Source organism: Borostomias antarcticus (genome assembly GCF_949987555.1).
Source record: "Borostomias antarcticus genome assembly, chromosome: 4".
Taxonomy (NCBI): domain Eukaryota; kingdom Metazoa; phylum Chordata; class Actinopteri; order Stomiiformes; family Stomiidae; genus Borostomias; species Borostomias antarcticus.
In genome coordinates, this window is record NC_140237.1 from 6,295,226 (window position 1) to 6,367,314 (window position 72,089).

Here is a 72,089-nt window from a genome sequence, read left to right on the forward strand (position 1 = left end):
GTAGTAGGCTAGGCTACTTTATTGATTCCCTGGAGCAAAGTTATCAAAGGACAAAAAAGTAACACAATCCAGACTAAATACAAATTTACAACAGATACAAAATATACAGACATCAAAATATACAAGAGTGGAAATAAACAAGTAGCCTATATTGTCCCAATAGAATAGAAGGTTTATTTTGCCATAGGCCTGCAGTATGTACAGGTACACTGGGATTCTTGTTATCGCCTGTCCTCAGAGCTAATAAAGTTTAGTAATTGCATAACACGAATACGCCATGATCTTGCAACAAAAACAAATCTGCCATAAACGTCAATACACGCATATACACGCGCGCGCACGCACGCACAAATAATTCTAAAATCAGATGTCCAGATATTCTGTTGTGGTGATTGATTCCTGTGATATCATGTTCATGTTGTTTGGTTCATTTGAGTCAGTCCCAAGAATGCAAGTATAGCCTCAGTATCAGCTTCAAGTAAAAGGCCACTACTCTTCAGTTTCACAACCTGCTATAATTAACGCAGTAGTTGCTGCCATGAAAACACAGGAGGTATTGACAATTGAAAGATTGGTATTGCAGTAAAATAATCAAAGGGCTTGGATTGGGTTGATAGTTGGAAGGACACAATGAATATTAACACAATTTGTGTACTCTCACACACGCAGATTCGCAGCTGTGAGGCCTGCCCTAACATTCAGTTAGCTCTCCACTCACTCACTCACTCACTCACTCACTCACTCACTCACTCACTCACTCACTATTCAAATGATCCAGGACACACGCTAATATCACACTCAAGATGTCCATGAGTTCTGTCTACTGTTTACACTAGATTTTATGTACATTGTCTACATATCATTTTCTAGTCATATTTTGTCTTTTAAACCACATTAGCTCCGAAAATGTAGGCTAGCACCCTAATTCATACCCTGTATATATATATATATATATATATATATATATATATATATATATATATATATATATATTTATTTATTTTTATTCGAAAAACACGAGAGTTCGTCCAGACCGGAACCTGATCGGGGAGTGTCTCCCCAGGTGTTTGCGGGGCTCTGGGCCCTAATGCCAGCCAGGGTTACATTACCATGTTCCGGACGGCCGGAGAGGCGCGCGCAGAGAAATAGAGCTGGCGAGCCCAGTAATAACACAACCAGATGGAAGTCACAGTCTGGGAAAGGGATTCATAAACACCACCCTTTTAAAATAGGATGCTATAGAGTTAAGGCTTGACATATTGCTGTATCATTTCAAATATGTAATTTCTGTGAAGTATTTGTGAAATTATACTTTGGTTCCTGTCTCTTATCACTGTTGTTTTAAAACAATAACATGCAAGAGGGTGTTGTAGGATGGATACGGTCACAGGCTGGAGTTCAATCAATTCAAGTGATTTAACTCAAGTGAGTAAGCATATCTGACAAATCTATTAGCGAACCAATGCTGTAAAATTGGTAGCTGTAATAAAATGCATAGAAAAATGCATAGGAAACAGATTTTGAAGTACAGCAGGAGATCGAGTCCTGCATGACAACAAGTGTCCTGAGCGGAGCGAGCAGTTGTCACTCGAGGCTGGTGTCCCACTCAGCACCAGATCAAAGGCCTGATTGACCTCTTGACACCCGCACCAGGGAAATGGGAAGGGCAAATGACCTGGGAAGGGCAATGACAGGCTGTTTTCTGCACGTTGGTTCAGTTCTTTCTATCGACTAGTTATGGTCTACAGTAAGTAACCTATATATTTCGATTGTTGAAGTAATGCATTTCCATCGCTATTTTAGACCTACAGGCCTAGGCTACTCGATTTCACAAATAGGCTAGGCCTATCTTAATATTAATATTGTTTTTTCGTTTCATTCGTTTTATTATAGGACCATGCCAAAAACGTTGTTTATTTTGAGGACAATGGTAGCCTAGAAATGAAACGTCATCCTAATAGTCTAAACCGTTCAAATAAAGGACCTCCACGTTTAGGCCTTTTTTAAATTTGTATTTACAGTATGGAGAGAGAATTCCCTAAACCACCGTGTAACTGTCTAGTAAATACATGCAATCTAAGGTCACACATGCATGTTCTGTTCCACATACCTGAAATCATGCGTCAGAGTCGAATAAATGACACGTATTATGATTACTGTAATAGGCCCCTGTGGCATTATATCAAAGTGCAATAGCTTAACATGCGTATGGTGCGTAAAACAACTGCGCGATCAGATTGTAAATAGGTATAATGATTGAAAACCTATATCAACAGATTATACCCGATCATTAAGTAGAATTTTGAACTCTTTTGGTTTAACTTCATCATTTTTTGTGTGTGGAATGTCAACCCCTCACTGCCATCTACCGATCTTCAGTGTGAAGCGACAGGGGTCTTGCTCCGGGCATCACTAGCTCCACCGTAGGAGGAGTCAAAGCGAATTTCACTGTAGACACGTTAATAGGCTACATGAGGAATCTAAATTCTTCTCATCAATCTACTGTCAGCTGTAGTAGGTCTCGGATTGAGCATGATTCATAGACATCCCCACAAACACTCATTTTTTTCCAGTTTAACACTGAATAATTTTATAAACTGTGTGTTTATTGTGTGTAAAATATAAGCCCAAATGCATACGTTTTTATTTTAAATGATGATGTGTGATTGATCATCTTGATCTTTCTAGAAGTGTAAAAAAACCTCCTCCCAGACCCACGCCTATTGGTCGACTCAGATAACGGTCTGCGTAAGACACGCCCCTGAAGTCACATACTACTTTAAATACTTGGTAAACCCACCCTGTCTAACACGCAACCAAGGGCACTTCAGTGAGCACTTCACGAAGTTTGCAATTCCAACCATTAGCCTTAACACAGCCGGTAATACAGACGGCGTAGGCCTACATTTTTTGGAACACTTCGGTGGAGTTTGAAAGAAAACTACACGAAGTAAACAAACTTCAGACAGATTTTCCAGAAGACCATGGAGTTGCCGGATATTGCTTTTCCAATCACCTCTGCAGATGACTTTTACGATGACCCCTGTTTCAACACAAGTGACATGCAATTCTTTGAGGACATCGACCCCAGATTGGTGCATGTCGGTCTCCTAAAGCCGGAGGACCACCATCAAAACGAAGACGAGCACATTCGGGCGCCCAGTGGGCACCATCAGGCAGGCAGGTGCTTGTTATGGGCATGCAAAGCCTGCAAAAGGAAGACCACTAATGCAGACCGTAGGAAAGCGGCCACTATGCGGGAAAGGAGGCGACTTGGCAAGGTCAACGACGCCTTCGAGACCCTGAAGAGATGCACCTCCACGAACCCAAACCAGAGGCTTCCCAAGGTGGAGATCCTGCGTAATGCCATCAGCTATATCGAGTCCCTCCAGGCCTTGCTTCGGGTAGGAGGACAGGAGGAGAACTATTATCCGGTGCTGGATCACTACAGCGGGGACTCAGATGCGTCCAGCCCTCGCTCCAATTGCTCTGACGGCATGGTAAGAAATGACCTGTCAGAATTGGTCATGCGTAAAGGGAAAACAAGTAGGCCTAATTGCGTAAAATGAACGTGATTTTATAGAAATGCATGTGGTACAACAATTTACTTTAATTCAAAGACTAAATCAGTCGAAGCACCTCATTGTTATAATTATGTCACTTATCAATTATGTTCTCGTTATCTGCAGATGGACTTCAATGGTCCTCCATGTACATCAAGGCGGAGGGATAACTATGATCGCACCTACTTCAGTGAAACACCAAATGGTAAGTTTTATTTCCAAACAATGAATGCTGGTAACCATCTTGCCAGCTAGGGCTACTCATTGTTTAATAACCATCAATCTGACTTCGCGGAGGCCGCTCACACAGCCTGTTATGTCTAGAAATAAACTTCTGAATGCAACGAAAATTTCGTTTTGTCATCAGCCAGTATATAATTTGGGCACATTTTTCGATAATTTTGCTTCTTTCTGGTGTTAAAGTTGATAATGAAATTGTTTTGATAAATCTCAATATTTACTCTTTAACTGATTCATTTGCAGATTCCAGAACCAAGAACTCAGTCATTTCCAGCTTAGACTGTCTATCAAGCATCGTGGAGCGAATTAGGACGGATACTTCTATCTGTTCCGCTGTGCAGGAGGGGCCCGCCGCCAGCCCCTGCTCCCCTCTGGGGGGCTCTGAAGTGGGGGACGCAGGAGCACCCATCCCGTCACCGACCCACTGCGTCCCAGCCTCGCACGACCCAAACACTGTCTATCAGGTGTTGTGAGTGTGACTCGGATTCCGAGAGGAATATGCCAGTGGACTACATTTGCGTATTCTAGGCTGAATTCTTAAAAACAAACTTATTCCTGACGCAGTAGGGAAATGTCGACGACTTTTTGGCCAAAGATTTCTGACTACAAGGCAACGATGAAGTCTCCAGGCTTGCTGTCCAGTGTAGTGGCCTATCTTAAAGAAAACTTTGATCTAATGAATTGTAGGCCTGCATATGTGTACCGTTTGTAGACTGTTATGTTAGGCCTATCTACTGACAAAGTTTATGTTTGAAATAATTTGCAGATACCATTCAGTTTGTTGTCAAATAATCTTTGTATAGAGTTGTCTTTTTTGTTTTCACTTCCATTTCCTGATTCCAGTTAGTAGAAGGTTAAATGCGTTAATCCTACCTAAATTATCCGGAAAATGAGGACCAATTTGTACATTTGTAAATAAGAGCTGCTTTGTTTTTTTGATTTTTTTTTTAATGAAAAAAGGGGCAAAATGCTATTTAATGTTGCTTGTAACGCTTTGATTGATGTGTAAGATGTTTAATTTTATATTTATAATAACTGAGTGAATGTCCGCATTTTCAGCAATAAATATTTATATATAAATTGCATTTTCTGTCACTAATTGGCATGAAATAATATGTCGAATTGCAGACATTGCGTAAGGAATATCACATTCAATAGTCTAATTATTATTAATGATGATTTTAAATAATTTGAGTATAGGCCTACTGTATTTTGTATTCTACATTGAATAGCCTAAATCATTACTGGGGAATTTTCATTGTTGGTTACAGAGCTAACTTTCTTTGCATGCTATTTAATGTAGCCTATGGTAATTTTTCATATTCATTTGGAAGCGTACCATGTGTATTGAAATATAATAGGCTTAATATGTTTGATAGATAAACCTCCTAATTGGATACAAAATGTGAGTTTGGCGCCATCTCAACTATTTTTCAGCCCGTGCACTTTTCCCAATTAATGAAGTACATCGATGTAATCCAAAACGGATGCCCTTTACTAAGTCGGTATAGGCCTACCAATAACCTGTCTCTTTCTGAGATCATCTTGAACCAAACTGAAGTTTCAGAGGAGATTTCAGAGATTTTATTTATTTTGCTGCAAGAGGTTAAAGATACAGACAAGCTGCGGCGTCACACTTTATTTACAAAAGGGTCATGAACCTGTAGTCTGGTGTGAGGACACAACATACAGCCACTGACTTTATGACAACATGATTTCACATAACCCGAAACACAGCATGACGTTAAGGAGTAGTGTTTCCATGCCGTGGGTCTGGCTGCAGTCTGATGCGCGTGGGCGGCCGGAGCAGCGGGGTCCTGTCGGGTCGCTCCGGGGAGGCGGGTTTACTTCCTGCGACGGGCGGCTCCCTTCTTGCTGCTGCAGTGCGCCAAGTGCGCAAAATACGGGTCAATGGTGTTGTCTAACAATGTAATGCCCTCTAGTGTCAAGCATTCGTTAGATGCACTTGACTGCCAGAGCCTTTTATTATGAACAATCAGGTCACGTCACGTCATTACAATTAGACAAAATTATAAATGAGGTATTTGATATTAGATTAGCATTAGTGTCTGGAAAATATAGGTTACTAAATATTATACACATGTTTGGGTTATCAGTTACACATTTGATGATGAGTACTGTGTTATTACACATGTATCAAGTCATGCAATACTTACCACCATGCAGCAAGTTGGCCTACATATTTCATGGATGTCTCCTGAGTCATAAGACTACATATTTCATGGATGTCTCCTGAGTCATAAGACTGGAGATCCATGTAATAAAGACTTTTATCATTCTAGAGAATGAAGGTTCTTCAAACACATTCTGGGACCCACATAACTCAACCACACACACAAAGGAAATTGTTGCGAAAGGTAGCATAGTATAATATAGCATGTGCATGTGTGGTAAATTTGTTGATTTTCTGTAATCAACTGATTTTCTGTAATGTCTTTTACTACCTACTATGAGGTGTGCAGTGTAACAAAGGTATTGAGATGACTGTGTTTCAATTTCATTTCCCATTAAACCTGCACACGACAAGCTAACACTCAATCGTGTGGACCACACTTTTCTCTGTTACATCAAACAAGGAGAGCCAGATGTAGGCTAACGACCATAGAGACACATCAGGTCCCTCTGAGTGGACAGGGAGTAGGCCTAGGCACCTGTTGTACAGTTGAGGTGGATGGAGTTCGAGGAGTCATATATGTGCTACTGTATGCATGATCACTTTTGAGTTTTGCATTCCATTTAGCATGCAAAATATACATACCATTTATCTACAAATGTGACTGGTCTATTCTGAAGACATGTCTGTGTTGTGTACCCTGTGTGCAACAGTGTTAATAGTCACACCCGGGCTTACCAGCATCTGTTGCCTAACTGTGCTGAATGTGATGTACTCTAACTATGTGTTAAGTTCTCCTTTAGCTAGACCTGTATTAGTCCCATGACTAATGCATTTCTCCTGGAAAGGTCGCCGGGCGCTTTCATTAGGTAGGAAATGCATCAGTGTCCAGTGCTTGTGGTGAGGGGAGGAGCTTGGAGGGCTGGGAGGGGAGGAGCTGGGAGGAGAGGAGCTGGGAGGGCTGGGAGGGGAGGAGCTGGGAGGAGAGGAGCTGGGAGGGCTGGGAGGGGAGGAGCTGGGAGGAGAGGAGCTGGGAGGGCTGGGAGGGGAGGAGCTGGGAGGAGAGGAGCTGGGAGGGCTGGGAGGGGAGGAGCTGGGAGGAGAGGAGCTGGGAGGGCTGGGAGGAGAGGAGCTGGGAGGGCTGGGAGGGGAGGAGCTGGGAGGGCTGGGAGGGGAGGAGCTGGGGAGGAGCTGGGAGGGGAGGAGCTGGGAGGGCTGGGAGGGGAGGAGCTGGGGAGGAGCTGGGAGGGCTGGGAGGGGAGGAGCTGGGAGGGGAGGAGCTGGGAGCGCTGGGAGGGGAGGAGCTGTGAGGGCTGGGAGGGGAGGAGCTGGGGAGGAGCTGGGAGGGGAGGAGCTGGGAGGGCTGGGAGGGGAGGAGCTGGGAGGGGAGGAGCTGGGAGGAGAGGAACTGGGAGGAGAACAGAGTTACAGGCGGAACTTACTGCTTCTGCAGCTCATCGATACGGTTTCTGAGCGAGATGACCTGAAAATGACACAGCACTTTTTAACAGTAGCTAAGAAGGTACCTTGACCCTGGAGACCCTGCTCTCACCTCCGGACCAGGCAGCAGTACTGTGGGGAAAACCTTTTAGACTGAGGTGGAATACCAAGAGTTTTACACACACACGTCCTGACCCCAGTAGTCTTTACTGTAGCCTATGTATTCTATTCAAACGAACAGAAGGGAAGACACAATATTGACTATACTATAAAAAATGTAACTGTAATTAATTTACAGAAACTATTTTCAAAGGTACAGTAGTGCTTTATTTCGTTCTTTGTTTCGCTCTTTCCCTCCCTCTGATGCTCTCTTGGTGTTTCAGCTCAGTGGGAAAACAAGGCAGATGTGACAGACAGAGAGGACAGGGCGGCCGCGCAGCCTCAGACCGGCACAGACCAGGGCCAGACAGGCAAGTCAAGACCCCAGACAGACCACAACACAGTCACTTACCTTTACACAGACACAGTGGTCCCCATTCTTTTTTTTTCTTTTCTTTCTTCGTTTTAATCCCACTAAAATAAATTATAACTCATATAGGCCTTGTGAGCAATTAAAACCTATTAAAGACCTGCGTAGATGCCTTACAAATCAAGCTCGAAAGTAAAATGAAGAATCTGGGAAAACCCTGGATATCCAGCTTTCCTGGATGCATGTGATTATCTGATACCTATCCAGGAGTATGAGGGATTATCTGGTAGCTATCCAGGAGTATGAGGGATTATCTGGTAGCTATCCAGGAGTATGAGGGATTATCTGGTAGCTATCCAGGAGTATGAGGGATTATCTGGTACCTATCCAAGAGTATGAGGGATTATCTGGTACCTATCCAGGAGTATGAGGGATTATCTGGTACCCATCCAGGAGTATGATGGATTATCTGGTACCTGTATGGGGGATTATCTGGTACCCATCCAGGAGTATGAGGGATTATCTGGTACCTATCCAGGAGTATGAGGGATTATCTGGTACCTGTATGAGGGATTATCTTGTAACTTTCCAGTAGTACGAGGGATTATATGGTACCTGTATGAGGGATTATCTATTACCTATCCAGGAGTATGAGGGAGTATCTGGTACCTTTATGAGGGATTATCTGTTACCTATCCAGGAGTATGAGGGATTATCTGGTACCTGTATGAGGGAGTATCTGGTACCTATCCAGGAGAATGAGGGATTATCTGGTATTTATCCAGGAGTATGAGGGACTGTTCCAGTCCTCTTTTCACATTGTTTCCCAGTGTTCAATGCAATGACAGATCAACTACTGTATCACTATCGCACCCCCTGATATTAACCTATAACCGTGTGCAAATTATTTGTTGTTATATCAGCTCCACTCTTTATGTCTGGGTTCAGCTGTTCTGTAGATTCTTCCTAGGTTCTTTTTATTCTTCAATACATCCCAGCTGGACTTGAGCCATCTTGGAAAGTGCTAAGACTCTTTGGTTCTATGACTCTTGGATTGGACATTTTCCTTATTTGATTATCAGAATGGACATACTCACTATAGGCTACTTGACTGACACTGTAGCGCATCTTAAGCACATTTCTTCCCAACCCGGGCATCCTAAATTATCTACAGGTATACACTTGTCTACTCCTGTTGTTTAGGACACTAAAAAGGTGCAATATGTGTAAGGCCAAATCAGTGCTTTTGTTTGCTTTGAATATGTTTCTGTGATAAAGTGTGTGTACTGTAGGTGTATTCCAATAAGATATTTACTGCAACCTCAATTCATGACATTTGTTAAATATCTAGATTGTGTTTGGATTATTATCTAACATTAGACACTAAGATTATCTAATATATTTTGAAGGGTCAGGTGTTGTGCATTGTAAATTCAGGAGAGCAACAATACAAAATGTTTGGCAATGACCTTTCACCTGCGTATCGCTGAGCAGTGGGAGCTGGCTTCCATGGTATGTATTAAGAAGCGTCTGAAGCAAGCAGCCCATGCGCTCACAGGGCCCTGCCTCTGGAGAACCTCTCCATTACTCACTATTTACTCAGCTCCTCCACTCTCTTACGCTGTGTTGTGATCTGGAGAATATCAAAACACATTTGGGTTCACATGGAGATGAAGGGACAATTGAGGATGCATCCGATCCAACCGTTTTAGTTGTTTAAAAACCTTCAGTTCACTGAAAATTACCTCAAATTTGGAAGAGTCAGTTAAGCTTAACATACACACGAAAATATATCAATATAAAAATGTTTGATGGTCTATATCAAGTGGCTGGTCTGAAAACTCTAAAATGTCACACACACACACACACACACACATACACACATACACACACACACACACACACACACACACACACACACACACACACACACACACACACACACGATATCACTGAGGTCCCAACCCGATCTTGCCCATCTGTTTAAAAATCGTACAAATGTATAGTGTGCAATCCACAAGATATGGCTAGATCATTTTCATTTGCACCACATGGGTAGACGCGTAGTAAGTAAAGTTACTACATTACTAGAAAAATAAGTAAGTTACCCTAGAAATGTTATGGAGTGGGGTTTTCTATTAAGGGGGTAGTGTGCTATTTTGGGACATTTAGCCCTATTTGTGGTCTGTCTACCATGAACCTGGAACAGAGAGACCATCATTTCACTGATCGTTCCAGTATTGAGATAGCTGCAGTTTTTCTGCAGGCTCTCGCTGGGCTATAATGGAAGTCAATGGGACATATGGAAATGTGTTGAAAAACTATGATGAATGTGCTTTTCTAAGACGGGAAGCACAGGGTGTAATGTTACCAGTCTCAATATGCTCTCCTGTGAAATGTATCACAATCTGAATATTTTTAGGTGTTTGGCATGACTTGCACATAGTCCTTCGTGGGAACAGAGAAAACAAGCGCCAGGGGAATGCTTATGTCCAAGCCATGCCAAACATGTAAAAACTTTGGGATTGTGATATTTCACGAGAGCATATTGCGACTGGTAAGATTACACCCTGTGCTTGAAAAGCACATCTATCATAGTTTTTCAACATATTTACATATGTCCCATTGACTTCCATTGTAGCCCAGTGAGAACCTGCATAAAAACAGCAGCTATCTCAATACTGAAACGATCAGTGAAATGATGGTCTCTATGTTTCAGGTTCATGGTAGACAGACCACAAATCCCAGATAGCAAGCGGATGTGTAATGATTCTGGGCCATATACTGTATGGGCCAGAACTTAGCCACAAGGGCCAGATCTGGCCTGTATATGGCCCAGATCCGCTTGCTATCTGGGATAGGGCTAAATATCAAAAATAGCACACTACCCCTCTAATTGATCATATCATCTTCAATTGGGAAGCTAGAGAGAGAAGGTCTACCAACATGTTACAAATCATTGGTTAAAAAAAAAAAAATACAGTTTGTTTATAGAAAACACAATACAACATTAGGATTACAACATTACAACTATAGTAGGAGTAGCACTCACGTCATACTTCTGCCTTTTTAGTTTCTCAAGGTGGTCGAACTTCTCAGACTCCAGGGTGTGCATCCACTCCCACAGCTCCTTCGCCTTGTCCCTGGACATGGCAAAGAAGGAGAGGACGATTACACACGTCCCACCAATACTCAAGTTTATTGTTGCCACAATAAGTCCAGTGCATCTCGCAGGTATTAAACTATATATTCACTAGAAAACACAGACATGTCTGACCATTAACAGTTTCACCAACAGCTGACCTGCACAGGTGACTGGATTCATGTGTTAATTCCCCAGCCTGGTCTCACTGACCCCATGTGTTATTTCCCCAGCCTGGTCTCACTGACCCCATGTCACTTAAGTCACTCCAGGAAGCAATGTCTCACCTCAGCTTCTCCTCATTCAGATGGTCAATGTTGACAGCCTTCCGTCTGTCTGCCAGGATCTTCTTCTTCTTCTCTCTCTCAGTCTGCTTCTTGCCACCTCCTCTCTTGGAGTCAGCCTGTGAGAGAGAGAGGAAGGGAAAGAATAGATGGACATATATTCCTACAATTTGAAATATCGCTATCAAAGAAAAGACTAGACAAGAATTGCTTTTCGACCGCTGGGATAAAGCGGTTCATATTTTTCTAGAAACAATTCCTTGAGAATTATGGTATTGCAACAGTACTGATACTTGACTATGTTGAATAGATAACAGATATTATGAGTATTTTATTTTCATATATTTCATATTTCACCTTCTGGAGATGGCTGCCATGACTGGAGCCCATGTTAGACAGGGCAGACTTCTTCTTGGCGTCTTCACCAGCCCTCTTCTGGGCGTCGGCCTCCTCCCTCGCATGCTTCTCAGCCTGCCCAGACCAACACAACACTCACGTGACTAGAAGGACCAAACACATGGACACTTAACAGAGAGACAAGCATGCTTTCTGAATATGTGCCAGGTACCAAATGTACCTTAAAGTCGCACTGAAATGAAAAAAGCATTCTGTCCCATTTTGGTTCACATAATAGGTCATAGTGTTCACCTATTCAACGATGTATGCCCAAAAAATTACAAAATTCTACTTTTGTTGTAATCTTATATCAAAGTATTTTATTTCTTACTTCCTGGAAAATGGTAGGTCACGTGCAGTGACGACAACAGGTACCTTAGATTTTAGGCCAATAATTTCACGACATCCACCCGTCGATCAACACTATCCTTCTATCGAATCTGTCTAAAGTTCTTAAAACCCGTCCACTTGTCAATGTTCCAATCAAATTCCTCTAAACATATGTCCCACCCTAATAGCTTGTTTGCGTCGGAAATACGTCAAACTACGGAAGTTGGATGATCTCAAACGTCCGTTTCAGTGCGACTTTAACCTATTAATATTTCTAAATAAGAAAAGTAGGACTTTGAACAGTGAAAAGAACCCACCTCACGCTTAGCCTGGCGCTCCTTGTCCTTCTCAGCCCGGATTCTGTGCTGCTCAGACCTTTCAGACCTGCGTTTCTCCTGAGAGGACACATGGACACACATGTTATAATGTTTCATTCCACCAGGGGGAGTGCTCTCATCAACTATGGGAGCACTCAGAATACATACGTTTACAAGTTATAGGTCTACATATGCATTATATTATTTATCCCTCTTCACATTTATTAGTCAAAAAATACTGAAAACTCAAAGATAGTGAAGGGGAGTCAGATTCTACTGGGAAGTAGGAATTCAAGCTAGAGAAAGGATGTCATATCAGTTTGTGTTATCAAGAGCAGCAATTATATGAGAGAGAGATCAAGGTTAATATAGTTAACGAAAGCTAACTAAAATATGAAAACTAGATGTGAAAAAAAATTGTTAACTGAAATAAATATCAAAACTAGACTTTACAAAAAAAAATTACTAAAATGTAACTAAAACTGTATTGTGTGTTTGCAAAACGAACTAAAATAAACTAAAATGATAAAGAAAATGTCTTTAGTTTTAGTCTTTTTCTTTTCACATATAAGCCTAGTATTTTGGGTTTGGTTTGTTTCACATGGAGTGAAACAATGTGATGCGAGATCAGGATGGTCTCACGAGGCTAGTGCAGAAGAAAAAAAAAAGATTACTGAAACTAATAAATACTAATCTAAAACTAAGCATTTAAAAACACTTAAGAAACTAATTAAAACTAAACTGAAATTGAAAACAAAAAGTTAAAACTATATAAAAATATATACAAATGAAAAAAGCTAAACTATTATAACCTTGAGAGAGAGAGTCTCTTATATTCCACCTGTTGGCTTACAGTGGAAAAGCTATATTATATTAACTCACGATTCTGGCCATGAGAGCGAGGAGCTCTTCTTCCTCCTTCTTCCTGCCCTCAAAGTGAGCATCGATCAGACTCTGCAGCTCCACCAGATCCTTGTTCTGGCGCTTCTTCTGGATGTCCTGGGAGAAGCAGATAGACAGGGTCACCTCAGCTCAAACAACACTGGTTAACATTTATTCTGGCAACATACTGGACATAGTGCAGGGGACCCATGGACAAACGCTGACCAGGGAGTCTACTTACATCAAAGTCCACCTTCTCTCCAGAATCCGGAATCTTTGGTGCAGAAGGTCTATGGAGAATCGAGGAAGACTATAACATTATTCCTTGGGTGACATATAATGTAATGGTGTACTGACAAAATTAATAATAGCCTACAAATGTATCTTGGTTGTAAATGTGTGTACTGACCAAATTAATGATAGCTTAGAAATGAAGCTTGTGTTAAACTTTAACACATGGACACACAGATACAGTAGTTCTGTTGGGCAGTGGGTGGTGTAAAAGATGATAGCGGAAATTAACTCTACTTACTTGAACTTTGGCTTCTCTTCTGTTCAGTTAATAAAATAAAATGAAAAGGAACAAGAACATGTTACAATGTTAGAGGTCTGAATACTTAAAAAGCGACAAGGTTATCAGGCAACAGACCAGTTGGGGGATCCATGTAGTAACTTAATAAATACTGTATCTACTTTTAGTAACATCTCAGGAATTGGATTTGTACTTTGAGTTTTGAAAGATAAGGTTAACTGTGTATTCTATTGTATATGTAATTGAAGTGTCTTACTTCAATTTCTCAGTCTAACACACTTTCGAAAAACAAAAACATATAAACACAGTTTTTATAGATCAATCCAGGACTTTACTCTCTACTTGAAGATACAGTAGCCTACCGTTAATTGTAGTATATTACAATAACCGGTGACCATCACAAAAAGTTTTTTTATAATTAACTATTTGCTTTGACCCTCACACAGAAAAGAGAGAAAAGGGAAAAAAAGCACAGGCAAAGCAACACCCTGAAAACCAGAGTACCATCTTGATCTCCCTCCTCCACTGGATGGGCGCATGTCATGCAAAAAAAAAAAGAGAGAAGAAGAAGCAGAGCAGTACATTAGCAGGGGGGTCACTCTGTCATGGCACGCATGTCACATGAGCAGAAGAACCATTCCGTCATGGCGCGCACACGCCAGCATGTCAGATATTCCTTAACCCTTTCTCTCGGTGTTACATTGCTGGGGGGCATCACAGCCTCATCTGACTACGACATGTAGCTGGGATGATGAGGAGAAAGGTATTCAACAAAGGGACAGCATTGTTTTGCTGTAGGACATGGCTTTTCTGGACTGCTAATGTAGGTACAGCACTCTCTAATCTTATGAGATCACAATCCACCCGTCTGGCCTACAAGGAGACTGTTAACAGAGCTGCCGGTCCAAGCAGAAGTTCACACACAAGAACCTACCTTCCTCTTCGTAGACCTCTGCATGCAGTAAGCGTCCAAAGCAAGAGCACAACAGAGTTCATTAGTGACACAACCATAGAGGCTCAGCACAAGCCAGCTGGGCCTGATTGCACATTTGCCGCGTTTACTGCTGAGCTTTTACAGAACATTCACCCAAATTGAGGTGTGTACAGGTATGTTCATAGACATTTATTTACAATGGACAATCATACAGTAAAGTATGAGCATTTGAACAAAGTAAAGTTAAATCCAGGTCAGCAAAAATAATATTAGGACACCCCAATGTGAATGCTCAAAAGCAGCTTGTTCAGACACATAGCTATAGAAGGCAATCATCACATATTTATGATCATCACATCTTTCAAATAGGCTCATGGAAAAAGCTTTACACACAAGACCCTCAAAGGGACAGAGAATAGTCTTTCATGTGACAAAACATTATGCTAATATAGATCACAGACTATGAATATGTAAATGTCCCCAGATGATCAACTGATCATTTTGACAAATAATTTACTAAGAGACTTTGGGAAGATTGTATAAAGGCTTGCCATGGGGGGGAATGAGATGCCTCCAAGTGAAAGGTTACTTTGGATCATGACGTGATTGTTGATTATTACTGAAGCTTTGTTTGTCCCTTTGAGCACTTTTCAACACATTCAACACAGATGCTAGACTAGAATCTACATAAATCTCGAACATAGTGATGTACTGTAGGCCTACTGTATGCTAGTTCACATTATAATGAACATTTATACTAACTCAAAGCTATCAAAAAAACAATATCATTTGCAGTATTTTGAAGCATTTTATCTTGGAAGCATTATCAGTGTGAGTGAGTTTTCAGTGTGAAGTGAGGGAGAATGCAGGAGGGAAACAGCTTAGTTTGTAAATACATGGCTAACTTAGTAACAGATGCATGTGAAGTAGCTAGATTAGACAACTAGTGTCTGCATCACAAGTAAGCAGCTTGAGACAATGCAGGTGAAGCCCTCGGTAGGGAGAGAAGGGTGCTTTGAGAGTGTCACTGGCCACCTCAACTCACACACACGTGACTAATGCATAGTGTACATGTAAACGTCACCTTCTTCGTAGTGGGCAGTTATGAAGAGGTAGCTCCAGTAAAGCTAAATAATGAGTTCCTTTAAGAGGAGGCGCTCTGTTCGTAGGTGTGGTCTAGCTGGCAGGGAAGGATGGATGAGCACCCCATGCCACATACCTTCCACCTCTGCCTCAGGTTCGGGTTCGGGCTCTACCTCTGGTTCTGGTTCTGGCTCTGGTTCTACCTCTGGCTCAGCCTCAGCCTCGGGGGCTGCCTCTGGGGCTACTTCTACTTCTACTACCTCTTCGACTTTGGCCACGCACCATGCAGCAAACCGGCAGGGAGAGGAAGGGTTCGGAGAAGGTTATTCATTATGATGGCGTGAGGAGAAGGTTATTCATTATGATGGCGTGAAGAGAAGGTTATTCATTATGATGGCGTGAGGAGAAGGTTATTCATTATGATGGCGTGAGGAGAAGGTTATTCACTATGATGGTGTGAGGAGAAGGTTATTCATTATGATGGCGTGAAGAGAAGGTTATTCATTATGATGGCGTGAGGAGAAGGTTATTCACTATGATGGCGTGAGGAGAAGGTTATTCATTATGATGGCGTGAGGAGGAGAGATACATAGGAGAGATGTGATAGTGGGCAGCACTTCCAGAGTAAAGGCACAAGCAGAGATGCTGAGAAGAATAGAGAAAGAGAGAGAGGGAGAAAGAGAGAGAGATAAAGAGGGAGCATAATGGAAAAGAGGCGGCTTGAGAGAGGGAGACGCATCGATGACCGATAGCTTTGAGAGGGAGAGATATGATTGGTTAGTCATTAATGGTGGTGATGTTCCTGCATGTATATGGAGATACCTGGGGTTGGAAACACGTCACATGCCAAAAATGGGGAATAATCTTAGCCCGATCACATTTTTCACTTTTGTTTGAATCATTAAATAACTGTGCCACTCAGTCAAAAATCTTCACCCTTAATCACGTAGTGTTTGACAAGCAGTATTACAAAGTGCAGGACTAATTACTATGATCATTCAGAAGCAGGCAGACCCTTTCTTTTACTTCAGCAAATTTATCACTTGACAGACAAATCTTCATTGTCTTCTACAAGTGACAAACTGGACACTCAGTCAATACTAGAGCAGGACGAATTATTATGATCATTCAGAAGCAAGCACACTTTTTTTACTTGCATGTTGAATGTTTATCACATAACAGACAAATCTTCATTATCTTGTCAAAGTGATAAACTGGACACACAAAGTCCAAACACAATTTATAGAATGTGTGTTTATCACCAGGTGAAGGCACTGTACTGTAGCCTGCATACACATGTAGGCTGTAGTTGTGAATACAGAAAAGCAGAGCATGAAATCAGATGCTAGATACCAGAAAGGGATCGGCCATTTTGCTTTTACAGTATCTAACTAAATTTAGACCAGCGGCCATGAAGGGAAGGGACAACACACAGCACATGTATGGGTTTGCTTTGTTGAGTGTGGAGACAGATACACTGCTACAACTGAGTCTGGTTTCTCGCAAAACAAGCTGTTGCAGTGACGTTATATGAACTATGACAGTATTTGAAGACAAAATAGAGGTTGGCAAAATAGCTAATCACACAAGGGGAGTAGCCATTACCAAAGCAAGCACTTTCAAACACTAGTCAGATTAAGGGTGTTAAGAGTCAATAGATTAGTAATACAAAAAAAAAAAACATATTTAATTATCAATCATTTTTACCTTCTTCCTCTTCAATTTCCGCAAAAGATATGGTGAAACAATATAAAAGATATGGTGAAACAGTATAAAAGATATGGTGAAACAATGTAAAAGCAACTGTCATTTCTGAGTTCATAAAGACGGTGAAATGCATGCGTCCACGCATGGCGAGGCCATGCTGTCCTCCATGAACACCAACATGCCCCTTCTTAATTTCTTAATCTTGCCTTTATGGGGCTTCCTGAACTCTGTTACTGGGGTTCTTAGGTTTGTGCCTGTAAGAGAACCCTTTTATGGGAACTCCCTGTCTGTAGCACCGTCTCACAAGGAACCCTTGTTTTCACCCTTCTTCTGTCTGGTACAGTAGATCCCATAGTGCATGGTTCAACAAAGAACCCCAGAAAACGTTCCCATATAGGGACAAAACATTAAGAACAGTTACTTTGTACTAACTAGAACCTTTTTCTGAGACTGTTTAGAGGTATGTCATGATAAATAAATAAAAATAAACACATCTCTAGGGATGATGAAAGTCTAGAAGGACAGCATGTTGTACTGTTGAGTTTTCCGCATACATCATTTCAGGTTGATAAAAGGCCTAAACATTTAAAATGGTAATAGTATATGAATTGGCCAAAACCTTAAGATTTTAAGAAAATATATTAAGAATATTAAGAAAAAAAAGCAAAATATTTAGATGCATTCTGGCCAATGGGCCTGTAGAAGATCAGACTGCCTGAAATATGTAGTCAAAACTCAAGCGTACATTGCACTGTATAATGCAATACAGGGGTAGCATAAGAAACAACTTTCAAGCCAAACTTGCCAAACTTGCACGAAATTATAGACTTATCTACAGTATATGGGAACTGATATCAAAAGTGGAAAGAACACATTATTGAACACACACCTTCATAACAATAGACCTACAGGTACAGTAAATGTGGCACACATTGGATGTATTTTATCCCTTTCACCACATGGGGGAGACATAACATTAGTCTAAAACACTGTGGGCCGGGTCACAGGCTTCACAACACTGAGGTCTCTAAACTGGATCTATTCAAATCATGTTGAAAACAATATCAATGGTAAAATTAATGTTTTTCTTATCACAGTTTCCACTTACCTCCGCTGAAATATAAAAGATAGAAAGAATACAATCAGCTGAATAAGTAGGAGAGCAGCCAATAACTGAAGATGCATGTGTTATCATAAAAACATGGTAGACTGTTATATATAACCAGCACATTTGAAAATGAATAGGCCTACTTACACTTCCTCAGTGTCAGACATGTTGACGGCGGTGGATGTACACCTGTAAAAAGTAGAATAGAGTTTGATGATGTGTGATTAGGGTGAAGGGATAACGAGGTGATGACCTCCGCCCCAGTGACAGCGCGGGGTGAGAGATCATGTTTTCGGCGGTGTGTGGACGTCAGCCGGATTACGCAAAAACTACGTGACCGATCTTCATGAAACAAGTAGCATGGGCCAAGATAGAAGCCATTCGATTTTGTTTGTTTGTTTGTTTGTTTGTTTTCTTAGCAGGATTATACAAAAACTACCAGACCGATTTCCATGAAACTCGGTGGAGGGGTGTAGCATGGACCAATTTGGAACACATTACATTTTGGAGAGGATCCGAATCACAGGGCGGGTCCACAAACCGCCCAAACACGGCCGGCTTTTCACCTTTAGATCAGGTTTAAGCTAAAGCTACCAGACTGCTTCTCATGAAACTGGGTGGAGGGGTGCAGCATGGGCCAGTTTAGAACCCATTCAATTTTGGCACACATGGAACCAGGAAATGCATTCAGGGGCGGAGGTCTGTGCTCTCTGAGCACCATGTCTAGTTTATTCTGGGACATGTCCTCGAAGCATCCTGATATGAAACGGCCCCCAGAAAAGCTGCATGCTCAGGTCAGGCTGTGACCGTGAGGCTCAGTGATTGTGACCTCAGCAGATAGGATCTGGAACATGCTCCCCCCTCACATTACACAAGCAACCTCGGCTCACAGTTTTAAAAGGCAGCTCAAAACTTACTTTTATGCCCTTGCTTTTAATTGATTTCTTTTTCTCACTCTTTTCTTATTTGATTGTATTTTATTATACCATTCCATTTGATCTTATTTCTTTTATGGTGTTCTATTTTTAATGTCTAAACTGTCTCTTTTATAATGCACTTTCCTTTTACTGTCTCAATTGATATTTATATAATGTCTCTTCTGTAAAGCACTGAACTGCATTTTATGTCATGAAAGGTGCACTATAAAGTATATTATTATTATTATTATGATTATTATTAAATTGAGTTTAAGGTACATTTCTTTACTAGTCTCAAACCATCAGGGAGACAAGCATCAACAACTCTGTTCTATAACTATGCCTCTAGTGGGCCTACATGTTCTATAACTATGCCTCTAGTGGGCCTACATGTTCTATAACTATGCCTCTAGTGGGCCTACATGTTCTATAACTATGCCTCTAGTGGGCCTACATGTTCTATAACTATGCCTCTAGTGGGCCTACATGTTCTATAACTATGCCTCTAGTGGGCCTACATGTTCTATAACTATGCCTCTAGTGGGCCTACATGTTCTATAACTATGCCTCTATTGGGCCTACATGTTCTATAACTATGCCTCTAGTGGGCCTACATGTTCTATAACTATGCCTCTAGTGGGCCTACATGTTCTATAACTATGCCTCTAGTGGGCCTACATGTTCTATAACTATGCCTCTAGTGGGCCTACATGTTCTATAACTATGCCTCTAGTGGGCCTAAAAAGCATCATTTGTTATCATATAGAATCAAGGATTCAAGGATCTTTGTCGTATGTGCAAGATCGGGTACCAAGAGTCAGAATGGCTTCCATGTCATTGAAGATCTACAGTCTACAAGACTGAATGTAATTTTAGATAGACCTATATATAAATGTCTTTGAATGACTCCTTCACACTTGGCTTTCTATCACAGCTGCTTAGATGGAGATCTTTCAGAATCAGCCGTGGATCATGTTTCTGAGCACCATGACCTCGTCCAAATGGCAGTCTTAATCTCTCTGCTCCATCCATATCTGGTCATCGTCACCTTTAGCAATGCAGACAGATCAAAATAGGTGTTTGGAATAGACAGTACTAGCACTGAAAGTTATTTGATATGGATTTGCTATTATAGCCTGCACTTGTTTAAGTGTATCCAATGCTTGTTAGTCAGTCAAATTTACTGTAAGAGGTTAGGTATTGGTCTCTCTGTCAATCCACAGGAGTTCTCATATTTCGCTGTAAGCATGTATCATTTCTAGTAGGGTCATTGTAAGTGTATTATCCGTCCTCTCCTGCCCAGCCAACATTGTCATTGCTAATGATGTTTTAGTGCAGAAGTTTAGAAAATACTTTTTTTGGTCAATCCTGTAACACCAAATTCTCTGAAATAAGTACTGTATGTTCATAGAACAGAATGCAACACACCAAAGGTCAAGGATCACTTTTAAAAGGTAAAGTCTGTAAAAAGTTGTAATTGTTTCCTACACAAATACAGACTGTTGTTTGTAAACATACAGAAACAGATGTTTGACATGTTTTTCATATAGAAGACGTGAGACAACCCACCTTTCTAGCTCAAATGTCGACAGCACTCAAGCTAAAGAGCTCAGATTACAACTATCTGTTAGTACTTTACATTTTCCTTTCCTAAATCCCTGTCTGGAAATACTTTTTCTGTATCTCCTGTAAATAATGTTCATTAATATAGTATATATATACTCCCTGTCCAATCATACAGTACCATGAAGAATCTTAAGCACTTTTCAGCAAAATGAATAAAAGGAGGGATCCCCTCAGAATCCTCTTTGTTGAAGGGCAGTTCTTGGGCACCAGGGCCCTCATGTCCATCCAACACAGCGGTGCTCTTTCTTTCTTACCTTAGACTAGTTGAGAGAAGTGAGCTCCCTGGCGGTGACGATTGGCTGTAAGGCTGTGCAAAGTTTGCTCAGAGAATAAGTCCTTGTGTTATAATGATATCTGATCTTTTGAGGGCCCTTATTGGCTGAGGATGCGCATGAGATGAGTGTCACTTCTCAGGGGGGCGAGGGACATCTTAGCCCCCCCGACCCTGAATAAGGAGATATGAAATTCTCTGGATGGAAGGGGGGCTCAAGTTGAGCAAAGGAGCAGCTGAGATGTCTCTGTAGCTATATTTACCACAATACAAGGCCAGCAGAAATGATTGCAGGGGGAGTAAGTCCACAAGCAGTGGGGGGCTCCTAGCATACAGCCTGCTGTAAAGCTCCCTACACACCATCCAGGCATTCAGACAATGTCCTTCTTGTTCTACCCAAGGGGGAGCAGTGAACATGCAGAGCAGTCGGCCCCCGGCAGTGGCATTGTGTCTTCCATCTTGACAGGACGCTGTAGCCAATTGATTGTTTTTACAATTAGTGAAGCGATTATAGTATTATTTTTTCCTTCATTTCATTTTTTCTGTAACGTTATACAGTACTAACTGTTTATTATTTACATGTGCCCTCTTTAACACATCTCCAGTCTCCTATATTGATACTTGGATTTATTTTGGGTTCCAGTTTTTTTTTGTTCTTATTTTTGTGAGCCTCAGCTTTTTCTTTCCACCATAAAGATGCTATTCCCTGGAAGAGATGTCATGAACCCAGACGAAGTGATGGCATTTGTGGACATTGTGCCTACAGTATTCACCTGGGTTTTTCTTCTTATTTGTCTTACCTGTATTTTGCATGTCATGTTTTTGAGTTTATCTGTAGCTCATATCCTTTTGTGTGTAATTTCTACAAATAGCTGAGAAATGTACTAAAGACATGTCCATAGTGTGTTGACATCACCCCTAGCTTACCCCATGATAGACTAAAGCCTCTTTTATTAAACATTAGGGGTGTAACAATATATCATGCCACAAAATATTGCAATATAAAATGTGATGATATGTATCGTCGGGATGAAAATGTATCTCAGGATATAAATAAATAAAAAATAATTATTATGTATTTATTTTGGGCTTTGGGTAACCAGGAAAGTGTATACAAATTTGATGTATTATTATTATTATTATTATTATTATTATTATAGATGGGCTGCAAATGAGCCACTATCTCCTACTAACTCGTGCCCTCATCTGTTCAAACAAAGCACTGAAAAAGACGAGAGAATGCAGATCAGTGCAATTATGTCCTGATATTACGAGATATAAAACATTACAAAATGGAACTACAGTATAGGGCAAACAACAGCATTGTTGCATTGTGTGTCTTTTAAATATTATTTTTTTCCAATCATACATTAATCATTCAAGTTTTGTTAAAAAATATTGTTGTAATCTCTTATTGTACCGAATATCATAAACTCAATATCGTGTATGGTATCGTATCATGAGCAGAGTGTATTGTTACACTCAAAGAAAGCATTGACATTGTTGTCATTGTCATTGTTACAACATTGTTTCTAACTCTGAGTCTCAGTCTGTATGTGGCAGGGATGAATTGTATAACACATATTGATACTCTGACGTGATGTAGCCTTCTTGCATATTAAAGATGTATGTGACATATTAACCTTCTTAAATGTGTACATGGTCAAAGTGGACACACCCACTGACATGACCGCCTAACAAATAGGGAGAGCCTTCACTCTCCTCCCTGAGTGTTGGAATGGTTGGCCTGTGTTCTGGTGGGGCGCATGGTGCCAGGGCCAGATGCTCCTGGGTGAGCAGGCTCATAGCTGCCTCTAGGGGATGCCGGTCGGTGGAGCCCAGCGGAGTGCTCCCAGCAGGGCTGCCATGTCTCAGATGGCCTGGAAACCCCCTGTCTGGGTAAAACTGTAACAGCTCCGCAGTGTGGAACATGTATTGAGGGCAGCAGGTTTTTATTTTTGGAGTGGCCACGGAGACTGTTGCCCGCTCCCCCAGGCAGGGTGTAGTTCACTTCAAGATGAGACTCCCCCTGTGACACTCCGATCTGGGACTAGCAGACAGCAGGCAGTTTCCCCCCAACTAGCAATCCCAAAGGTAAACACAATGCATTTCAGTGTAATGTGTTCATGACCTACTGTAGGGACATAGTGCAGGCCTGCAACTGATGTTGAGCAATTGCCACTGACATTCTAGAAGAAACTATAAAATGCATGACTTGGTTGTTAAAATGTCAACATGGACATTAGTATTACATTCATATCCATATGATATGAACAAAAGCCTGCATGGTCAGTATTATGATTTTGCATAATTTTACATACAAGTAATGGATGCAGGAAAGAGATGCATGAACTGCAACACAATGTTTGTCCATTGTTATTATGACATTTGCCATGATTACCTTTCTCAGTAAAACGTAACAGTTGTATGGTAACTTTAAATTACTCTTCATATTAAAAGTAATTTATCATTTGCTTTATAGCATTTCCTGTAAAACCTGGTCATCTTCTTCAATCACCTCTTGGTAAGTGTTACATAAGGTGGCCATGAACATGATGTTACATGTGGTTAGTTCCTCTCAGTTATAGAGAAGCCTAATTTGAGGTCACGGCACAGTGCACAGCTATTATTATTTATTGCAAACCTCTTTCCCCTCATGAGCTAGTTTGTTGGAGGTGCCCCAGATATCTGACCCCAGTGCTCTAAAAGGGTGACCTCTTCTCATGGATCAAGCATTGGTTTCAATGTTAGTGTCACTAGGAATTTGGCATTTAAACTGCATGACCCATATTTAAAAAGTGATAGAAATATAGATTTATAACTGAATAATCTATTTTTATACAAATAATCACCTTTAGCAGTAGTCTTGACAAATGACAGAAAAGATGTATTCTTAAATATTTCAGTGATATTGATTAACATCAGTAAAGACACTTTTTTCAGCCAGGTTGGAGTTAATTTTAAGGTCAGCAAAAAGTGTTCAGCAAAATGTAAATAGGAGTATTATTGCACATTGACCTGGCTATGGCCTCACTGGCCTCGCATTCATTTCCATCAGAGAGACGGGTTCACTGCCCAGAACACGTCTCTTCACTGCAGGGAGCAGGTGGCTGGTGTCTCGTTTTATGTCCCTCTCTATTACCTCACTCTAAAATTAGGCCACAGGTCTGTTGCAGGACCTACAGAGACCAGCTAGACAACTATTAAGGGGATGTTTAAGAAACAACAATACTATGGCTAGTACAGTATATGTATACAATACAGTAATCCCCTTTCACAGTAATAAGCATAACAACCACGGGGTTTTGAAGGACATGCCTACTGTAAACAGCTGCTTTGCTTCAGATAAACCAGACATCAGAAAACAGGACACCTTACTGAGTTAAGTCAACATGACCATGGGAGTGTTTCTCTCACTTGAATTAATGCAGTAGTGATCCACAAAGTGAATATATTGCTTTCAACTATGAGTTATGATATCAATGGGAATGTGTTAATAACATCAAGGTTATTTCCTAAATAAATGTCATGCTTCCTTATCCTCTCGGAGTAGGGCTGTCCATAGGGAACCAATGGCTGGACAACTGACATGACATTTGGTTTCAACCAATGAGGTTTTATATAGACACACAGCGCCTTCAGGATATCATTATGATTACACTTTTTAACAAGTCTGTTGTCATGGGACGCCATATCTTTCTAAATCCATCCATAGTTTTTATAGAGCCATTAGCAGGGGTTAAATAAAGACTTTGAGCAGCTGTGAAGGTGAGTTCACACAGTAGCTGGAAGCATGTAGATGACTATGACAGACAGTGAGCTCACAGTACCTGCAGGTCCTGCACTATCATGAGCATCTTCCCAGTGGAATGGATGTAGAACCACGGAGCACACAGAAGGCAGGTGTATATCCCACAAATGCACACGACCTTTATTGTTGTTGGTGCAAGTTTAGAGTGATACATAGAAAAGGAAGAAGCACTTTACTCGCAAGACAAGTAGGATTGCCCAATATAACCACAAAATAATAATACATTTCTGCTTAACGTCAGATTCTTTGAGAATGATAGACCTGGTGTCTTGTCAAAAGCAGGGAATACACTATAATCATGATTGAACAGCTGTCCATAGATTTTAATATAACTATTGTTGTACAAATATGTAAGCTAATGTTTGAAATACAAAGAATGAATGTCAATAAGATTTTAAGTGATCACCAGTCATCATCAAGTCTTTCTTTTAGTGGGTCCTTTACCAGTCCTCTTGGCACTGTCCAGCTGAAATATGAATGACGATGTTAGTGATTCAACTACAATATCATGACAAAACACACAAATAAATAAATAAATAATAATAATAATAATATATTTGATCTGTAATGCATTTTACATTTGAAACAAATCTCAGTGCTACATAGAAAAGACAAGACCAAAACATGAGCATAAAAACAGAGAAGCATAAAATTTTTAAATAAAAACACTCAGATGCTGATAAACACCTACTAAATAACATAACCATGCAGTATGGGGCACCTTGAATTGTTTTAGTCAAATACTGGTAGTCAAATACTGGTAGTGAAATACAGAATTTTTGTTTTTGTCAGCTTAAAGTCTCCTCTTTTTCCTTCAGGGGGTTGAAATGCTGATGGAATTCAGCTACTGCAATGGACTCCAACCCGACCCCCCCCCTCTGCTGCCCAAACCAAGCAAGGACAATGCCCGGCTACAGAAACTAAAGAAGAAGAGTGCCAAGAAAAAAGCCGGCCCCTCTCAAACCCCCATACCCTTCCGCTCCTGTTTGTCCCCTGTGAACGAAGCAAGCACAGACCTTGAACACAGTGACCAGTCCACTCCACCCAGGACACCAGATTCATCGTGCTATGGAGAAAACTCTGCTTTTCCCCTCCGACCCTTTTATCAGCACTCTACCTCCCCCTCCCCATACCCCCGGAGCAGCCCCTATGGCCAGACAGGGCTCTTCCCACCACAGTCCTATACGCCTCCAGTCTGGACCGCTGAGCAACAGGTGGCTCCACTCTATGAGTGTTCATCCTTTTTGTTTGATGATGCCACTCCATTCACAATGACCCCATCACTTCAACCTGTGCAAGTTCCAGAGATGCCACCACCAGCTCTGGCTCCAGCTCTAGTTACACCTCCAGCTCCAGCCTCTGTCCTACCACCGCCACCACCTCCAGCCCCAGCCCTACCTCCACCTCCAGCCCTAGCCCTACCTCCACCTCCAGCCCTAGCCCTACCTCCACCTCCAGCCCTACCTCCACCTCCAGCCCCAGCCCTACCTCCATCTCCAGCCCCACCTCCAGCCGCAGCCCTACCTCCAACTCCAGCCCCAGCCCTACCTCCACCTCCAGCCCGAGTCCGAGCCCTACCTCCATCTCCAGCCCCACCTCCACCTCCACCTCCAGCCCTACCTCCACCTCCAGCCCGAGTCCGAGCCCTACCTCCATCTCCAGCCCCACCTCCACCTCCAACCCTACCTCCACCTCCAGCCCCAGCCCTACCTCCACCTCCAGCCCTACCTCCACCTCCAGCCCTACCTCCACTTCCAGCCCGAGTCCGAGCCCTACCTCCAGCTCCAGTTCCAGTTACTCAGAAAAGTTCTGATTCATCAACAGTGAATTCCTATTCATCAGTCACCACAGTAGCTGTTTCAAGACCAGCCCCAGGGCCACAATCTAGTCCAGCTTCCCCAAAGATATCAACTCACAGTCTGGCACTTTTCCCAGCTGCCCCCAATGGTCAGGGCTTGGCCCCTGCTGTGGTTCCAACTCCTACCCTACCTCCTGCTCCAGCACTGGTGTCAGTCTCAGCCCCTCAGGGACAACCTCTTATTTCCACTGAGAAGGAGACACCCTGCAAGCCAAAGGACGTGGCCCCAAGTCAAAGGATAAATCTGGGTACTTCCATGGCTAGCCTACTGCCATCCCAGATGGGCAGCTCACAAATATCTAGCATTAAAGCTATTAGAGAATTCAAGTCTGACGTCCCACAAACAAGGATTTATACATCCAAAGCAACCTTTTATGAAATCTCCAAGCCTCCATTTAATGACATGACTGGATTAAATGTATCTTGTCATAGAGCATCATTATCCACTATACATAGAGAAAGTGAAGCAGCCTCTTCGTATACAATGTCTGTGGCAAGAACCCCTTCTGGACGACCAAAGACACCCTCATGCCTGCCCTTGAGAGGAACAACACCTGTTTTTGAAGTCTCAAAACCCAACCCACTCTTGTTTGCAGCAAGTCCTGCTTTGCCTTCTTCCCGGGATGTGCATGTGGCTGTTATCAAAGAGCCACAGACATACAAATCACCAATACCGTTTACCAGTACAAGCAAAACTCCCTCAACTGCAGCTGATCAACTGAGACCAACTGGATTGAACAATAACACCTCAAACAAACACTCTAATGGTTCAGCCAGTGACAACAGTAGTCAAACTCTCAACAGTTGTAGAATTACAATCTTGGGAGTCGATGTTGCTGAGATATCTCCCAATGAGATTTCAGCATCCAACACCTCTGTATATAAGGGATCTGTTCCCAAAATAATGACAGATTTGCCAATGCCAAATGTTAAAACTGATGAAAGTCAAGAATTTGGAACTTCACAATTCGGGTATAATTTGCAAGTGACTCCATCATGCCCACAGAGTTTAATACAGACAGCTTCAAATGGATACACCATGCCAATAACTTCAGCACAGGTACCCCCAAGCCCACGACCTCTGTCTCCACAATATCAACAACCAAACTTCCCTGTGATTGAGGCACGGAAATCCCTAACATCATTATTAGGATCTCAAATGCCCCCACTATCTCCAATGGCATCTCCAAAACCTAGACCACGATCAACATATTATGGACTAACGCCAGCGGAGTATGTTGCCTATGGTGGAATTCGGACTAATTCAGCATATAATGGTCCCAAGGGACTCTATATCAATGAACTGCCATCGTCCGATGTCCAGTCTAATGGCATACTAACTGGACCATCCGATGTCCAGTCTAATGGCATACTAACTGGACCACCACCTGCTCTGGAGTCTGAGGCATCCATCAAAGAACCAGTCTCTCCTAAAGCTTCCAAAGGAAAACAAATAACCTCATTGGTGCAGTATTCAGTGGATCAGGTTCTACAAACACCTTCAGTTACAAAAAGCTCCTCAGAAATCCCAACACATCAGGAAGACACTTTCAAAACAGAGACATTTGAAGAAGACAAATCTGAAGCACCTGTAAATGGGATACAAATTATTAACAACCCTACTGTGGACATACCAAAACAAAAGCTTTCACTGGCCATGGGACAACAAACTATGCAACAACCCACAAGTGAAGTATCCACATCCATAGCCTCATATTCTGAGGCTCCAATACCTAAAGCAGGTGAGGTACAAAGTACAGCACAGTTTCTAGTAGAGGCTCAGCAAAATAAATATTCTTCATTCTTGATCGATAGTAATGCTGTGTCAAAGTCCCCATTTCCTTCAAAGAAAATAGAAATGCAGTTTTCAAATACGGAAATTCTGAAAATGCCAAATGTAATGAATTTCCCACATCAAATTGGAAATACTGAGTCTGTTCTTACACTGATTAACCCTCCAGCCTGTGCTAATAGAAATTCCTATGGAACAGGGCAGAATATAACAAATGCTCCACAACAAATTGGAAGTTTAGAGCCCACTGTTAAACAAAGAAGTCCTCCTGATCAATCATATTTAAATCATGTGGGAGCTAGTCATTTAATGGAGCAGGTCTTTGATCCACAGTGCACGTTGAAGCCCAGCATTCTCGGCAAGCGTAACACTGAAACATTGATTACCAGTAATCCTCCTATAGAGACCAGGCTATTTGACAAGCTTATCACGGAAGCCATAATACACAGCAAACAGATGATAGAAACTACATTATCCAATAAAGCTAAAGAAACCAAACTCATTAGTACGCCTATCATTCAAACCAAAGTACACAACAATACTGCAGAAACTACACTGACCGCAAAATCTATCACTGAAACCAATTTTCCCAACAAGCCTATTGTCGACACTGGATGTCTGGATGTAGGATCGAATATCTCCAACAAACCCACATCAGAGCCTATGCCAGCAAAAATAAAATACAGCAAGCCAAGCATAGAGACACAGCCCAGCAAACCAAATATGAAAGTACAACATGCTAGCTCACTGACAATTGAAACAAAAAGTGGTACAGCAGGAACTAAACTGTCCACAAAATGTTCAGCTGAAACCAAATTGCCCAGCAAACCTATTGTAGAACCAAACCTTCCCAGCAAACATAGCATAGAAACTGTAAGGCAACTGCCCAGCAAAGCCATAGTGAATAATGACTTGCCCAGTACACCCAACACAGAGAACAATATCAACAGCACACCCAACCCAGGAATCAGCTTCCCTGACAAGCCTACTGCCGTAACTTTAATGGCCACCAAACTCACAGATATCATAGTAACTACCAAGCCTACCACAGCAACAAAACACAGCACGCCTAGCATTGATAGTTCTCTGTCCTGTAAGGCCAGCATCGGGTCCAACCCCCACAGCAAACCTACCATTCTATCCACAGTACCCAGCACACCTATAGGAGAACCTATACTTCCCAGGCCACCCAGCATAGGGACTAGAGGCCTACTTCCAGGCAAGGTCAACACTGACAATAATTTGCCCAGCACACCATCCACAGAATCTGTAATGATCTGCAAGCCTATCATAGAAACCACGCTTCATGACAAGCCCAACATAGTGCCTCGTCGACGGCATAGAAAGCCTAAAACAGAAACCACAAAGGCCAGCAAGATTACTTCAGAAACCATGCTGCCAGGTAATCCTACCATACAATATCCTGCCATGACATGTTCTGTACCAAACAAACATCCAACAAAATCATCCATGGAAAACCAACAATCTACAAAGTTGGCCATTGATGCAAAGGTCTCCACCATGTCCACTCTGGAAACAAGATCCCATTCAAATTCTACAATCAAAGGTAAACAACTCACAAACCCTCTTGTAGTGAACAGAGCTTCTCATACACCTACCCCAGAGCCTAACATTACTAACAGGCCTATTTTAAATGTACAATCTTCCACAAAGCCTGCTGGAGAAACAATGTATTTGTTTACTCCTACTATGGACAATAAACACTTAACAAAGCCTACAGATACAAGAGCCTCCCCTTTCCCAGAGCCTGAACTGACTAACAAGCATACCAATGCACAGCCACTTATGCAGCACATCACAGAGACTCACATTTCATCAAACCCTACTGCAGAAAATAAACCCTTTTCAAAATCAAATATTGAGATTAAAGACCCCATCAAGCCTGCTCCTGAACCTGCCTTAACCAAACAACCTGCTATAAATGAACAATCCTCCACACAACCGACAGAAACAAAATCCTGCTTAAGCCCTACCATGAAAACTAAAAGCCTCACAAAATCTTCCCCTGAGCCAACCCCAACTAACAAGCCTACCATAAATATAAACCCCCCCATACAGTCTACCATTGAAAGTAAATCCTCTTCAAACCCTGCAATAGATACTGTGATGAAACCATCCATAACCCAAGCCGCTGTGATTGATTCTACCACTCCTGCCTCTCTGCCTCAGGCCTCAATCTCAGTAAAAGCTGCATCCACAAACAGAGGAATGTCACCGTCATCTCAGCCAAAGACTGGACAGACAGACAAGGATGTTATGAAAGCCCATACCACTGCTGGACCGGGGACACCAACGCAAGAGACACCCTCTACGAAGTCTGCGACATCAACTGCATCTTCAACTTCTGACAAAAATAACACAGTAGAAAAGGCCCCTGAAACTACTGAGCCCAAGGGAGGACTTAAACCTAAGGGCCTAAAGGCCAAACTCAGTGGATGGACACGGCTCAAAAAGCACATGGTAGTTGAGCCAGATGAGCCCCAGTTTCCAGAACCACTGACTGAAACAGGGAACGACTCCAGTGGCAGCATAAATCAAAATGATGAGGGCAAATCTGACAAAACAAAAAAAGATGTCAAAGGTCAGCCTGAAGGCAAGGAGTTGTTATCACCTAATGAGATGCCCAGGGCACTGAAGATGTGGGATGCCATGCTCTTTCACATGTTCTCCACCAAAGAGAACATCATGAAGCAGATCAAAGCAACCAAGAATGATTCAAAGCAGAAAAATGTGTCAAAAGACAACCAGGTAGAGGTCCCATCTTTTGTGAATCGGCTGCCAATCCTTCTGTACAGTCCACGATTTGATGCTAGGAAACTGAAGGAGGCTGCTGAAAAGCCTCTCACTAAAATTGCCTCTGTGTTTGAGAGGGGACTTATTAGTCGCAAAAATCAGGACGAGGAACCAAAGGATTTTAATAGAACCGCCAGAGGGTTTGGTTCATCAAAAAATACAGATGTCTGACCTGATACACGCTGTCATATTCAGTATGCTACCTTGGGCAATCATTGGGTAACTTGTTAATGTTTTCACTCCAGGAAGAAGCTTTTATAGTAGGCTGCCTGTACACTGTGGAGTGTTCACTCTAACATCAGACATACAGTATCAGTTATTATAAAAATAAGCAAATTAACTTGTTGCCTGCTACACTTTATCCATATCCATATGAAGAGCTTCAGAGGAGATTTTGGATGCATGCAGCTTTGTTTCTTGTGTCTTGCTCCACAGCATGAATCAGAAAAATATTTACGTTGCTTGTTCTTAGTATAGACCCTTGGTTAGATAGAGAGTGTGATCTGTGTGTAATAAATAGGGCTTCTACATTCCTTGATCAGGAGGGCAGACGGGTATAGAAGGACAGGAGAGTGAGAGGAGGAGCTTCAGAGGGGAGGTCTGGGACAGAGTCAGATCTGACCAGGAGTTAGAGGGAGTTGGTAGAAGGACATAGAGAGGCACTTGTACTGTGTACAGTACAATATATTGCTCCCCCTATGGACAAGAAAAGGTTTAGAAAAATGAATAGAGAATGTTTCCTTTGGGATGACATGATAGAATTTGGATTGCTTTATGGTGAACGAATGTAATGGTACAAAATGGATAAGAATGTAAGATTTAGTCAAATAATCTACTGTACACTGCTTAACATTAAACTGTACATGTAGGTGTGTCTCGGTGATTATGCATGTAGGTGTGTCTCAGTGATTATGCATGTAGGGAGGCAAGCAGGAATCCACAAGAACATATGTGATAATAGTTTGCATATTAAGAGAGAGTCAGAAAGTGAATCTGATCTAATCTGTGTTTTTTGATGATTATAGTGCTGTTGCTGTGTGTGTTGTTGATAGTGTTCTCTGTGCTGGGTGGTTTCTCTACCTGATCACTGTATGGGATTGTAGCATTGTAAGGAATTAGGCTACTTTTATTTTATTTATTTTTTAATTCAAAGGCATTTTGTTGTAGCTACTATAGCTGCTAGATGCTTGTTTCATAAACCCAGTTGCTGAAAAGAACTGTCCCTCACAAACAAAGGGGATATAACCCCAAGAGTAAACTATGGCATTAATGTAAGCTGATTTTGTTTTAATTGTATATATGTTTGTATTGACATTAATAGCATAGTGTGTGACTGCCTTTTGTCATATCTACATAAAACCTAATGAGAAACAATGGTCTCAATGCCTTTTTTCATGCTTGTGTAATGTACTGTAGGCTATATTGAAGTAGTAGATTATTTAGTTCATAACTGATTCAGGGTGTGGAGTTGTATGCACTTCCACTAGATGTCCTTTCTTGAATATGTAAATAACTTTTAGTTAGATGGATAATGTCATTTTATTGAATTTTGTAATGTCACTTCAAGCTTTTCCTCCAATGTATCTCCAACTGACTAAACAATTACTTACAGTAGCAACGCCACTGGGATAAGACTGCCCCAAACAACATGACAGGTCACATACTGCCTGAAGAACACAAGGCTTGTAAATCTAAAATGGTTCTGGAATGCATTAACGACCTGCCTTTCTGAGGGAGGGAGACAGGGCTGATACACCCAGTAGCTACAGTAGTGAGGGGAGATGCTTTAACACATACATTCATTATTCTATATAATTGCAGAATTTCTTTAAAATGATATAGAAATGTAAATTAATATTCTTGTCCAAGTAGGATGAGTGTCTTACTTGATTTTCTGTTTGTGTATTCATCACTGTCATCATTGGCAGGAATCTTCTCATACTTTCCATGACCTGTCACCACAAATTTGTACCTTTTACCAGAGGTCCCCTAAAATAGAATACTTTCTGTGAAAAACATGGCCAAGGAAAAATCACAACCTACTCAAAACTAATGACACATCTTCTCGTTTATATGGTTCTCTATAGACCCTACCCTACTGTTTATATGGTTCTCTATAGACCCTACCCTACTGTTTATATGGTTCTCTATAGACCCTACCCTACTGTTTATATGGTTCTCTATAGACCCTACCCTACTGTACCTTTCCACCACTCCTAGAGGATGGTGTGTCTCCTAAATTCTCCCACATGTTCTTCTTGCTCAGCACATCACCTGGCTTTATTTCCTGTGAGAGGGAAAGTGAAAGATATCAGTACTTGTATCATGCAAACTTAGTATTGTAATATCCATTTGAGATTAATCTCATGTTTTGGCATCTACAGTTGCAGTCGTACAACGTAAAGAAGTAAGAGTTGAGGATATTTGTCCAGAAGGGGGAATACTTTCTTACAAATTGAGTAACCAGCATAAGGTGACATGTACTGTAAGTTGCTTGTTCAACTTGTTTCACTTGACTTAAAGAGAGAAGGACTGATTTTTTTTAAAGGCTATAGGGTTTGATTATGTTCACACTCAAGCTTAGAGAGAAAGATGGGCAGGTTTTCAGAGAGGAAGTAAGGAAGAGAGAGACAAGTAGGGGAGAGGTACCTTCTAGTAAGGGAAAGGTAGAGTAGACCAGACATGTAGACAGTGGACAGAGAACTGAGCGTGAAAGAGAAAAGCTTTGAGCAGAGGCATGACATCAACCGTTACCTAAAAGAGTTGTTTGATATGAAATAACACAATAATAACATTAATAACAAGCTGATTCAATGCTAGATAGAAAATGTATATAAGTAATAGCATTTATGGTGTACATCCTCATGAGCTTCTATAGACGTGTTTGGAAAGACGTGTGTAGATTCATATTGACTCACAGCTGGTTTGGAGGAGGGGCTTCTGCAGGTACCGTCTGGGTTCCCTTTCACCCACTGAGTGATGAGGTCAGCCACACCCACTTTTATACCTTCTGCATCCTGAAACACAATCAGAATCTTTAGCCATCAGTCAGACAAAATTACAGGTTTTAAAATCAATCATTACATGAATCAAATTCCCAGTGATGATGAGATGCCTGTGTCCCATGCCTTGCCTTGGATGGGGGGGCTTTAATGGAGCCCTGGCCCCAGGCTTCGCCAGCCTCAAACAGGCTCTTCTTGGAGGCGACAGGCTCGGTGGGACTAGGGAGGTCCATTAAGCCCTGCTTGGATGCCTTTGCTTCCTTTGAGGAGATCTTGAAAAGCAAAACACCGCCGGCTCAGTTTGTTGAATGTTATGATGCATAGTTCTGGGGAATCTATGTATTGAATATTTTGGGGATATTTTATTTGGGTTTTAATATCCTTTATTTGTGGCCAAATGTATATGAAGAGTCAAACAATTACTTTAAAAAAATGTTGTGTTGTTGTTGTTGTGTCAGCATAGTTGTGAAGTGTCATCTACAGCGTAGGTGCAAAGCGCTAGTGATGACCTCATATCCCTGAAACACAACATCTGCTCTGAGCACGTTACCTGAAACTCAACATCTGCTCTGAGCACGTTACCTGAAACTCAACATCTGCTCTGAGCACGTTACCTGAAACTCAACATCTGCTCTGAGCACGTTACCTGAAACTCAACATCTGCTCTGAGCTAGTTACCTGACACTCAACATCTGCTCAGAACACGCTACATGAAACTCAACATCTGCTCTGAGCGCAGAGAAAGCTACTTAACTACAGTCTAATGCCTCTCCGCTGTAACAACAAGCGCAATCCTCTGGAATGACAAACAGATGATTGATGGGCAGTGAGCACAGCCGAGGTGGTGTGAGACAGCAGTGCTAGAGTCAAGCTGGATGGGCACAACATCACCTTACATGAGTCTGGGAGAGGAAGAGCAACATGCTCTGACATGAAGAGGGACTTGGCCAGTTGTGCTCAAGGGTAGGATTCTTGTAAATGTGTTGGGTGACACTATGTGTGAATTGTTCTCCCATGTGACAGCAGAGAGTTGAGGTGTGTGTGTGTGTGTGTGTGTGTGTGTGTGTGTGTGTGTGTGTGCGTGTGTGTGCGTGTGGTGTGTGTATATGTGTGTGTGTATGCGTGTGGTGTGTGTATGTGTCTGTGTGTGTGTATGTGTGTGTGTGTGTGTGTGTGTGTGTGTGTGTGCATGTGTGTGCGTGTATGTGTGTGTGCGTGTGATGTGTGTGTGTGCGTATGTGTGTGTGCGTGTTTTTGTGTGTGTGTATGTGTGTATGTGTGTGTGTGTGTGTGTGTGTGTGAGGTGTGGTTCTGGGTATAGTGTTACCTCGATGGCGTGGGTGTACTGCTCCAGTCTGTTGTCGATCTTGGACACAGCCACAGGAGGCAAGCTCTTCTTAACGCTGTTACTGTTTAAAACAGAAAGAGACTTTTTGGATCCTGCTCAAGCGAGTGTCCTTTAGCCTTTGTGGCCCAAGATGCCAGCCCAAAGTGGCCTTAAGTGTGCCAACATATTCTTAATGAGCACTGTATAAGTATGTACTGTCAACTAAAGTTATGGCACCCTACTACTGTAACTACAGTATGCACTTGATCTAATTCAACATCAAACATATTGGCCTTGGCGCCATCGCAGGAGTTCACTGCTTAGCCTCCAATACTGTGTCTAGACTACTTGACACACCAAATACTGTAAGACTGCCTGATCTCATCCAGAGCCATTCATCTCTCACTCTGCCTGTTAGGGTTCCCTCACACAGCTGATCTCTGCGCCAGTCCAAACAGACTGGGCAGAAGACTGACCTCATCACATACATCCAACATCCGTCATTCAGACTGGAACAAACCCAGCCCTCACTCTTCACTTTCAACGTGAGCTTTCTTTTTTCTTTTTTAAGTTTATATTGGCACAGAATTTCCAACAGACCATATATCAACAAAGGCCTTATGTCCTCCACATGTTTTTTTTTAATGATAAACATATCTTCATCCATGTCTCAGTTTTTTTGTGTTTTTTCTAAGATTAATGTGACATCTGGAAAAAAAAAACTTTCAGATGTCACAAGTCTCTTTCAACCACAGAGACAGTCATACAGTAGGTGCTTTGTGTGGAAAGGTGTTCAGGCTTAATTCAATTATGTCATGGGCTCTGTGAGCGGAACCAGGGAAGGATATGTTCCATCATGTTCACAATATGTAAAGGACTCTTCATCCTCACGCAACGGATCCTTTTACACTGGCAGAGGACAGACAATAAAGTAACAGCACACCTAATGATGTCACCAAGGTTCTGAGATTATTACCCAAAGCACTCTTGGGCACACCTTAACAAAATCCAGCGCACCGCAATAAAAAGCTTTTCAGGTGATTATTTAAAGCCGCTATCTCATCAAGGGCCTTTTCATTGTTCACCCCGCGCATCCCCTGTAAATGTCGTGCTGGACACAGCAGGCTAGCCGGATAGCGGCGCTAACGTGCCTCTGCAGCATGGATGTATTGAGAGGAGCCACGCGGCAGCTAGCAGCATGCATCAGCCACCTAAGAAAACACAGATGCAACATCTGGTTTGACTTGACCGACTATAAATCACCTACTGGCAAAGAGGGATGCAATAAAGGAGAGAGAGCATAGCGCCTGTCAAGGTTAGGGTCAGGTGTAGGGTTAGGGTTAGGGTTAGGGTTAGGGTTAGGGTTAGGGTTAGGGTTAGGGTTAAGGTTAAGGTTAGGGTAAGGGTAAGGGTAAGGGTAAGGGTTAGGGTTAGGGTTAGGGTTAAGGTTAAGGTTAGGGGTTAGGGTCTTCCTTAACCCTAAACTCAATGGTGTTATCGCTAAACTGCGAAACACGTAGACGCTCCCAGCCTGGTATGACCATCCCGATCTAGCGAGCTCACTGCTTCACTCCGCAATATCGGTCTGGCCTTCGCCCCATAGTAGCCTCGCGTCACCAGTCTCTCCTCGGGGAGGAGAGCCTGGTGTCTATTTACTTCACTGCCTTAAGCCCGCCGCATCATCCAGCTCGAGCCTATAGAGCCTCCTACTTCCGCTTGCTTTATTCTTCCTTAACCGGTAGTTCTCCTTGCATGTTCTTTTACAATTTTCGTCGGTGTTATGCCTGGTGATGCCATCGCGAATGTTATCTACTCGAAACTTCACCATGTGCAGCCTACAGTAAAAACATTACAACTGTTCTTTTTCCGGTCCAGACCGGAGGATTATGCGATGCGTCATCACGCGTCCACTCTAGACTGGCGAAACAACTGCGAACGAGAAAGGCCCCAGACTACCTCAGCGTCAGCGTTCAGCAAACTTTTACCAAATCCAGTCGGAAGAACGGCAAAAACGTCTTTTCCACCAAGAAACTCCGCTAGTGCATACTCTTGTTCTCGTTTAAGCGTTGTGATTAAGTCTATTTCTGCAATAACGGCACTTATAGTTGCATTTATTCTTCTAACGTTAACGTTACCACTCGTTGCTTCAGGAGCCACCATGTTTGTTTAGCAAGCGGCAGGAACACGAACAAATCAGGGGCTGCTTTCCACTGTGGTACAGAACAGCAGTTAAAACGCAGTCCCTGATTGGCCCGGTATGGTCTGGATTTTGGGATAATCGCTCTTGAGGAGCCAGACTGTTCTGTGTTAGTGAAACAGAATGTGAGCTCGCGAGAACGGAATGGTCGTACCAGGCTAACAGATTTGTCCACATAAATGAAAGCGTTCTGTCATGCGTTCAGGGACTCACCTGTTCTTCAGAGAGCGGTTCAGAGACTCTGTTCTCTCGGTTATCTGAGGGGTGGGAAACAGGGACACTGGATTGGAAACTGGAACTCATTGTTCCTCCTATGGCTTATTATGACACCCCACTGACAAACACTCCTGAGACAGAGTATGTGTCAAAGCCAGAGGGACAAGTCTCGCCGTGAGGTTGTCAACATAGCATCCAACTATATTACATTGAACCTTCATGTTGATAAAGAAGTGTTCAAAATGTGTTCGAAAGATGGCAAAACAAGAGACAGGTTTTTGTGAAGCACAGTTAGACATCAAAGAGACAGGCGAGGCGTAGAGGGTTACAGTATGACCACACAGAGCAGAACCTTTGAGTGACTGTTGTTCACCCTATTTTGACCTCTGACCCCTGAGCAACCTCATACACTCACCGTGCATGTATTGTCAGCCGTCACTCTCTCCAGCTCATTCTGTACAGGGACACACGACAGGGAAGCACATTGACAGAAGGGACCACAGAGTACAGTAAGCAAAGTGCCCTGCTGCAAGTACTGTGTTTTCCACATTGCAGTTTACAAGTCACAGCTCGGTTGCTATATTGAGCAATGCACACATATTTTCAGCAAGAGGCATGGCATGTCACCACAGCTACATCAACACTAGCCACTTGCACTCAGGAAACACAAGCTGACCACATGCAGTTACACATAACTGTAGCACAACACAACCAGATAATGTCAACACAGAAAATAAGAAAAGCGCTGAATCGAAGATGTCAAAATGCCATGTGTAATATGAGGCGAGAGGGCTTTTCAGCATCCATCCCATGTGGTATTCTGATAAGGCGGATGAGATGAGATGAGATGTTTGAAATGCCACACTGCTTGTGTGCCCATAAGACTGTGTGATACATTCAGAGTATAAAACCATAGGCATCCTCACTTCACATCACAGCCAAACAGTAAACACAGCCTTCCACCAACGCAGAACATGTGACTTACTGGATAAAACTGAATGAGGAGTTTCTATTGGAATGGCATGAAGCATGAAAAAGACAAAACGGTCATGGTGAAATGACAAATACCAATGGCAAGATAGATGTGCTAAAAACGGGTGCATTGGTTGAATATGATGTCTACTGGATATGGCATACTATTGAAACACGACATGTGGGCCATGTATGGGTTTGAGAAGACCAGGTAAAGAGGAAATAAGAAGTTCTGTTGGACTTCAGAAGTACCTTGAAGGTGGGACTCATGGGGCTGAAGGGGCCGAGAGACTCCTCCCCCTCGTTGCTGGAGACGCTGAGGGTCTTCATTCTCCTCTCCGTGGCCTCCATCCTCCTCCTCTCAATCTCCTCACGCATCCTCTGTCTCTCCTCCTGCAGAGGGAAACAAGTCCATGAGCCCACACAACTGAGCTACTCTCACAAATAAATACCGTTACCTTCTTCAAATAATGGCCTAACTCCTGGGCCTAAGTCAATGATTTGGGCCATTATTTTAAGGAGGTTACGATACGTAACACAGGCTACTTCACACAAACTCATTTAATTTTCACCAACCTACACTCATTGGCAAACTCTTTCAATTGTGATTCATTACCACCAAACATTACTAAGTATGATTACATCACCTAAACTTTAGCATGTATGTTAAAACTACAATCAGAGAGTCAGTGTCCCCGGCCGCACCTCCTCCTGGACCTGTCTGCGCTGTCCCTCCTCCTCCCTCCGGCGCTCCTCCTCCTCCCTGACCCCACGTCTCTCCTCCCTCCGCTGGTTGAGCTCCTCCAGCTCCTGCTGCTCCACCGCCTGCCTGTGCCTCAGTTCCTCCAGCTCCTCGCCCTCCTTCTCCGCATGGCTCCGTCTGAACTTCTCCAGACGGCGTTCCGTCTCCAGGAAGGCGTCCTCCACCTCCCCGTCCACCTCGCTCTGCTCCGCCAGGCTGGAGCTACGCCTGCTGACCCACAACAGGACATGAACAAGACATGATCTCCTATAGAACAGGACATGAACAAGACATGATCTCCTATAGAACAGGACATGAACAAGACATGATCTCCTATACAACAGGACATGAACAAAACATGATCTCCTATAGAACAGGACATGAACAAAACATGATCTCCTATAGAACAGGAAATGAACAAGACATGATCTCCTATAGAACAGGAAATGAACAAGACATGATCTCCTATAGAACAGGAAATGAACAAGACATGATCTCCTATAGAACAGGACATGAATAAGACATGATCTCCTATAGAACAGGACATGAACAAGACATTATCTCCTATAGAACAGGAAATGAACAAGACATGATCTCCTATAGAACAGGACATGAATAAGACATGATCTCCTATAGAACAGGAAATGAACAAGACATGATCTCCTATAGAACAGGACATGAATAAGACATGATCTCCTATAGAACAGGACATGAACAAGACATGATCTCCTATAGAACAGGACATGAACAAGACATGATCTCCTATAGAACAGGACATGAACAAGACATGATCTCCTATAGAACAGGAAATGAACAAGACATGATCTCCTATAGAACAGGACATGAACAAGACATGATCTCCTATACAACAGGACATGAACAAGACATGATCTCCTATAGAACAGGACATGAACAAAACATGATCTCCTATACAATTCACATCATCCACAAATAAAAGTTGTCTTCGGCAGGGGCACTGCTTACAAATACTGTAGATTAAAAAAAAAAATAAAAAAAAAATAAAGATCATAGTGAAGTATTACCAGAGTCCCGTGGTTAATTTAGAATAAGTCTGTTTACCTGAGAGCGCTGTAGGATGCAGAGGATGACCTCCTTCTCTCTGCCATGTCTATCTGTGTGTTTGCAAACTGGAGCAGCTGATTTTGAGGCGTGTCTAAACTAAGGAAGGATGTTGAGCTGTTGTGCAGGAAATTGTGACATTAAAACTGATGTTGTTATGTCCCCGTTCCAAGCTCAGTATGAGGTAAGATCCAGAGACGCGAGATATGGAACTGAGATATACTGTGTTTAAACTGAGATATGGAACTGAGATATACTGTGTTTAAACTGGAAATACAGCTATTAGTTTTGGTTCCTACCTCAGACTCATTTTTCCTGTGACTAGATGTGTCGTCCTTTCTGCTGCGTCCCCATTGGTGTTCAAGTGCCTTGTGTCTTGTGGCATGAAGACTTTGGAGGTGTATGAGATCTTCACTTCCTTTTTCTTTTCTGTTACCTTGGATAGAACATAGCACTAATTTATACCAAGAAATGCAAAATAATAATGCTTTTCATGAAACTCATTGGAGGTGTGTGCATGGGCCAGTTTAGAACCCATTCATTTTTGGCATGCACAAAGACATCAATGCATGCAGGGATGGAGGTCTGTGTTCCCTGAGCATCATTTCTAGTTTATCAACTACTTTTCATGAAACTCAAAAGTGCATAACATAAAATATTTAGACACAGAATAGACATAAAGCAGTATAAATGTATAAGACAGACATGATATCTTAAACATTATAGGCGTGTTTAAAGAAGTGTCCTTGATACTGTAGGTCCACCTCAATGTTTAACTTCAGTGCTTCTTTGACTATAGAGTTTGTCAGGGATCTGAACCTATAGAGTTTCTCAGGGATCTAAACCTATTGGCATTGCATCTAAATCTATTGACATTGCCACAAATATCAGCTCATGTCACCTTATCGTCTGTGAATCTTCTGGAAGCTTCTTGTCTCTCGTTGCTAGCTGTTCTCTGCCTCTCCTCCTGTTCTTCTGGTTCTTGTACTGAGTGGGATTTCTCACTGGGTCTAGAAGTTCCATTAAGTTGGGGCTGGTGGTCCCCCCGGGCCTCTTGTTCCTCTAGGTGGCGCTGTTTGCGTTTCTCCAACCTCTGAGTCCAATCACTAAAGCCTTCATCCTCCTCAAGAGCCACCTGGCAACCAGGCTTCAGCTCACTCTCACACCTGAGGACACATGATAGCACACTGCCTGAAAACTGATCTGAAACATTTGACCCAACATGAGATATGCATATCTGTTGATCATTAGATCACAAGTAACCAATCCTCTGCTGCTCTTCAGTATATGAGCCACACAGAAAAATCATTGGCTCAAATCAAAATAATATAAATTACTTCCCTCTATACAGTGGAACATAAGTAAATATTTATTGATTTCCCTCACCAAAAGGGCACATAAACACTTGTGTGGCTAAATGTGATAGCTACCCGCTGTGAAAACAATGAAGGCTACTGTACATTGTCAGCAGTCAACACAATGTTTAAACAATGGGTTGTTAAAACCAGCTTGGTATTGTAGCGGCTTAGGGCCCTTAGGTACTGTACAGAGGACAGAGGAAGTGGGGCTCAACAGCCAAACACCTGTGGCGAAGGGCTTAGGCCATCAGTAATGTATTATTTATTGAAGCACAGAGGCCAGCAGGGCTGCGCCAGGGGCTCAGTGAGATAGCAGGTGCGATCCAGACTCCAGAGCTTTGTGCTCCATGGAAACAGACATGGTACCCATGGTAACCCACCTTCTGTAACTGACCTCTCTTTAAACACAACAGGACTGCGTGGCCCAGCTTCCTGCCTTGCTCTGTGGCCTACTCTCCCTTCCTCTTTTTGCTCTTTCTCAGTTCTCCATTTCAAATTACATGAACAAGCAAAAAATAGTTTGATTCCATTCCCAGTTACCAAGCTTGATTCCATTCCCACTCATTAAAATGCATGTTTTCTCAACAAAGCCAATGGTTGCCTTAACAAGGTCTCTTCTTGTAAAAGTGAAAGTAGTTTTCTCCTCTTTATACTGGCACATTTTCTACTTTATCTGTAAAGTTTGCATGGCTTTTCCAACCTCACACACCCTTGCTGCCTGCTCTCAAACTTCAAACTGCTCAAAACCTTTTGCATTTTCAGAAAATAGATCAACTAACTGTGAGTACATTCATCAAAACACGACTTAGTATCCAAGAGACTCTTTTGCTCAAATTTAAAAATAGAGCTGAAAAGCAGACACAATTATCGGTGAAACCACACAAGCATATACATGACCGGTTCACTCCCATGTTATCTCAGAGGATGTAGAGGCACTCCCTTCAATGAAAGCCAGAGATCAGCACTGACATAGCAACTCTGAAAGCAATGGCACAGCAACTAACATGTCCATATCTCAATTATTAGAGTGTGCTCTGTGCGTATGCGTGTGCGTGCATGTGTGTGTGTGTGTGTGTGTGTGTGTGCGCGTGTGTGTGTGTGTGTGTGTGTGTGTGTGTGTGTGTGTGTGTGTGCTTGTGTGTGTGTGTGATGGTGATGAATTGCTCATGGTCATTACACTTCTTCCTACAGTCAGCACCACTTGGGACTCATGTGTTTTACCCATATAAATGAATGATAAATAAATAAAATATTGGCCTGCCAAAGCACGTTGCATCATGCAGTAAAAGCGAGACTTGAGCAACACAATTGCCATAGATAGGTTATACATGTATACAGTATCTAGGAGACCATAGTCAGGTGATGGACTTAAGGTACTTTAATTGTCCCATTAAAGGAGTAGTAAAGGGAAAATGCATGTTTATCCCTGTTTTAAGGTTACTTATGATCATATACAATGGTTCAGATCAAAACGTTGACAAAACTAGCACTTTTGAGAAAGTCTGATAATTGCTCTAACACCGTTTTGGTCATACAATGGATGTGGGTGGGCACCTTGAAAAATCATTCAAAAACATGTTAAACTCTCGATTTCAAAGACAAGAAGCTCACTGAGGGGGTAATCGGTGTCCAATGGTGTTCTGACATCAAATTCGTCAAAGTATGAATCCTGTAGGGTTTTATTGATCATTTTATGAAATCCATTGACTTGTATTGACGCGACCGTTGTAGATGTGTAGATCAATCCGCAGAGGGGATTCAGGAAGCGGAACTACTTACGGTAGCTATTGTTATTGTTTATGTTGCTAGGCTACCTAGTTTGCGGAAGTTTACACACGTATGTGCTGGGACTAGTCGAACCTCAGATCGAAGAAGAACAATGCGGATTTCGTCCTGATCGTGTAACCACCGACCAGCTCTTCTCTCTCGCGAGGATCTTGGAGGGGGCTTGGGAGTTTGCCCAACCTGTCTACATGTGTTTTGTGGACTTGGAGAAGGCTTATGACCGGGTCCCTCGAGAGGTCTTGTGGAGGGTTATGCGGGAGTATGGGGTGAGGGGGTCCCTACTTAGGGCCATCCAATCCCTGTACACCCAGAGCGAGAGCTGTGTCCGTGTCCTCGGCAGTAAGTCGTCTTCCTTTCCGGTGGGGGTTGGCCTCCGCCAGGGCTGCGCTTTGTCACAAATCCTGTTTGTGATTTTCATGGACAGGATATCGAGGCGTAGCCATGGGGAGATGAGTTTGCAGTTCGGTGAGCTGGGGATCGCGTCGCTGCTATTTGCAGATGATGTGGTGCTGATGGCATCATCTGCCTGCGACCTCCAGCACTCTCTGGATAGGTTCGCAACTGAGTGTGAAGCGGCTGGGATGAGAATCAGCACTTCTAAATTTCAGGCCATGGTTCTCAGCAGGAAACCGGTGGTCTGTCCATTCCGAGTAGGAAATGAGTCCTTACCCCCAGTGAAGGAGTTCAAGTATCTGGGGGTCTTGTTCACAAGTGAGGGAACCATGGAGAGGGAGTTTGGCCGGAGAATCGGAGCAGCTGGTGCGGTTCTGCAGTCGCTTTACCGCACTGTTGTCTGACAATAAGAGAGCTGAGCCAAAAGGCAAAACTCTCGATCTACCGGTCTATCTTCGTCCCCACCCTCGCCTATGGTCATGAAGGATGGGTCATGACCGAAAGAACGAGATCACGGATACAAGTGGCTGAAATGAGTTTTCTCCGGAGGGTGGCTGGGGTCTCCCTGAGAGATCGGGTGAGAAGTTCAGTCATCTGGGAGAGACTCGGAGTAGAGCCACTTCTCCTTTGCGTTAAAAGGAGCCAGTTGAGGTGGTTCGGGCATCTAGTGAGGATGCCTCCTGGGCGCCTCCCTAGGGAGGTGTTCCAGGCGTGTCCGGCTGGGAGGAGGCCGCGGGGTAGACCCAGGACCAGGTGGCGGGATTACATCTCCGCACTGGCCTGGGAGCGGCTAAAGATTCCCAAGGGCAGAGCTGGTTGATGCTGCCAGGGAAACGGATGTCTGGGGCCCCCTGCTGGAACTGCTGCCTCCGCGACCCGACCTCGGATAAACGGATGAAGATGGATGGATGGATGGTGCTGCAACTAAATAGTTCTATGCTAAATATTTTAAAAAGCCTTTCCAGATGAACTAGAATCTTACTTTATGGTGAATTATATGTCAGAACTCACTCTGTGAGTTTCTTGTCTTTGAAATTGAGAGTTTAACATGTTTTTTGAATGATTTTTCACGGTGCCCACCCACATCCATTGTATGACCAAAAGAGCAATTATCAGACTTTCTCAAAAGTGCTAGTTTTGTCAACGTTTTGATCTGAACCATTGTATATGATCATAAGAGGGCTAAACATGCATTTTCCCTTTACTTCTCCTTTAAGAACAATAAATAGCTAAATTAGCAAAATGCTGTAGCTAGCTTTCAGTCTAGAACCCAAACCTGACAGCATGGATACAGTATCCCACCTAGCAACATGTGGTTTGCCTTCATGTACTTACAGTGCATCCTCTGTCTGGAGCCCGTTGTCCAGTGAGGGGCCTGTTGGGCTGAGTGGGGGTCCCTGGCCTTGCTGCCTCTCCCTGGCTCTCCTCCGGCGCTCCCTCTCCACCTCCTCAGCGTCCTCCAGACTCCTCTGGGCCGTCACCCTGTCCACGAAGACCATGTCAGAAACACACTCAGCGTCCTCCCTGTCCATGAAGACCATGTCAGAAACACACTCAGCGTCCTCCCTGTCCATGAAGACCATGTCAGAAACACACTCAGCGTCCTCTCCTCTGGGCCCTGTCCACGAAGACCATGTCAGAAACACAGTCAAGTGCATTCGCTCTGCACTATTTTTCCTGTGTCATGTACATGTATGTATCCAGTGCACAAATCGGTCCCTGTCAACTTTTCAGACAAACTCCTTACAATATTGCTATATATAGGCAAAGCAAAGAAGCTGATATCAGCTGGGCAATAACAATGTTAAGTCTGGTGTTCACCTCCCAGTCAACACGTTCCCAAGGGAACAGCTCCAGAGCTGACACTCAGACTGTGTTAACATTGAGTTCTGAAAATTCAGATTCAGGGGCTGGAGCCAGGCCACTCGTTCAAGGCACAGCTTTCTGAATATAGTATATATTTATAGATTGCTAGTTGCATTTTAGTTCTTGTTCTTGCTGAAATAATAACCTCTCAACTTAGACTATCAAATGAAACAAAATGAACCACTGACTGGAGGCAGAGCCTGTGCGGGTCCTATTGAATTGGAGCAGTAAGCTCCATTAAAGTGGGTTGATTTGCCTCCATCTGGGCCTGGGGTCTGGTTTCCCCCTGCCTCCATCTGGGCCTGGGGTCTGGTTTCCCCCTGCCTTCATTTGGCTTCTGGGTCAGTTTTTCCAGCAGGGTCATCAGCTGGCCCTTAATGAGTCTCAGACCTCACAATTGTTTTCCCATCGTTCATACTCTCTCTCTCTCACTCTCTCTCTCTCTCTGTCTCTCTAATTCTCTCCTATATACCACACACACACACACACAGAACTATTGGTTTGCCAATTTCTCTGTTTTGGAGTTGCTGTGGTTGTATTACTCTTCAACTCCCTCCCATGTTTCTTGCGACCCAGCCATAGCATTAGCTCATAGCATTAGCTCATAGCATTAGCTCATAGCTTTAGTTCATAGCTTTAGTTCATAGCATTAGCTCATAGCATTAGCTCATAGCATTAGCTCATAGCTTTAGTTCATAGCTTTAGTTCATAGCATTAGCTCATAGCATTAGCTCATAGCTTTAGTTCATAGCTTTAGTTCATAGCATTAGCTCATAGCATTAGCTCATAGCTTAAGTTCATAGCTTTAGTTCATAGCTTTAGCTCATAGATTTGGCTCCTCTGGCGCATGTAAGAGAGAGGAGAGGTGTGGGGAGTGAGAGGAGTGAGAGAGGAGAGGTGTGGGGAGTGAGAGTGAGAGAGGAGAGGTGTGGGGAGTGAGAGAGGAGAGGTGACCAGCTCCAGAGCCAGTGGGAGGGAGGATGGAACAGGGAGAGGGCTGCGTGGTCAGGGCTGATGATCTGGGGTTGTGGAGGTGAGGGAGAGGGCTTGTATCCTGCCCTGACCTCCAGGGGGTGTGGAGGTGAAGGGAGAGGGCTTGTATCCTGCCCTGACCTCCAGGGGGTGTGGAGGTGAAGGGAGAGGGCTTGTATCCTGCCCTGACCTCCAGGGGGTGTGGAGGTGAAGGGAGAGGGCTTGTATCCTGCCCTGACCTCCAGGGGGTGTGGAGGTGAAGGGAGAGGGCTTGTATCCTGCCCTGACCTCCAGGCAGCACATCCACACACGCAGGATCTGTCATGTCCTCATTAGGACTCCACTGAGCCAGCACACAAACAGACAGGAGCTCAATAGTGGCTATTAATCCACCACTATGACATCCTTCTAGCTTATAGTCTTTTTGTGATTTTTTCCTCATTTATTGTCAAAGCAATGAGATGAATTCATCTTGACCCTGGAACATGTGTATTTAATTACCCAACACATTAATTGGCGGTGATTTCATCCCATTAACCAGCATGCAATATATCTTTTTGAAAATCCCTTCTCATTACAGAAAATGAAAGGCCTCTGTTCTCCGTTCTCATGGAACTGTTTAGCCACAGAGAGTTGAACAGCTCCAAGACTGCTTTATATTGGAGTTCAGTTCCTCCTCAACTATACAGTAAATGCATGATGCAATACTCTATTTGTCTCTGGCAATAAGGTCAGCTTGCATCCATGTCAGCCAGTTAAGGATCATCTTACACAAATGTATTGAACTCAAAGAATGAGAAGTATGTGATATCTACTTCATAGAAATGCCATGGAATGGAACTGCATTATGCCGGGTGCAGACTAGAGGATTTTAAGCCCGATTTTAGATTCACCCATCCTGACAATCGGGGGGGCGTTCTCGAATCAAGGCTTGTCAGAACCGATTATCTGCCCATATGATCCTGTAGTGTGAGGTGTTTACCGACCTAATCTAACCTAAACGTTCCCGACTGATCAGAGTCTCTCTGATTTGAATCGTAAATATGAAACATGTTTGATATTTATCCTTGGGACAGCGATGGAATGCTGAGCGGAAACCCACAATGAGATCGCATTTCCCTGGTATGAATCGCCACTCGTGTAGTGTGCAGTCCTGCGTCTTGACTGAATCGTGGAGTGTGCATTCTTACTATTAAAATATCAAAAAATCTGTTAAGATGATCGTTATGTCTGTGGTCTCCCACGTTTATAAAATCAGTTAAGATTTGAAAATCCTCTAGTCTGCACCCCGCATAAGCTACTGTAGTGAAGGACATCGGCCAAGCAGGGTTCTTCTTCTTCTTCTTCATGCGGGTTAGGTGTTGTCGTCTCCTCTCCTCCCCAGGCTCGGGGCTGAGGCGCTATCCTTTTACCACCTTGAGCCTGGGTGAGGGGGTCACCCGGGCTATATATCCGGGCACACCTCCAGGAGCCATCCAAAACTGTCAGGCCACGCATTCAGTTGGGTGTCCGGTATGGCGGACAGTCCTGGATGACATGGTCTGCGGTTTGCTTCTCAGCACCACACTCGCACGAAGCACAGGATATCAAGCCCCATCTGTGCATCGAAGCAGAAGCATCCAACGCCGGTCCGAGGCGATTAAGCCCCGCCCACGCCGGTCTGGGTAGGTCCATCCCGGGAGGGGAAGGACCGGCGGCCTGGATGAAGTCACAGAGTCTGGAGGTGTTTGCCTCCCACTCTGCATGCCAGATGTGGTCCGCCCATCCTGCCTCACTGATGTTAAGATCTCAGCATTGCTGCAAGAGATCCCGTGCGGCAGGCACAAAAGGGTGTCTCGACTGTTGCAGTGAGCCTGTTGTGGAGCAGGTGGTTAGGCTCCACGGCCCGGCAGGTGAGACGTGCTGTGGTTCCTGTGCGGTGGAGGCCAGCAGGCTGGATGCCTGCCTGCGAGGATGGAAAGGTTGTCCACAAGAGTGGGACACAGGCATCCTGTCACGATGCGCAAGGTTTCATTGATAGGCAGATCGATGAGGCGGGTATGATCTTTTTTCGCTGGCAACCCAGCCTGATCGGACCAGTTGCCTCAACAACGCCATACGAGCTGTTAACTTCTTGCGCAGTGACTCGAGGTGTCGGCGGATGTGCGGGTGAAGCTGCGGTTTCGGACAAGCTCCATGATCATGCTGACCATGTGCCTGTCCGGCAGCAGGCGGAGCAGCTTGCAGGTGAGGCCGCGGTGCCATATGGTGTCGTAGGCAGCCGTCAGGTCTATAAAGATGGCTCTGGCCTTCTTTTTAGCCAAAAAGCTGTCCTCGATGTCTTGAATCATCAAAGTGACTTGATCTACGGTTGATATCCTGTGTCGGAACCCGGCCTGCTCCTGTGGGAGCAGCCTGTCGATGGTTGGTTCGACGTGGGCGTAGATGAGACGCTTGAGGATCTTGAAGGGGATACATAACAGAGAGATGGGGCGGTAACTCGCGACAACTAGGTCTCTTCTCCAGATTTTGGGCATCTTGAGTTGGCACAAGCAGGAAGAGAGGAACGCTCTTAACCAGGACTTCAAGGCAAGCGCAGCATGGAGTATAAGCTGGCAGATAGAATCAGGCCCCGGAGCTTTCCCTGGCTTTACATGCTGGAGGGCAGCAGCGAACTCCTCCGGTGTGAATTCACCGGAGATGTTACCGCCGCTAGAAGTTGTGATCTTCCAGAGGTCAGACACTTCTTTTGCCATGAGACGTGACGATACACGGTCTTTGCCCTCACGTGCTCCTTCTCTGGATATTGCCGTTTCCAATCTAAAATTGGATTTTATCACACTGCAGCATGCGCTTCTTGATTCCAAGCTGCTTTTAAACGGTATGAAAACCAAAGCGATGCTCTTTGCTCCTAAGTCTGTGTCCTCCTGCCTCTCCATTGACACCCTTGACGGTGTCTCTGTTGAGTTTGTCGACACATACAAATATCTGGGCTTTTGGCTGGACAGAAATCTAAACTTTTAACATCATTTTGAAGCCCTAACTAAGAAACTGAAATGTACTCTTCGCTTCCTTTACAGACTTAAAGCTTGTTTTTCAACATCTTCTCGTAAAATGTTGGCATCTGGCTTATTCCTGTCCCAGCTTGACTACGGCGATACCATCTATAGATTTGCCTGTCCCACTGTTTTTGGCCAAACTTGACCCACTCTACCATGCTGCACTGAGATATATATCAAATGCACCTTATAGGACTCATCATTGCACACTGTATAGCCTAACTCACTATGCGCAGGATGCAGCACTGGTTTATATTATTGTATAAGGCCATTTTAGGCAAGCTCCCTCGGTACATATGTTCCAGTTTTGTACCAGTTTGTGACTCTCACAACCTCAGATCCAGTGCCTGGATACGGTTCCAGGTACCTGCTGTGTGGACTGAGGCTGGAAAAAGGAGCCTTTTTTATTCTGGTCCTTGGTCTTGGAATGACCTTCAGTCAAGCCTCAAACTGATGGCACTTATTCCTTTAGCCAGCTTTAAACTTAAATTATCAGAAGTCCTTACCACCAGCTGCTCATGTAGTAATAAACCTTAATTTCTTATTGTTCCTACGTGCTCTACGCCTTTTGTATATTTAGTTGTGTTGTTCTCTGTATTTTATGTCCTTGTTGTGTCTTGTGAAACTTGTGAAATGTGAAGTGTGAAACTTTGCTGCCTTCTTGGCCAGGTCAGTATTGTAAAATACATTTTATCTCAATGCTTTTATCTGGTGCTAGTGCTTAACCTTTTATAAAGGTTAAATAAAAAATAAAAATGTCCCACTTTTCACAAATGGTGATGCGATTTTGTTTGCAGAGATGGGGCAGTGACGGGGGGAGTGTCTAGACCTACCAGTGAGGTTGTTAAGGATGCTCCATGCCTTGCAGCTCCTTCGGCTGAGTCTAGACAGCAGGGCTGAGGCCAGTCTGTCTGACTCATCTCCTGGGGGGGCCCGGAGGAAGGCGCAGTAGAGAATCTCACACTCCGCATCCCCACACGATTTGTAGCTATGTCGACGTCAGCGCGGATTTTTGCCGCTTTCACCAGTATGCCGCAGAGTTCCCGGTACGCCTCGTCCACGTTGTTGGTGTTAGGTGGTGGGAGGGTGTTAGGTGGTGGGAGGCACCTCTTGGATCCATGGGTAAGGAGGCAGTAGCGTTTCCAGTTGGCCTTGCGGAAGTTCCATCGCTTCACCGGCTCGCTCAGGATGAGGTCCACGAGTTTAGGCATAGTTATCAGCGATGGTCGATGTTGGGACTGCGGGAACTTTCCTAGCACACATCTATCAGGGAGCTGGTTATCAACACTGATGCTTGCGAATGCCAAGTCAGGATTGGTCCCAGTTTTCCAGCGACCTGAGACAAAGCTGGCTGCGCCCTTGGGATCGTACAACAGGGCCAGGCTGTTCTTATTCAGCCAAGCAGCCAGGTTTTCTCCGTCGGATGTATTGGTGTTGTACCTCCAGTCCTCGTGCTGGCAGTTGAAGTCACCAGCATAGAGGCAGGGGTGGGGGAAGACTGGGAGATACACTGGTGTGATTTGCGAGGGCGGAGGCTTGTAGACGTTGACAATTTTAAAGCCGCCAATGTCCACGCACAACCACTCAATCTCCAAGTGAGTCAGGGATTGGTCGACGAGAGTCCAGTTCAAGCTTTGATGGACGAACGTAGCGAGGTCATGCTTCCTGCTTAGGGTAGCCCCAGCTAGAGCGAAATTTGGAAGAACTAGCACAAGAACGCTGTGGGTCTCCTGGAGGAGGATGTCGAGGGCCTTGGTGGTGCAGGCCAGGTGCTCGATGACGTCGATTTTACTGGCTGTCAGCCCTTTGGAGTTCAGCTGCAGAGTTCTGGGTTGGGAGCCGGGGCAGCTCCGCCGGCTGCTCTCCCCGCCTGTGGCAGCCGAACTCCAGCCCAGGTGGTGGCCCTGGCGGACTTTGCTTTGTGCACGGTGGTTAATCGCAGCTACTGACGGGGGGCACCACGAGAAGGTGTCTGCCTCGCCCCCCCATGACAAGCAGGGTGAAAGGTCATCGGCAACTGATATGAATCAGGAAAGGAGTGCAGCTTATCCAAACAAGCCTGACAATATTTATAACAGGGGTCAAGTAGAAATGAACCCCTAAACGAAATATTAGCATTAAGCTTGCTTTGTACAGGCTCCATGTACAAAACAATTTTCTGGGTAAGCTACTGTAGTTGTGCTGTAAATTGGTGTGACCTGGTCGCTCAATACCTGTCACATGCCATTTTGGAAATGGGTCACTTCAGGATCTAGGATTGGTGTGGTCTGTCCCAGACGCCTACAGCGGTGTCTTACAGTCTCTGAACAATAGGGGAAGAGGAATACTGAAGCTGAATAAACCCCTAACAGTCCTGGTACTAAGCATCATTCTCTTGGGCTGAGGACGAGGTCAGCTGGCTATCACTGCCAAAAAGAATTGACAAGGAGAGTAAGCCATTAAATTACCTTGGCAACACTTCCTTGTTTGAGATTAACAAATGATGAAGCATTATAGACTATGTGTTATTTGGTTACTCTTTCTCATAAGAAAAAGCTGATGGCCCAAATAGTCTGGAATACACACAAACACACCCACCCACACACACACACATCCACCCACACACACACACACACACACACACACACACACACACACACACACACATCCACCCACACACACACACACACACGTACACACTACACATACAGACTCTGGAAATTGGATCAAGGGAGAAAGAGGAAAGGAATTGTATCCTTTGTCTCGCTCTAACTGTCATCAAATCTACTCTTCAGCCAGACCATTGATATCGGATCATTGCAGCCCTCAAAACAAACTCCAAACTCGACACTTGTTTCCCCCGTGACACGCACGTCCCTGCGTTATGACGGGTCAAATCTCACGCTTGTCACTTGTTCCACTCATGAGAGACGGAGGAGGGGGGTGAGGTCTGGGAGACAGATTGAGAGGAGTGGTGGGGAGTGTGGAGAGACAGAACGGGGGTGTAGGGAGGCAGGGGCTGGTTGGGATGAGGCGCAGCCAGATGAGCTCACAGCCATTAGGGAAGTTCCGACCATAAAAGAAGTCATTGAACCCAGGCCCCAGCGACATTTCTGGTGATGTCATGAAGTGACGCACTGCCAATCTCAAGCGGCAAACTCGCCAAACACGCGGCAAAAAGGTCCTCGGGCATGAGCAACAGAGCTATCAATCACGCTGTTTGTGAGATAGCAAAACTATACACAGCAGATTCCATTGTGCCTAAGCTCCGCCAGAACTAGGCGTTACATAGGCGTATAGGCTACTACTGTGTAACTAAAAGCTCCGTAAGCCTAATAGCATTAGGGCTTGTCCTGTGAATGCTATGACAGACCAAAGTCAAATTTCTCTTAAATCTTGGTAAGCTACTGAAGATGATTTTTCAACCATGATGAGAAAATGCAGTTCTACTGATAGGCTACAGTACAGTAGGCTACCTGCTTGATCTGGGTTAAGCCTAGCTTGGTATGACCATCCCGATTTAGCACGCTCACCGTGAGAACAGGATGGTGGTACCAGGCTAGGTTAAGCCAGGACTGTGGTCCATTCATTATCTTCTTGAGTTTACTGCATGAATTTGGGGAATTCGCCTTTTCTCCTCCTATTACGTTCTTCTCTATCAAACCTCTCTTTCAGGGATGAGGGCAGAGATGGGCAGTATTTTAATTAAATGTATTTAAAATATGTATTTTAATTATTTTAAAGTATTTTGTAATTTGTATTTAGCTTGAATGTATTCTGTAATTAATTACACATATAGCCTGTATTTATGTATTTTAAATACATAAAATACATGTTTTTATTTTATGGCATTTTATTCTGAAATGACATGTTTATCCTCCCCTTTGAAAAAAACAACAACACAATGATATATTATATTATTATTATTTACTCATGTCTGATTGACTTACACCAATAAAAATCTCATGCCTCGACATGTCAAATCTGAACCAATACATCCCACCTATCAGAGGCAGCATGCTGTCTACTATGTACTGTATGGTCCTGCTGTCTAGAATGTCATATTGTTGTATGGGACTGTCCACCATGTATTGTCTTGTTGTCTTGTACACTGAATGTTTGTTGTATTTTTTTAAATGCCCCATTCTTTTTGTTGCAAGAACATCTGCCCAGGCACATTTAACACACATAACACTGGCACATTTACAGAAATGTCAATTAATGTGCACTGTCCTTGAAACTTTAAACCAAATAAAGTAAAGTAAAGTAAAGTGTGGGTATATTGTCTGGGAAGCCTCGAGTTGCAGGCAGCTGGAATTTCTCCCGGGACAAAGGTAGGTCTGTGTAACCTAGCATTAAACTAACTGTATGATCAGATATTGTAGGCTATATTAAAGCAAGCTTAATGTTATAGCAGGGCACTAAAATGAACACAGAGCGATGTGGTTTAGCTGTCGCTCACCCGCTCACTACTAACGTTAGCCTAGCGTTACTGCTAACATAGCTAGTAGCGTGGTTGAAATAGTGTTAGTAAGCTAGTGGTGTCTTGTGATGTAGCAGTTTCGAACTGGGGAACTTCATTGGTGAACTGTATTCTTAATGTTAGCAACTTCTCAAAGTTCTCTTCTAGCACAAGTGACCCGTTAACGTGCACCCGTTAGCGTGAAGCGGGATGCAGGGGGGGGGGGGGGACTGAGTGACTGCAACATGTCGTTCATCTGAGCCACTTGTTGCACAGCAGCTATGGTGTCAGTCTAGCTCCCCATATGTAAGTGATGTTAAACATGATAAACTCACGTGAAAATGGCTGTTGTACAACAAGCCATTCTTTTCATTTGCCAATAGCTTTTACCATTTCAGCATTAGCATCACCAATTTAGAGCCATTTTGGGGAGCTTGCAAAAATGGCTGCATGAATGTATTTTTTGTATTTTAATTACATAAATACGTAATTATAATTCATTACATTTTTCAGACTAATATTTTGTATTTATAATTAATTAAATTTTTTGAGCAAGTATTTGTCATTAATTACGTTGATGTATTTATGCCCATCTCTGGATGAGGGGATGTTTTAAATAAGCCTGATGAGGAGAGGTTGGCTAGTAGGTTCCGGTAGGTTCCGGTGGCGTTAGACGGAGGTGGGTCACGTGTCAGAGGAGATCAAACCCAAGATGGAACCCAAGGAGGGGCTGGTGAGGAACTGATCATGGCAGTAGGCTGCTACATCATTCAGAGTAAACATTACATTTTACATAACTATGCCTTCAATTAAGAAAGTGATTGAAGTGGTCTTTCTGTGTTTAGTCTCTGATTCACTCGTCATGCTCAACCCCAGATCACATTTTGTTACTTTGTGGCATTAAGGTATTTTTATGACTTGTGTTTTTTGTTTATCACATCTAACCACCCTGTGACAGCTACCTCTTCACACTGTGGTCATCAAATCTCAAGGCTCCTTGTGGACGAGCTAGGGATGACAAACGGATGAGAGCTGCTGAGGAAGCCCTGAGGAGGTGCTGATACGGCGGGAAAAGGTCAGGGGTCAAGCCCTAAGGTCAGGGCTCAAGCTCTGTTTTTGCTAAACTAGTGAAACTTCATTTCCTTATCCCCCTCTTAAACACACGGACAGAAGTAAGAAAAGCATCTGTAATGGTGATAATGCTGGTGTCCAGAAGTGTGTAGTCATCACGGTTTTGGTGCCAAGGGACGAGAGAAGCTGAGCCTAGTCTGTGTGGGCACAAAGGGGCTTTCAACACCATGCTTGATTTATAGGCTACATTTATTTTTTCAAATTCTTTATGAGAGACAAACCTCTTTCACAAGAACTTGAACGAAACTCAACTATGTTGAACTTGAAGGTTCAACCTCATGTCCCATTAACTACACCTGACCCCAACAGATCTCTGAGTGGCCTGACCTCTCCTTGTAGACGCCAGCCCAAACCATCATGGCTATAATCTGGAGATCTCCAGTAAGCCTCCTGGATGACATAAGCTTTGCACAGTCAAGCACCAGTGAGGAGCCAACCAGCACATGGTTTCGAGAAAAATCAGTTTTTCCTCCCATTAAATGAGCTAAGCTTGTCCCCATTAAATAACTGCATAGCGTAAGTCTCTCTGCAGAGTTCATGTTTCCTTTGCCAAGGAAGAATCATACTTGGACAAAAAGTGTGTGTCTGTAGTGAAAGCTCCCTGGGAGCAGAGGTGTGAATGGGTTGGGAGATGGGAGCAGAGGTGTGAATGGGGTGGGAGATGGGAGCAGAGGTGTGAATGGGGTGGGAGATGGAAGCAGAGGTGTGAATGGGGTGGGAGATGGGAGCAGAGGTGTGAATGGGGTGGGAGATGGGAGCAGAGGTGTGAATGGGGTGGGAGATGGGAGCAGAGGTGTGAATGGGGTGGGAGATGGAAACAGAGGTGTGAATGGGGTGGGAGATGGGAGCAGAGGTGTGAATGGGGTGGGAGATGGGAGCAGAGGTGTGAATGGGGTGGGAGATGGAAACAGAGGTGTGAATGGGGTGGGAGATGGGAGCAGAGGTGTGAATGGGGTGGGAGATGGGAGCAGAGGTGTGAATGGGGTGGGAGATGGGAGCAGAGGTGTGAATGGGGTGGGAGATGGGAGCAGAGATGTGAATGTGAACAGCATGACATTACATCTCAATCACTCAATGACCCTAAAACAACATTAACTGTACCTAACACTGAAGATAATAGTTTGTTGCTGGCCCATCTAAATGACCGTTGATTTCTAACTCAGAGCAGGGTGAGAGGGATCACTCAGAACCCCCTCAGGGATCAGCAACGCACCCTACCCCTTAACCCCCCTAACCCAGGTCAACAGGTCAGTCCCCTGGGCCCAAATCAAAGACCTGGAGATGGCTCATCCAGCCTCCCCCTCAGAAACAATAAACAACAGTTAAGTGACTTAAAGGGAGGCAGGATAAAAGGGGAGGGGGAGAAGGGGAGGGGGAGAAGGGGGAGGGGTTGGGGGAGTAAGTGGTCTTAGATTTGCATCATGTACAGATGAGGGTATCTGTGATGGTTTTCAACCGGGCTTGCATGCTACTGTAGCTACTGATGCATGGTTTGTGTGCCTGCACAAGCACACAGGGACACACACCTACTGCACACACACACACACACACACACACACACACACACACACACACACACACACACACACACACAGGCACTTTCACTTTGCAAATGTTGCAGAAAATCCCCTCACACATCCAGTGTCCATTTACTAATTAATCACTTAAATTTATGATTCCATCAAGTAAAATAAAATATATCATGCCACCTCCATAGACCAATATTGACAAAGCAATAACAGAGGGATTTATCATAACCGCTCCTCCCATCAAACACAAATCATCATAACTTCATCTCTGAAGATGTGTTTTGGGTCAATCAATAACCCTTACGGGATAGTTTGAGTAACAGCAGTGACATAACAACAAAATGGGCAGCAAGTTTTTTACCGTTAAATACTGTATCCACCTAAACATACACTTTATTTCTAGCTTCCATAAAAGAATATCATCAAGCGTACGAAGACCCATTGTTGTACAAAGACCCATCTTTAGCACTTACCTCAGGAGGTCCTGCAAGCCTTGCTTGCTGGAGTTTCTCCTCAGTAGAGTGTTGGACATTATTGTCTTCGGTGGCTGTATCTTCAGCAAAGCCCTCACCAGAATGACTCAGTCCCAGAGTTGATCCCCCCTCTGACTGACTAAGACACAAGTGTTGCGGAGCCTCAGTGGTGACAGTGTGAGTGGAGTGGGGCTTTCCAGGAAAGGGTCCCTGTCTCTTTGTGTGGCGTTTTCCTCCCCCCCCCCTCTGTCCTGCTCACACAAACACAGGACTTCCTTTAGGGTTCTCTTTCCTCTGATGCTTGCTGGGAATGTAGAGACCTTGCCTCTCTCTCTCTCTCTCTCTCTCTCTCTCGCTCTCTCTCTTTCTCTCTCTCGCTCTCTCTCTCACACACACACACACACACTCTCTCTCCTCTCTTTCTCGATGTCTCTCTTTCAAGTTAGTCAGGCTTGAGTCAGAGCCCTGCCTCTATCCTTCTCCTCCTCCTTCCTCCTCCTCCTTCTCCTCCTCCTCCCCCCTCCTCATTCACTCCCGCATGTGGTTCTCATTGAAGGGTTTTGGAAACCTGGCCATGCATCTCTCCGCTCCCCTCCCTCTCTCACTCCCTCTCTCCGTTTTGTGAATCTGCAAGAGACCTCTAGGGTCATGTGACTTTCCCCTTGGGAAAGAAAGATGATATCCAGCACAATGCCTCTCTGATAAAACCCCACCACACTCATAAAGAGAGAGAGAGACAGAGACAGAGAGAAAGAAAGAGGCACATACAGAACTTTGTATCCAAATATTAAATGGACATTTGGATAAACAGAATGAACAGAATTTTTACATAACTGATATACATATATATATATATATATATATATATATATATATATACAAAACTTATATTGTATACATATATATATTCTGTTCATTCTCTTTTCTCTCTCTCTATATATATATATACAGTCAAGCCGGAAAGTCTGCACACCCCTTTCACCTTTTCCAATTTTTATTACATCATAGACGTATTCTACAATAGATTGAGTTTATTTTTCTCAATATTCTACACAAAATAGCCCATAATGACAAAGTGAAAATGTTTGAGACATTTGTGCTAATTTATAAAAAATCAAAATGCAAAATATATGTAATGTGCACACATTTGATATACCTTTGATATGACACCCAAATGTGAGCTGAGGTGCATTTTGTTCCCACTGATATTGGACTGCTTGAGATGTTTCTACAGCTTAATTGGTGTCTTGTGGAAAAGGTGTGTACATACTTTCCGGCTTGATATATACAAAAGAAGGGTAAGAATTGAGTGAATTAATATTATATATATATATATATATATATATATATATATATATATATAATCACTCAACTCTTACCCTTCTTTTGACCCAGAAATATTTGTGTTGCAAGGTATTAAATCAAGGGAGCTATTGAGCACTAAAGTGTCAAAATGTCATTCAGTATACTGTAACTGTCCCGGTAAAAGATTTTAGGACAAAAGTGATATTGAAATGATACTTAAAACATGAATAGACACCTATGTCATAATTGTATTAGTGTTTGTAAAAATATCCTGTATAGAAAAATGGGCAACATACTGTATCTAAAAATATTTTTAAACTTTAATAACTTTTGTCCCGACTTTTGCACTTCATCAATGTCATTCAGTATAACAAAGGTAAAAAGCTATTTTAAAGCATATCACATGATGGTAATCATGTAACAGTGATTGGTATCTCAAAGAGGTCATTAGAGACCCTATATAGGTGGCCAAGGAACTGCCTGGTAAATATGTTTATGTAGGAAATCCATCATTCAGTATCACACTTCACACGTCCTTCAGCACAACAAGAGTTTCATGTTAAACCACAATGTCAGCCATTATGATGAATGACAGTAACTTTGTTATGCCACATTTTCACTAGTTTACAACATTTAATCATGCAATTCATATTTACTTAGCCAGCATGATCTGATCAGAAGAGGGCTGCATGGCACATGCACATCCAGTCTCCAGTGAGGAAAGACTAGGCTACTGTAGCTAGCCAGAAGAAAAGAAAGGTATTGTTTTACTTGAATGCCAACTTGTCAATTTAGAACTGTCCACAAAGATACAGTAGCTACATAGCTACCAACATCAGAAGACATCTACAATGGTGGTTAGCCTATATTACTTGTGTAGCTAGCTATATCACCAAGCTAACTTTAGCTGCTGCTAGTTGCTGTAGTTACAGTAGCTAGCAAGCTAACATTAGCTTGGTAATAGCTAGCTACATAACTATTGTAACCACGATTTTAAATATTCTGAAGTTAGCTATGTATTCAAGGTGACAAATAAAACTACCGTGAAACCCCTGTATGAATACTGAATATTATCATACTGAATACTGTCATTTTAAACTGGTAGGCTATTTCAAGGCACATTATCTTGTGGATAGTGGATTCTAAGCTAGCCTGCACATAAACATCTGCTCCTGTTTTGTTTTTGTTTAAAATAAAGAGACTATGGCTGCAACCAATAATAGTGCATAGGGTCATTATTATTATTGCTGAAGGAATCACATTTAATCTAATATGTGTGGGCAGTAGTGTGTCATTAAGGGTAACAAAATATTGTCATATAGCCTACAAGGCCAGTAGTTTATATTTAAATGAAATAATCTTGTTTTGCTGACTTGGAGAGACAAAAACAAATCTCAAAGGATGATGTGAAAGATATTTTCATAGATGTTCGCATTTCTTTCAGTGTAAGGCAGAAGGTTCTTGTAAAAATGTTGAGTTGTACCATTACACATCAAAAAAGTGGTATTCATAATAATGAATAGAATGTCATAGGCCTAATAAAATATTTTGTTCTGGGTGGTTATATTTCTGACAGTCTACACATGGATATATAAACTTTTCTCAAAATTCTACACAAAATAGCCCCTAATGACAAAGTGAAAACGTTTTTAGACATTTTTGCTAATTTATTAAAAATCAAAATGCAAAATCTATGTAGAGTGCACACCCTTTGATATGACACCCATAAGTGAGCATTTTGTTCCCACTGATCTGCTTGAGATGTTTCTTCAACTTAATTGGAGTATTGTGGAGAAGGTGAAAAAGTGCACAGACTTTCCGGCCTCACTGTATATATATATTATTATGTGTAAATATAATATAAAATCACTCAACTCTTACTCTTCTTTTGACACAGAAATATTTGTGTTGCAAAGTATCACATTAAGGGAGCTCTGAAGTGGCAAAATGCCATTCAGTTTATTGATAACAATTGATTGAATTAAGTAACTGACTGCTTGAGATATTGATTGCGAATGATGAGCAAATTAATTAGCCTATAGATGATAAGGTGTTTTCATAATACTGGTCAATGAAACTTCTATCATTGCTAAATCAACTTGTGGCAACTAATCAATGTCTTAGTGAGGTATTTTGAGAGCAGGCAATCTCATAAAGTTTTTAACTTTGATAGCTAAATATTCAGACACTGTATGTACTCTACTCATTATCCACTTGAAACAACATTTGAAAATGGGTAGGAGAGTAGCACAGTTAAACTATGCTACTCTCTAATCTACAGTAGCTCTGTTAATTACATTTAATTATATATTAACACAATACTTTGGAAACTCTTTCACCCTGCTATGTGACAACCCCACTGTCCACCCCTCACCACACAACATTTATCAACAGTTGGTGGAGATATGGGGCCGACATCTAACTTTTTTTTTTGCATCGCACAAGAGTTGGACCAGACGAGCAGAGTCACACCCCACACAGGACCAGAAGAGCAGAGTCACACCCCACACAGGACCAGAAGAGCAGAGTCACACCCCACACAGGACCAGAAGAGCAGAGTCACGCCCCACACAGGACCAGAAGAGCAGAGTCACACCCCACACAGTACCAGAAGAGCAGAGTCACACCCCACACAGGACCAGAAGAGCAGAGTCACACCGCACACAGGACCAGACGAGCAGAGTCACGCCCCACACAGGACCAGAAGAGCAGAGTCACGCCCCACACAGTACCAGAAGAGCAGAGTCACACCGCACACAGGACCAGAAGAGCAGAGTCACACCCCACACAGGACCAGAAGAGCAGAGTCACACCCCACACAGGACCAGAAGAGCAGAGTCACGTCCCACACAGGACCAGAAGAGCAGAGTCACACCCCACACAGGACCAGACGAGCAGAGTCACACCCCACACAGGACCAGAAGAGCAGAGTTACACCCCACACAGGACCAGAAGAGCAGAGTCACGTCCCACACAGGACCAGAAGAGCAGAGTCACACCCCACACAGGACCAGAAGAGCAGAGTCACGTCCCACACAGGACCAGAAGAGCAGAGTTACACCCCACACAGGACCAGAAGAGCAGAGTCACACCCCACACAGGACCAGAAGAGCAGAGTCACACCCAACAATTAGCTGTTCATAATTGGTTCATAATTGGTTCATAATTGGTTCATAATTGGCCCTCAGAGGTTGATGAATAAAACACGGTCCCTCTTGGTTCTTCCTATGGCTGTGACACCATGCATGAACAGCAGATGTCAGAGTGGGAGATATTGTTACCCCTGCACACCTCTCCAAGTCTCTCTCTCCTCCTTGCCCTTCATGTTCCTATTCTCTCTGTTTCTCTCTCTCTCTCTCTCTCTCTCTGTCATATTGTGTGTCATGCTCTCTAAAACCATAGAGAGCAGCAGCATATGATGTTGTTATTAGTCCCCATCATAGAGGCAGACCAGAGACACTCCTCCTCGCTTCATCTGGACCACTTCAAGAAAGGGGCTCCTACTCAGCAGTGCTAAGAAGAAAACCACCCCTCCTCACACACACACACACACGCACACACACACACACACACACACACACACACACACACACACACACACGCACACACACACACACACACACACACACACACACACACACACAAACACAAACACACACGCACACACACACACACTCTCTCTCTCTCTCTCTCTCTCTCTCTCTCTCTCTCTCTCTCTCCCTCATGGGCAGTCCACCAGTCTTTCCTCACGGGACCCACAAAGTCACAAACACTTCACAAAACAGTTACCGGGGCAACATGACAAAGCTTGCAGACCCCCAGATGCAGGCTGATTCTCTCATGATTACATGAGCCTGTTGTTGGACAAAGAGATCACTCAGTACCCAGTGGGTACCCTCGTGTGCTGCCCCCTCCCCTGGGTACCCTCGTGTGCTGCCCCCTCCCCTGGGTACCCTCGTGTGCTGCCCCCTCCCCCCCATGGTGGCTTGCCTGGTCCCTTGTGAAGCAGGCACAAGGGGAAAATCAGAGGCACAGCCATAGTAAATCCAGAGTGAAGCCTTGGGTTCAAACACTGACGTCAGGGTGCACATGTCTGGGTAAAACACTGACGTCAGGGTGCACATGTCTGGGTAAAACACTGATGTCAGTGTGCACGTCTGGGTAAAACACTGACGTCAGGGTGCACATGTCTGGGTAAAACACTGACGTCAGGGTGCACATGTCTGGGTAAAACACTGATGTCAGGGTGCACATGTATGGGTAAAACACTGATGTCAGGGTGCACGTCTGGGTAAAACACTGATGTCAGGGTGCACATGTCTGGGTAAAACACTGACGTCAGGGTGCACATGTCTGGGTAAAACACTGACGTCAGGGTGCACATGTCTGGGTAAAACACTGATGTCAGGGTGCACGTCTGGGTAAAACACTGACGTCAGGGTGCACATGTCTGAGTGAACGAGCTGGGCCTCGCAGAGTTGACATCATGGATGTGTAATTGTATGTGACCTACTGTACAGCGCAGTCAGTAAACCCTGCATGGGTGGCCGAGCCTGGAATTGAACCCCTAAGCACCTATTTCTACTAATTGATCTACAAAAGGACCACAGATAGACAGAGTGTGTGTGAATATAATTGTGTGTGTAAATGTGTGTGTGTTGATTCCAGACAATCCAAACATCAGCTGTTTCCTCTTGCATTTCTGAAACAACATTTGAGAGTGTCCAGTAGAACAGCTGTGAAACTGAGATGGGGAATACTCCATCAGTAATACTAGAGATGGGGAATACTCCATCAGTAATACTAGAGATGGGGAATACTCCATCAGTAATACTAGAGATGGGGAATACTCCATCAGTCATACTAGAGATGGGGAATACTCCATCAGTAATACTAGAGCTGGGGAATACTCCATCAGTAATACTAGAGATGGGGAATACTCCATCAGTCATACTAGAGATGGGGAATACTCCATCAGTAATACTAGAGCTAGGCAATACTCCATCAGTAATACTAGAGATGGGGAATACTCCATCAGTCATACTAGAGATGGGGAATACTCCATCAGTAATACTAGAGATGGGGAATACTCCATCAGTCATACTAGAGATGGGGAATACTCCATCAGTATTACTAGAGATGGGAGAATACTCCATCAGTAATACTAGAGATGGGGAATACTCCATCAGTAGTACTAGAGATGGGGAATACTCCATCAGTCATACTAGAGATGGGGAATACTCCATCAGTAATACTAGAGATGGGGAATACTCCATCATTCATACTAGAGATAGGGAATACTCCATCAGTCATACTAGAGATGGGGAATACTCCATCAGTAATACTAGAGATGGGGAATACTCCATCAGTCATACTAGAGATGGGGAATACTCCATCAGTAATACTAGAGATGGGGAATACTCCATCAGTAATACTAGAGATGGGAGAATACTCCATCAGTCATACTAGAGATGGGGAATACTCCATCAGTAATACTAGAGATGGGGAATACTCCATCAGTAATACTAGAGATGGGGAATACTCCATCAGTAATACTAGAGATGGGGAATACTCCATCAGTCATACTAGAGATGGGGAATACTCCATCAGTAATACTAGAGCTAGGCAATACTCCATCAGTAATACTAGAGATGGGGAATACTCCATCAGTAATACTAGAGATGGGGAATACTCCATCAGTAATACTAGAGATGGGGAATACTCCATCAGTAATACTAGAGATGGGCAATACTCCATCAGTATTACTAGAGATGGGGAATACTCCATCAGTCATACTAGAGATGGGGAATACTCCATCAGTAATACTAGACATGGGGAATACTCCATCAGTAGTACTAGAGATGGGGAATACTCCATCAGTAATACTAGACATGGGGAATACTCCATCAGTAATACTAGAGATGGGGAATACTCCATCAGTAATACTAGACATGGGGAATACTCCATCAGTAGTACTAGAGATGGGGAATACTCCATCAGTAATACTAGACATGGGGAATACTCCATCAGTAGTACTAGAGATGGGGAATACTCCATCAGTAATACTAGACATGGGGAATACTCCATCAGTAGTACTAGAGATGGGGAATACTCCATCAGTAATACTAGAGATGGGGAATACTCCATCAGTAATACTAGAGATGGGGAATACTCCATCAGTCATACTAGAGATGGGGAATACTCCATCAGTAATACTAGAGATGGGGAATACTCCATCAGTCATACTAGAGCTAGGCAATACTCCATCAGTATTACTAGAGATGGGGAATACTCCATCAGTAATACTAGAGATGGGGAATACTACATCAGTAATACTAGAGATGGGAGAATACTCCATCAGTCATACTATAGATGGGGAATACTCCATCAGTAATACTAGAGATGGGGAATACTCCATCAGTAGTACTAGAGATGGGGAATACTCCATCAGTAAAACTAGAGATGGGGAATACTCCATCAGTAGTACTAGAGATGGGGAATACTCCATCAGTAATACTAGAGATGGGGAATAATCCATCAGTAATACTAGAGATGGGGAATACTCCATCAGTCATACTAGAGATGGGGAATACTCCATCAGTAATACTAGAGATGGGGAATACTCCATCAGTAGTACTAGAGATGGGGAATACTCCATCAGTAATACTAGAGATGGGGAATACTCCATCAGTAGTACTAGAGATGGGGAATACTCCATCAGTAATACTAGAGATGGGGAATACTCCATCAGTAATACTAGAGATGGGGAATACTCCATCAGTAATACTAGACATGGGGAATACTCCATCAGTAGTACTAGAGATGGGGAATACTCCATCAGTCATACTAGAGATGGGGAATACTCCATCAGTAATACTAGAGATGGGGAATACTCCATCAGTAATACTAGAGATGGGGAATACTCCATCAGTAATACTAGAGATGGGGAATACTCCTACTAGAGATGGGGAATACTCCATCATTCATACTAGAGATAGGGAATACTCCATCAGTCATACTAGAGATGGGGAATACTCCATCAGTAATACTAGAGATGGAGAATACTCCATCAGTATTACTAGAGATGGGAGAATACTCCATCAGTAATACTAGAGATGGGAAATACTCCATCAGTAATACTAGAGATGGGGAATACTCCATCAGTCATACTAGAGATGGGGAATACTCCATCAGTAATACTAGAGATGGGGAATACTCCATCAGTAATACTAGAGATGGGGAATACTCCATCAGTCATACTAGAGATGGGGAATACTCCATCAGTAATACAAGAGATGGGGAATACTCCATCAGTAATACTAGAGATGGGGAATACTCCATCAGTCATACTAGAGATGGGGAATACTCCATCAGTAATACTAGAGATGGGGAATACTCCATCAGTAATACTAGAGATGGGGAATACTCCATCAGTAGTACTAGAGATGGGGAATACTCCATCAGTCATACTAGAGATGGGGAATACTCCATCAGTAATACTAGAGATGGGGAATACTCCATCAGTAATACTAGAGATGGGAGAATACTCCATCAGTCATACTAGAGATGGGGAATACTCCATCAGTAATACTAGAGATGGGGAATACTCCATCAGTAATACTAGAGATGGGGAATACTCCATCAGTAATACTAGAGATGGGGAATACTCCATCATTCATACTAGAGATGGGGAATACTCCATCAGTAATACTAGAGATGGGGAATACTCCATCAGTAATACTAGAGATGGGGAATACTCCATCAGTAATACTAGAGATGGGGAATACTCCATCAGTCATACTAGAGATGGGGAATACTCCATCAGTAATACTAGAGCTAGGCAATACTCCATCAGTAATACTAGAGATGGGGAATACTCCATCAGTCATACTAGAGATGGGGAATACTCCATCAGTAATACTAGAGATGGGGAATACTCCATCAGTAATACTAGAGATGGGCAATACTCCATCAGTATTACTAGAGATGGGGAATACTCCATCAGTCATACTAGAGATGGGGAATACTCCATCAGTAATACTAGACATGGGGAATACTCCATCAGTAGTACTAGAGATGGGGAATACTCCATCAGTAATACTAGACATGGGGAATACTCCATCAGTCATACTAGAGATGGGGAATACTCCATCAGTAATACTAGACATGGGGAATACTCCATCAGTAGTACTAGAGATGGGGAATACTCCATCAGTAATACTAGACATGGGGAATACTCCATCAGTAGTACTAGAGATGGGGAATACTCCATCAGTAATACTAGAGATGGGGAATACTCCATCAGTAATACTAGAGATGGGGAATACTCCATCAGTCATACTAGAGATGGGGAATACTCCATCAGTAATACTAGAGATGGGGAATACTCCATCAGTCATACTAGAGCTAGGCAATACTCCATCAGTATTACTAGAGATGGGGAATACTCCATCAGTAATACTAGAGATGGGGAATACTCCATCAGTAATACTAGAGATGGGAGAATACTCCATCAGTCATACTAGAGATGGGGAATACTCCATCAGTAATACTAGAGATGGGGAATACTCCATCAGTAGTACTAGAGATGGGGAATACTCCATCAGTAAAACTAGAGATGGGGAATACTCCATCAGTAGTACTAGAGATGGGGAATACTCCATCAGTAATACTAGAGATGGGGAATACTCCATCAGTAATACTAGAGATGGGGAATACTCCATCAGTCATACTAGAGATGGGGAATACTCCATCAGTAATACTAGAGATGGGGAATACTCCATCAGTAGTACTAGAGATGGGGAATACTCCATCAGTAATACTAGAGATGGGGAATACTCCATCAGTAGTACTAGAGATGGGGAATACTCCATCAGTAATACTAGAGATGGGGAATACTCCATCAGTAATACTAGAGATGGGGAATACTCCATCAGTCATACTAGAGATGGGGAATACTCCATCAGTAATACTAGAGATGGGGAATACTCCATCAGTAATACTAGAGATGGGGAATACTCCATCAGTAATACTAGAGATGGGGAATACTCCATCAGTAATACTAGAGATGGGGAATACTCCATCATTCATACTAGAGATAGGGAATACTCCATCAGTCATACTAGAGATGGGGAATACTCCATCAGTAGTACTAGAGATGGGGAATACTCCATCAGTAATACTAGAGATGGGGAATACTCCATCAGTATTACTAGAGATGGGAGAATACTCCATCAGTAATACTAGAGATGGGAAATACTCCATCAGTCATACTAGAGATGGGGAATACTCCATCAGTAATACTAGAGATGGGGAATACTCCATCAGTAGTACTAGAGATGGGGAATACTCCATCAGTAATACTAGAGATGGGGAATACTCCATCAGTAGTACTAGAGATGGGGAATACTCCATCAGTAATACTAGAGATGGGGAATACTCCATCAGTAATACTAGAGATGGGGAATACTCCATCAGTAGTACTAGAGATGGGGAATACTCCATCAGTAATACTAGAGATGGGGAATACTCCATCAGTCATACTAGAGATGGGGAATACTCCATCAGTCATACTAGAGATGGGGAATACTCCATCAGTAATACTAGAGATGGGGAATACTCCATCAGTATTACTAGAGATGGGAGAATACTCCATCAGTAATACTAGAGATGGGAAATACTCCATCAGTAATACTAGAGACGCACACGGTAACACAGATGGATGTGGTCAGAGGAGAATAGTTTTGTATCCATTTGTCCTTTCCAAAACCCTTGGCTTAAAACATTTGGACTTGTCCTTAACATTTATAAAGATAATATAACAGTGTGTCATAACTGTCTGGCTTTGACTGGCTTTGGTAGTATGTATGCAGAAACAGAAAAGTAGTTTTTATTTGTAATAGTTTGAATGGTGTGTAGAAGCATGAGGTCACGTGCACACCTAGTACGTCCTGGAGGGGACATAGCAGCCAGGGTGGGTCACACTTCTGCATTCATTTCAACACGTGTTTTCAATTAGGTCCTCACCTCACAGAGCATGTTAGCTTCATTGTTTCCTACCTACAGTAGCTTTTTTATTTTAATTTGGAAGTTTTGATGTAGCGGTCTTAACTAACTTATATATTACACTGATCTCTTTCTCCTCTCTCTTCCTCTCTCTCTATTGGCCTCTCACCATCTCTACTTACAATCAGCTTGTATTTGTACCTGTCTCTCTTTCTTGCATCTCTCTCTCCCTCCCTGCCCCTCCAGCCACTCTCACCTGTACTTTCCTAAGAGAGACCAGGTGATGGTTGAGGTTGAGGGGAAACACAGAGAGACCAGGTGATGGTTGAGGTTGAGGGGAAACACAGAGAGACCAGGTGATGGTTGAGGTTGAGGGGAAACACAGAGAGACCAGGTGATGGTTGAGGTTGAGGGGAAACACAGAGAGACCAGGTGATGGTTGAGGTTGAGGGGAAACACAGAGAGAGACCAGGTGATGGTTGAGGGGAAACACAGAGAGACCAGGTGATGGTTGAGGTTGAGGGGAAACACAGAGAGACCAGGTGATGGTTGAGGCTGAGGGGAAACACAGAGAGAGACCAGGTGATGGTTGAGGTTGAGGGGAAACACAGAGAGAGACCAGGTGATGGTTGAGGTTGAGGGGAAACACAGAGAGAGACCAGGTGATGGTTGAGGTTGAGGGGAAACACAGAGAGACCAGGTGATGGTTGAGGGGAAACACAGAGAGACCAGGTGATGGTTGAGGTTGAGAGACCAGGTGATGGTTGAGGGGAAACACAGAGAGACCAGGTGATGGTTGAGGTTGAGAGACCAGGTGATGGTTGAGGTTGAGGGGAAACACAGAGAGAGATGGTGTTGGTCGCCCTCATGTCCCTCAGCATCAAAAACCTCACTCTCTCCTCCTCCTCCTCCTCCTCCTCCTTCCCCTGTCCTGTCACACTGGGACACCCCCCCTCACTCTCTCCCTCTCCTCCTCCTCCTCCTCCTGTCCTGTGACACTGGGACACCCCCCCCACTCTCTCCCTCTCCTCCTCCTCCTGTCCTGTGACACTGGGACACCCCCCCCACTCTCTCCCTCTCCTCCTCCTTCCCCTGTCCTGTCACACTGGGACAACCCCCCCACTCTCTCCCTCTCCTCCTCCTCCCCCTCCTCCTCCTGTCCTGTTACACTGGGACACCCCCCCCACTCTCTCCCTCTCCTCCTCCTCCTCCTCCCCCTCCCCCTCCCCCTCCTTCCCCTGTCCTGAGACACTGGTACACCCCCCCCGCACTCTCTCCCTCTCCACAACACTGGTCTGGATATACGGTAAAATACTGTACCTCTGCAACTCTTGTGATTCACCTGTATCACCCATTGTGGTTAGATTGGAGATCACATAAGGTCAATGTTTCCATGTTTTCTTTCATGTAGCCTAGTAAACCAATAAAGGAATATCCATGTTCCATCGTGGGAGGGGAGGGTTGATGATGTCACATTGTTTTGACAGTGGGAGGAAACCGACACTTGTCAAAATGGAAGATTTGACCCATTCTCTCACTGACTGATATCATAGGAACACAGCCAAGAACCACAGAGATCATCTAATCAGAAACTCCTCTACAAAACAACCAGCGAGGGCAGGAAGGGAGAGGAGGATCTAGGAAGGGAGAGGAGGATCTAGGAAGGGAGAGTAGGATCTAGGAAGGGAGAGGAGGATCTAGGAAGGGAGAGTAGGATCTAGGAAGGGAGAGGAGGATCTAGGAAGGGAGAGTAGGATCTAGGAAGGGAGAGAAGGATCTAGGAAGGGAGAGTAGGATCTAGGAAGGGAGAGTAGGATCTAGGAAGGGAGAGGAGGATCTAGGAAGGGAGAGTAGGATCTAGGAAGGGAGAGTAGGATCTAGGAAGGGAGAGGAGGATCTGCGGAAGGGAGAGTAGGATCTAGGAAGGGAGAGTAGGATCTAGGAAGGGAGAGGAGGATCTGCGGAAGGGAGAGTGGGATCTAGGAAGGGAGAGTAGGATCTAGGAAGGGAGAGTAGGATCTAGGAAGGGAGAGTAGGATCTAGGAAGGGAGAGGAGGATCTAGGAAGGGAGAGTAGGATCTAGGAAGGGAGAGGAGGATCTAGGAAGGGAGAGTAGGATCTAGGAAGGGAGAGTAGGATCTAGGAAGGGAGAGTAGGATCTAGGAAGGGAGAATAGGATCTAGGAAGGGAGAGTAGGATCTAGGAAGGGAGAGTAGGATCTAGGAAGGGAGAGTAGGATCTAGGAAGGGAGAATAGGATCTAGGAAGGGAGAGTAGGATCTAGGAAGGGAGAGTAGGATCTAGGAAGGGAGAGTAGGATCTAGGAAGGGAGAGTAGGATCTAGGAAGGGGGAGTAGGATCTAGGAAGGGAGAGTAGGATCTAGGAAGGGGGAGTAGGATCTAGGAAGGGAGAGGAGGATCTGTGTTGTGTTACATAAACATCACCATCCACATTGTGTGGGCAGGGGGGGGGTGAGTGTGTGTGGGTGTGTGTGTTCTGGATTCAAGCCACATTGGGGACAAATGTTAAACATGAAACCAATTGATTGGGGTTCATGTGAAATTGGGGACAGGGTTAGGATGTCAGGGCTGGGGTTGGGGTAAAAGA

At 43.5% G+C, this 72,089-nt stretch overlaps 3 protein-coding genes across 3 annotated transcripts; 1 reads left to right on the top strand and 2 right to left on the bottom strand.

Annotated features, from left to right (window-relative positions):
- Nucleotides 1-2,984: 2,984 nt before the first annotated feature.
- On the top strand, nt 2,985-4,276 carry LOC311307980 (myoblast determination protein 1 homolog 1-like; the record flags this gene model as incomplete). The annotated part of the gene is made up of 3 exons (XM_084436880.1): nt 2,985-3,500; nt 3,690-3,768; nt 4,047-4,276. The coding sequence occupies 3 exons, from the start codon at nt 2,985-2,987 to the stop codon at nt 4,274-4,276; spliced, it is 825 nt and encodes a 274-aa protein (XP_084293006.1).
- Nucleotides 4,277-5,647: 1,371 nt separating this feature from the next.
- LOC311308105 (troponin T, fast skeletal muscle isoforms-like) lies at nt 5,648-23,307 on the bottom strand (the record flags this gene model as incomplete). The annotated part of the gene is made up of 12 exons (XM_084437041.1): nt 5,648-5,681; nt 9,439-9,479; nt 10,899-10,989; nt 11,276-11,391; nt 11,630-11,743; nt 12,316-12,393; nt 13,198-13,314; nt 13,439-13,487; nt 13,730-13,748; nt 14,234-14,254; nt 15,883-16,014; nt 23,094-23,307. 12 exons carry the CDS (start codon nt 23,305-23,307, stop codon nt 5,648-5,650), a joined length of 1,026 nt encoding a protein of 341 aa, XP_084293167.1.
- A 2,211-nt stretch (nt 23,308-25,518) lies between these two features.
- Nucleotides 25,519-58,233, bottom strand: LOC311308106 (uncharacterized protein). Its single transcript, XM_084437042.1, has 14 exons — nt 58,173-58,233; nt 46,058-46,204; nt 42,088-42,352; nt 41,486-41,622; nt 40,070-40,337; nt 39,617-39,757; nt 38,808-38,846; nt 38,390-38,433; nt 35,980-36,061; nt 34,784-34,924; nt 34,569-34,667; nt 33,854-33,937; nt 33,537-33,639; nt 25,519-25,652 (listed from the first exon to the last, which is right to left on the bottom strand). The coding sequence occupies exons 1-14, from the start codon at nt 58,229-58,231 to the stop codon at nt 25,627-25,629; spliced, it is 1,635 nt and encodes a 544-aa protein (XP_084293168.1). The 5' UTR covers nt 58,232-58,233; the 3' UTR covers nt 25,519-25,626.
- Nucleotides 58,234-72,089: the final 13,856 nt, after the last annotated feature.

Coding starts and splice junctions, on each gene's coding strand:
- LOC311308106 (XM_084437042.1), bottom strand. CDS start 58,231: ATGTCCAACACTCTACTGAGGAGAAACTCCAGCAAGCAAGGCTTGCAG. Junction 42,353..46,057: donor CTCCAGACAGAGGATGCACT/GTAAGTACATGA, acceptor ATGTGTCCTCAG/GTGTGAGAGTGAGCTGAAGC. Junction 33,640..33,853: donor CCTCTAGGAGTGGTGGAAAG/GTACAGTAGGGT, acceptor ATTCTATTTTAG/GGGACCTCTGGTAAAAGGTA.